This window comes from Camarhynchus parvulus, chromosome 1 (genome assembly GCF_901933205.1).
Source record: "Camarhynchus parvulus chromosome 1, STF_HiC, whole genome shotgun sequence".
Lineage (NCBI taxonomy): Eukaryota > Metazoa > Chordata > Aves > Passeriformes > Thraupidae > Camarhynchus > Camarhynchus parvulus.
The window spans coordinates 90743798-90796390 of NC_044571.1; the positions used below are offsets into that span (position 1 = coordinate 90743798).

Sequence of the window (52593 nt, forward strand, 5' to 3'; positions counted from 1 at the left end):
AGTTTTCCTTTCTTGTATCATGATTTCCAAGCTGAAATTTTTCTATGCTGAACATCTGCCTTGGGGTAATGAGGTGTGTAAACTGTACTTTGGCCAAGAAATTATTCTTTGTTGGCTCCACCCTCTGATATTTTTCCACTTTAAAGTTTTCAGAGATGACTAAATACAGGCAGCCTGGACTTCTTTTTTTCTTATGTGGAATGGATGAGATGGAAACCAAGTTGAGAAGGAACAATGGAATAACTAAATGGGTTTTTGAGAGTCCTACAACATACCAGGGCACAGCCAAACAGATAAGTACTCTCTGGAGTCATGTACAACCAAAAAGGTGCAATCCCGTTATTAACTTTTACTGCATTAAATTGGACTAAATGTGAGATGTTGCCACATTTTTCTTTGTTCACCATGAGCTGCCTGGCCCTGCTGCCTCTGATCTGTTGAGTGCTGGCACCTGAAAGACTATTTAGGGAACCAGCTCTGGAGGCTGATGTGGCTGAAAACTAACTTGTCAAAAATAAAAGATAAAAGTTTTTAGGTCACTGCATAGCTGCCTGAAGAGCAGTACTTATTCATGGGAGGTGACAGGTATATGTGGCTGAGTGATAAAGCTCAAGGTTAAAGTTCATGGAATTTGCTTTGATTAGCATGTGTGTGGGGGTAAAATATTGGCTTATATTTAACTATATTTCTAAGAAATCTCTGTGAACTACAGGTATAAACAGTGGACAGCCTTACAAGTGTTAAAATTTATGTTGATTATTATTATATTGAGTGCTCTTTGCCTGAAATCTCCATATTCTTCTGGACCTGAAGCTGTGTGAGACCTGGCCAGGGCCCTTAGCACACTGCTGTGTGTTGTGGAATGCACTGCGAGGGCTGAGCGCTGAGGTTTGATCTGAATGGATCTTGTTTATTTATTTGTTTGTTTGTTTTTAATATAAACCACTCATTTCTGAAGAAAAATATTCCAAAATACACAAGGCTCAGAGGAAATATTTGATCCCAGGCATTACATTTGGTGATCTTCTCCATGATCAGTACTTTGGAAAAGTACTCAAAGCTTATCTGGTAGCTTGATCTGTGTATGTCAGGGACATTTCCTGTTGCTCTGGTGAAAGGGAGCTGCAGTCAACTGAACTGCAAGCAATCAAAAAAGATTCCTATTTCCTAAAAAAAAAACCTTGACAGATGAGCTTTCTGCTTAGATCTGTGGGCTATAGAGTTGGGTTTTGGTTTTTGGTGTTTTTTTTGCATTAATAACTTTTCCAGAACAAGACCGTGTTGGTGAGCTGGGGTGTTGTCTATCTCGATATTTTTTTATACCCACTTGGCTGCAGGGCACACCAGGTGCTCAGATGTATGAGTAAACTGTCCACACCCTTGAGAGTTACTGCACAAAGTCTGAGTGGATTAACTTTGTGTTGCAAAATGGCAGAAAAGTGCACGAGTTTAGCTGCCTGTGACAAAGGCTGAGCCAAATTAATTTTACCTCACATTAACCTTGAGATAAGATGGTGTAATTTGCTGCAAGATTAATTACTGCTGCTCTGTTGATGGACTTGTTATGCTGTGATGACTTGCTGATGTGTTTGAACTGTAAAATCAGACAGGGGGAAGTAGAAAATTTAGCAGGGTAGGATTAGGTACTAGTTGGGAGCAGAGCAGTAGCTGAACAAAGATGGATTGGACATGAATGTGTGATTTTGGAGGAGAAACTTGGCTGGCTGAGCAAAGAAAAAATAATGGGAAAGTGGAGTGGTAGAAAACCAGTATGGCACAAGGAGGAGGGAGAGACAGGGTGAGAAACCAGTAGAGCAGAACTAAAGGGGTTTGGACAAGAAAATGGGAGACCTAGATGAGGAGCTGAAAAAGTGAGGAAGGCTGTGGAAAGGCAGGATTAGTGAGGATAAAGCAAAGAAGTTGAGCTAAACAGATGATGAGCCTCTAGTCTGTTTTCCTTCCGTCTTCCAAAGCCTGGGAGGGAACAGGGTTTCTTGAATGTGACTTTTATCCTGCAATCCATGACAATCTGTGAAATCCCTGGCAAGATGTCATCCATCTGGCTTTAAGTTTCATTCCGTAGATGGTCATCTTCTGCTCTTAAGCAGGGGTCAAATGACAGCACTGTCACGGTGTTGGATGCCTGTGATGCTTCGTGGTGACTTTTTCTAGTTATTAAAAAAAAAAAAAATTAAGCTACAGGCAACAAAGTTCTAGCCTTAAAAGCACTGTTGAGGCTTTGCTATCCGGAAGTTCCAAAAGTAATCTATTTAAAATAGGTAACCGTTTGTGTGCCATTTCCCATTTTTGCCACAGGATGTCACAATTCCTCCATGTACGGTCCTGCCCATCACAGGCTCTAACCTGGGTGCCACCAGTTCAGCTGTTGAATCCAAATGTGAATTGATGTAAAATTGATTCGGACCCATCCAAAGTAATCCCTGGGATTCCTATTTGTTCCCTGTCCGTTCCACACAATTCACTCTCTGTGTATAATAAGCATCTTTTTCAGGTGTGTTATTCAAAAGGAAAAGAGCAACACAAGGCTGCAGTCAATGTCATTGCTAAATTTTTAATCCAGAAGAAGAGAGCCTTCCTTCTAGCCAGCACAAAGGAGGAGGCAGATGTGGTCACTATTTCCATCAGAAAGCAGAGGTAAGTGCCAAAAAGATGTGAGGGGACAGATGCTGTGACATCTACTGCTTTGTGGATTGAGACCTTGTCTCTGTGTTGACCACTGTGGAATACCTCACTTGTAACTTGTGACATCTTTTGTAAAAATGGCCTTGGAGTACTGATCGTGGTAAATGGAGCTTCACTAAGGTGAAATCTGTGGTTAATTTGTGCTGTTTTTACTAAGAGCTGTGCTAAGAGAGGCATCTTCTCACACAACAGAAATGAAAAAAAAAATAGATGAAAGTGTTTATAGGAGACCTGTTCTCTCTTGCCATCTTTTTCTCAGTATGACTGTAGGCACATTTCCTGTAATAAAAGCAATACACAGATGAGAACAGCCTAAAAAGTCAAAGTTCAAAGGAAATGAAGTAGTAGTACTTTGTGATGACAGTTAAAGAATTTACTTCAAAGCCTGCTAAAAGACGTTTGTAATGATTTTGATTAGCACTTTAAAAAAATTTTAAAAAGAAGGGAGAATTAAGAACATTTTCAGCCTATGGTTCAGATTGTAACAAAATCAAAATTTTACCAATATTTCAGGCATTGTCTGGAGGACACTCATATACTTAATTTCACTTGGATTGGGTCATCTTTTTAAATGATTATTCTTAAAGAATAGAGCTGACATTTGGATGATTTGCAGGGCTGTAGTCAGGCATGTTGTCTTGCCTCAGAGGAAAAGGATCTTGGATTGAACTCCTTCGGGAACTAGAGAATTTCTAATGTTCTCACTCCTCTCATGTAATATTCAGAGGATTAAATGCCAATACCATTGTGTTAGCTTGCAGGTTCAAGTTTCAGTGTATTAAGACACTTTTCTGGGGACTGAATTTTTGTGCTTGCCTGATCCGAAGCAAGCATTAGAAACTCCTGATTTTCTGTGACTATTTTAGTCACTTCTTTTGCAGAAATTAAATATCTGGACAGAAGTGCTGCAAAGATTAATTTCAGCTTATTATAACACAGTATAACTCTTCCATGTATTACACTCTTATTTACTCTTAAACAATTAGTGCAACATAATCTTAATACAATCTATTAAAGCTTTCAGCATTTTCTTATCATCTCTCAGCTTTATTTGCAGTCCACCAGATGAAGGCCAGGTGAGGGCTAGCACACATCCAGGGGCCTGGGGGTCCAGGCCTACCAGAGAGGTGAGGAAGCAGTGACAGGACACTGGGGCCATTGACAGAAAAAAGCTAGAATTGGATGGGGTCTCAAGAGAGCCCTTTCAAGGACTGGGGAAGGATGTAGAAGTATCACTTCCCTCATGTAAGAGAACACAGCCTGCACTCTCTTCAGTCTTGAAAGTTCCCCTACCTTTCCCCTCTGTCTTTGTCTGCATGCACACAGTCCTTCCCTCATCACTTCCCAGTCTCACGTGGTGAAGACTGAACCAAACAGGATCTAGAGCACATCATAGTTGTCTTGACATACCAACTCTGAGAACATGATAAGAGCTCAGCCTCTAGCATGGTGATCTGGAAACATCCTCTCTTTGATACGAAGTCCTTGTATGCATGGACCCCTAGGAGAGAACCAGACCTTGAAGAATCCATTCTCTTTTGAAATAAGGGACTTGAGCAGTTAATGCCAGACCATACAGGAAGCATAGATTAAAATGTAGAGTTATACAGAGTAAGTACCAACCTAAGACAGCACTTGGAGAAAATACTGTGCAGCATATTGAAAGTCAGGGCAAAATAGTCAGGATGTGGGCTTGAGCTGAGTGTTTAGATGAAATTTTCTGCCATGTAGATGACACATGTTCCCATGTCACTTTAAAAAAAATAATTGTACTCCAGATAAGTAATGTAAAGGAGATGTCAGGGTAACTAGGGTCTCTTGAGAATCTCTCCACCTGCATATGGAGATGTCCTAATGCTTGTTAAAATCTGACCATTAAGCACTTCATAGTCAAATCCCATTGATTTTGGTGGAAACCAGGATTCTAAAGATCCTTGAAAAGAAGATCATCAAGAAGCAAAGCAGAAGTAAACAAGTGCAAATGAATGAGGTATTTAAAGTAGAATGACCACTGATGTGAAAGAAACAGCTTCAGAGTGACAGAACTTTCTACATTATCTAGTAACTTTGTGAAAAACAGCTGTAGGGATTCTGAATGGATTCAGAAGGTATGTGATGTTGCAGGCTCTTTAGAAGCAGCTTGCAGCACTTCATAGCAAATGTCTTGATGCAACATTTAAAAGAAGTGAGATGCTGGAATGTGAGTACATAGAAGCACACAGCCGCAGTCAGTGACATCTCAAATATGGAATGACTCGTGTATTTGTAAATACTAATGATTCCTTCCAGGCTTCCAGTTAGGTCCTGCAGTTCATTGAGAATGTTAAACCATTTTGTGTAGTGGAGCTTCACATTTCATAAAATATGATCATGAAAAACTTGAATAGATTCAAACAAGCCAGGTTTGCCACTGGCACAGGCATCAAAACGGCCTGCCATCAAGCAGAATAAAATTGGTAATAGCAGCAACACTTACAGGAAAAAAAGCACAAATGGAATGTGTGCAGTGGAAAAGAAGTGGACCTACAGTTTTGTTGCTTCTCAATTGACTGACAGCTTAACACCATTCACAAGACTTGCAGAAACACTGCCTGGTTTGCAGCAGAACTGATCAAGGTTATAAGTTTGTGTTACGGAGGATTTTATGGAACTACAGTGAAATGTTTTTTCTTTAGTACACAGGCCCCTGGACTTGGGCTCTGAATGAGATTTGCTGTGATGTACAAGAACAGACCTTAGGCAGCATTTGCTTTTTGTGGGGTGACTAATTGGAGATGCATGCACGTTATTATGTTTATATTAACAGTGGCTCGGCTGTCTGATTCTGGTCAGTTCTGACAATTCATATAGATCTTTTTGCAGAAGTTTGAAAATCCTGCTCTTTCAAGTAATGAGAACTGAGAATGGAAGAGATTTCCTCTTTGGAAAGATCTTTATAGGCCACTGTCTTGGGTAACTCTGCAATTTTGGGGGAAAAAAAATCCCCATGGGTGACTAATGTGTATCTGGTTCATGCCTAAGTACTTTTAAACCTGGGATGTTTTTTTCTGATTTTTACCTGAAAATGGAGAGCCTGACTGCAGTATAGGGACAGTCCTTTGCAGATTCATGTCTTTTGGAGGACTAGTGATGTTATTTCCCAAATGCAGACTAAAATTTTCTAAGTTACTATGTGTAGAGACTATCAGAAAACAGTTGTCTTCTGTCATGCTGTTTTGGTGTGTTGGTAACACATGCAGCCATTTGAGTGCAAACACCTGTCCTTCCCATGAGTCTGTGCAATAAGATTTATTCCAAAATGCTCAGATTTTCCTGGGTGTTCCCTCCACAAAAGGGAACAGCTGGTCAGTCACCCCAGCAAGCACTGAAATAAGCCTTACTGGCCTTTAAACGCACATTGAACATCAGCTGCTGCATATCTACATTGTGGAAAAGCTGCCACATGTCTTGTGCCTAAAGGCTCATAGTTGCTGCTTCTAACATATGTGGGGCAGGCAGGTTATTTTGTGGCACAGAACAAAACACCAGCTTCCTTCTTTTGCCTTATTACCAGGGAGACTGCACACTGAACTCGCTGATGCAGATTTTGCAGTGTTGCATGCATGGCAAATTCCTTGTCTTTACTAATATGCTTGGATATGCTTTCAATGGACAGTGACAAGAAGGGGCATAATATGAAAATGATGATAATCCTAATCCTAGCACAAATTGGTGAGAGATGTGCAGAAAACAATGTAAGGAAGGCATTAATACCTTTTAAGTTTATCCCAAAGCTTGTAGGAAGGTCACTGTCTTCTTTACTGGGGAGGGTGGGGCCAGAGTCCTGGTTCCAGAATGAGACCCCAGAATATCTGGGATGCTGTGGGTCGAGTCTTGCTGTTAGAGACAGCAGTTCTTGGTTTTAAATTGGAAAGTGACTTCATCCTTTCAAACTGCCTTCCACCTCCAGGCTGATGCTCTGAAGATTTGGCTATGTTTCTGGCAAGAGATGATCTGTTGCAGTACTGGCTTTGTAGAGCATTCCAGAGACACAAAAGCTTTTAAAGTAATCTTGGTTCTGCTCTTGTGTTTTTAAGGGCTTGCTTGCCAGTATGCAAGGAGACTTCCTCCATACTAACTTCCAAGGTGGTCTCCCAGGAAGGGGACGGTTCAGTCCTGTGGTACAGAATCCTTGTGTACAGAATTCATGCTGTAGTCCTGAAACATGAGGATTTACCTCTTCAGTCTGGGAAAGGACTGGTGCACTGCTTCTTGATGTGATATCAGTCCAGTATGTGAACCCCTTGCCTCCACCTCAAGGTGGAGTTTGAAGCTTAGAGGAGGTGTAAATAATGACCTTAGAGTCTCTTCCATGGTACTAGACTGGAACACAAGCCCTTCTATCCCAGCCTTCATTTTCTCTCTGGTCCCACTGCTGAGTGATAGCATTTGGTAGTTGCAGGTCTGCAGCTCTGATCAGAAAGAGAAACTCTGTTGTGTTCTTGGGCAGTTAATATAAGAGGCAGCAGGGTCCTGACAAGTCATCTTGCTCAGAGCTTTAAAATCCTTTATTTTTACATTATCTAAGCATTGACACAAAACACAAACAACTTCTTTGACAGTAAAACACAGCATATGGTTGACTGGGCTGCTGAAGCATTGGCTGTCTTATGTTTATACTCAGTCAAAACCAAAAATACTTCTTTAGACTATATTGAACAGGTTTCTCTTTTCAAGATGACACAGTGGTTCCCAGAATAGGCACTACATGGAAAATGTCAAAATACCTTCAGCTCAGTTTCATCACACAAAATTTCCACAGCTTAATGTACCTTCTATCATGTATATTAGAAGTGAAAAAAATCTGGAAAACCCCAGACTACCCCAGACTTACTTTCAACTGACATTGATAGGGGCTTACCCAACCTAACAGTAACAATGAATGTAAATACATTTTTGAGGTTCCTTGAAAACTCTGTCCATTGGAGACAAGTTTATATTTTCTTGAGTAACCATTCTTTTAGTGGGTGAATCTGAAGACACAGGAAGCCAATGGCAATGACTGCAGTGCTGCTGTGATGTTCACACATTTTGAGCCACTGCTGTGTGCTCTTCAATTTTGATAAAAGGCTGTACAGGAGAAATAATTTGGAAACCCATGACAGCTGGTAGTCTCTCCCTGTTTCACCCATTAGTCCTCTAAGTCAAGAGCTGTAAATGTTCAGTGTTTCCTGCAGTCCTTGTACTCTCACATGTGGCATCAGGCTGCCAAACAATATGGCAGCTTGAGGGAGGGTCTTTTCTCATTATCTCTTTCAGAGACTGAGATTTTTGCTGGATCTTTTTTCCTGGGTACTTGTCCTGACAATTGTCTCACAGTCTCATCTCAGTAGCCTGCCCTTAGGTATTCCTTCTTTACTGCTAGATAAATCTGTTCATTCTCACACATAGCTCTCTAACATAATTCTTCTGCCACTGTCAGCAGGCAGAGGAGAAATAGAAAACAAAAATCACTGAGTTAACAATCAGTTCTTATGCACAAAGCAATGTCAGAAGAGAAATGGCTGTGGTCTCACCTGTGCATTATACTCCAAATTGGTGCAATCAGTATCAAAATGTGTTAACCATGCTTTAATGGGTACTCTCTTCCTTCTCCTCCCTTCCAGCCTCCTTCCTTTCATCCCACCAAGAAATTATTCCTTCTTATGGGGCAATTCTGTTACAAACTGTTACCCTGCAGGGAGCATGGCCAAAATAGCAGTGCTCCTCCTTAATCTATTTGGAAGGCTGCTAAGAGTGGAATGCTGCTTCCAGAGATCTTTAGTCTTCAGAGGCCCATACCTTTGTGTAGACCCATCTGAAGTCATCTCTTAAGATCACTAAATTTTAACCGCCCTCTGCCCTTGGCATTCTATAACTTGGGCCAGAATATAAAATGTATTTTATATACAGATTATATGGCCAGAGTACAAAATGTGTTTTGTTCTGTGTCTTCTTGTTTCTACAGGCCAAATCAGTGTCTTTCAAACTTTCTTTTTAATATTAAAAAAGCTAAATAAAAGATACCATTCAACCGCAAACTTGAGAGATCCTCTTAGAGGTTTTATGACAGTCTTTCCCTCAGAGCTTGTGTTAGATAGAGCTACCAACAGCTCTATCTAGGCCTTTGGAAAGTGACCAGCAGATAAAGCTTTAGGAAGGAAAGACAAAGCTATTTAATTTTAAAGGAAAACGTGCTTTTATGTTTAACAAACTAGGAACAAGGCACTGCTTTGGAGAACTGATGTGTGCTTTTAATAGATGTTTCAATCTCAGCTTCTATCTTGCAGCATGTTTGTGTTAATTTGGGAAAATCATATTTTGGTCAACAAGTGCAACCTGTGTGTGTTCCAGGTCATCACACCTGGCTGCACGGCCTCACAATGCATGTGTGCTGAACCAGGAGGCTGCGTGGGTGCCAGTCACCTGAACAACCTTGCCAGAGAAATGGCATGGTGGGGACCAGGCTACTGAGCAGAGATCCATGGATAATTCAGTGGTGATTAGGTGAGTGAGTGAGTGAGTGAGTGTTACATGACACTTTCTGTTCCTCCTTCTTCTTGTCAGTGTTCCTACGATTCTGGATCCCCTTACTATAAAACAGAAACTGCCAGTTCTTTTTTGACTCTTGCAACACCCCACTAAAAGGCACAGTAGCTGCATCCCAGTGGGCATATTAATATTTTCCTTTTGCAAGGTCTCAGCAGTGTCACATCCACTGCTGTCCTGCTCTGCTCCCATTACCTGTGTGGGTCATCCCTTTGGATGTGGGCTTGTGTAAGTATCACACTGGAGTGGTCAGGACTGGTGGCAAACACAAATATAGCACTGGGAGGTGACAGACTGTGGTCTAAGAGTCAAGCTGTGGTTTCTATGTGGCAGATATCTAAAAGGCAAGAGTGGCTACTGATGCCATGGTTTGGGACAGACTACAAAGGACAAGCAGCTCTATATCTTCTCCCTTACTGCCCATGCTGTTGTCCACAAAAGTTAGATTCATTACCTGGTGTGCAACAACCCAGTAATTACACAATCAAGAGACATTGATTATTTATTTTAGAGTTGTGCAAACCTGGGTGTTCTGTGGTATTCCACAGATCAAGCACACCAACTACCAAAACGTTTTAGTATTTACACATTTTAGCAAACAAAGGAATTTGTGCTCATTGGCTAGAAGTTATATAGTTCTCTTATACATTAGTATTCTGTCTTCTGTTGGATAATGATTGTCTCACTTTTCCTGCTAAATAATCTGCATGCTCAGTCTTCTACTTGAGTCAGTGGGTTTCTGGGGTCAGTGGTACCTGAGTTGGTGGTCACTATCTCCCCCTATCAGAATTAACTTTTACCCACTTGGAGCTATTTTAACACAATTGCTGAGCTGGCTTTATTACTTTCTTCCTTATCTTGGCAGTTCTGCCAGATGTCCTTGTGGCCTGTAAATTATGCATTCTTTGTGCCCAGTATCAGTGCACATTCTTCTTTCCAAGACTTGTTGCTACCCCCCCAGGTCTGAGATCACTGAAGCATGTCAAGCATGGACAACACTTGGAGCTCAGTAGTCGCTCTCTGTTTCACAAACTAAATATCCCTTGTTGTTGTTTAGGTTTGAAAGCATAAAAGATCAAGCATCAGAGCAAATCCTTTTGCAGCAATGCCAAAGGCCGCTCTCTTGGGCCGCTGCCATCAAAGCGTGACATTAGCGATCCCAGTGATGGTGACTGTGCTGTGTCCTTGTAGCCACCCCCACAAAGAGCTGATCCTCTGTTTTCCCCACTGGCTGAGTAGGAAGAAGGAGGTTTAGGTGCTGGCCAGCATTTTCAGGGTGGAGTCCGGCGCGGGCAGAGCCGAGAGCGTCACTCGCTGCTCCTGCTGCCCGCAGCGGGAGCCGGCTGCTCTCGCCTGACGACGCCATTTTTCCTCCCCGCTGCCAGCTCCCTCCTCCCCTTGGTTGGGGCTCGTTCAGTACCGAGTGTCCCTGGAAAATGTCACCTTCGCCCGCCACAGTGTGGCAGCCCCGCTCGCCCTGGGCTGACGGCCGGGAAGAGGCGGGGCAGCCGGTGGGAGGAGGCCCCTCTATCCCTCCCAGCAGGCCGCGGGCCGGGAAGGGGCGGGCGAGGATTCCCGGAACCAGCCGCGCTCGCACCGCCGCCGCCGGCCCGTTCTCCCCGCGGCTGAGGGAGCCGGGAACTGCCCGCCATGTCCTCGATGGCCGCCGCCAGCTGCGACGGCAAGGGCGCGGGGGAGGCGCGGGAGGGGAAGAAGCCGCTGAAGGCCTGCTGCGCCTGCCCCGAGACCAAGAAGGCGAGGGACGCCTGGTAGGGACCCGGACCCGGCCCCCCGCGGCCGCCCTCTCCGCGTTCCACCCTCCTGCCCCGCCGGCATTGCCTCCCTTCCCGGGGTTTGTGCCCCCGCCTCCGTGCGCCGGGCATTTTGGGGGCGCTCCCCATCCCGGACGGAGGGTGCTGGAGCATCCGAGGGAGGAGGGAGAGTGTGGAGGAGAGGAGACTATCTTAAAAGGGTTATTTAGAAATGAAGAGTTTAAAACCTCGCAGCCCGTGTCTAAAACAGGTTTCAAAGATCAGCTTTTAATGCTGCTTGTAAATCTTCACTGTTGTTGATTGAGGCAACACGTACCAGCAGGTGATGACTTCTTTATTGTTCACCTGAGTATAATTACATTCTCTTTTAAATAAAGCAAAATACTCTGGTTTTTTTGAGTCTCAGAGGGTGATATTTCCCAGAGAAAATCAAAATTTGACAGTGACCTGTATAGCTGCATTGGTAATTATAGGCTTAGTCATGATCATAGGACCTATAAAATTGTATGAAGTGCACCCTCCAAATGGAGCTCCTTTGTCTTTGATAGTGAATCTTTAAAGTTTAAAAAACTTTAATCTGATTACCAAGGTTTTTTTTTTGTTGTTGTTGTTTGTTTGTTTTGTTTTGTTTTTTACTTTACTGGTGGTATAGATGGTAGGTGGCATAATACTGAACACTGTGTTTGCTAACTTCAGGGGAGCATGTCTAATTACATAGCAGAGTGAGGGTGACTCCAGGGCCCCCTAAGAAAAGAGAAAAGGGTGGTAGGATGGATGTTACTGGTCAGATGGAGTTGCTCTGGGCATCCAGGGAACGTGTCCATGCTCATTGTAAAAAATGTAAGAAGAAAATGAAACAGTTCTGTCATTCAGTCAAAAAGCAAGTCTGAACTGCTTTTGTGGTATACATGATATACCAACAATAAGAGGCTCTTACTTGAATAGATGAGTTACATCCAAAGTTACCATATGTGGTGAATCATTTTTTCAACGGTAGCTGGACAGGTGTTGTGTTTTGTTTTGCTTTTTGCTTCAGGGTCCTTAAATTGCAACTGAAGTTGGATTAAAATATCATTTACTGGTTAACCTGTTCTGTATTGTTCTCTTACTGGAGAAATTTTGTTGCTTCCCTACTGAATAATTTGAAACTGGCCAGCTCAGCATACTTGATGATGTGACAGCCTTGTGTTGTATAACAAATCCCCATCCGGACATGCCCAGAATAGACCTGGCCTGTTAACAGGAAGTTCTGTTCCGCCTGTTGTCAGAGTTTTAGATGCACATCTCCAGACTTGGGTAACTTTTTGGGATAGTTTTATATTGCCCAAAACAGCACTACCCTGGACAGGATAGGAAAAGAAAAATCTCTGGATCCTAATAGGGATTTTTAATTGTCCCCAGCAGTTTATCAGTTCTGTTTCTTTACTAAAACTAAGTGAACATTTTATTGCTGAACCCTGGAAATCTTTTTGTTTTGCAGCATTATTGAGAAGGGAGAAGAAAATTGTGGGCACCTAATTGAAGCTCACAAAGAGTGTATGAGAGCTCTGGGCTTCAAGATATGAGTGAGATGAGCAGGACTGAGTGAGGTGAGTACAGCCTTCAGCACCTCTGCCTGTGAAGAGCCCTGGCACCTTAGCTGGTGCCACTGGAAGGCCCAGAGTAGTGTTTGTGATGGTGTTGCCCTTATGAGAGAGAAGGCAGAGCAATCCTCATTGACACTACAGTCAACATTGCTGTCCTGTGAGGGTGGTGAAGCCCTTGGCAGCACACAGCCTCTGTGAGTCACCCTTCAGCAGTAGAGAATGGTGCTGCCTCTGTTGTCTGCTAAGAGATCCAAACCTCAGTTTAGATTTCTGGTGCTAGGACACATGGGAGTTGGTTTTTGTGGGTTTGTGCTGGGGTTTTTTTGTTCATTGTTGAACTGTTGCTCAATATCCAGTGGAAATCCATGTTTTGTGAAGCTGTGTTTCCTTCTCTTCTAGATGATGTCTTTGGTGTGACTGTGTTCTGGAAAGCTGCAAAATTAATTATTTCTGCAAGTTACTTCAAAGAACAAATATGAACAATCTATTTATGAAGAGTCTTTAATGATAGAGTATGCATCACATCTGTAGCTTTTCCACTGCTTGCTCTTGACCACTGCTATAGAAAATATATTTTTTCCTCTTAATAAAAGCCTGAAAATGACCAGTGTTCCTGACTTCTGTTTCTTTTTAAGTAAAGAAATGACAGTGCCCCCCTTACTGAAAACAGCGTGCTGCAGGAATGAGAGAATGAGAAAAGCCTGCTTAATCATTAACATAGGAACTCTTTCTTCCTACTGATTACTGTGGTGGTGTGGTTGAACAGAGAGGATTTTGGTGGGTTTTCCCACTGATGCAAATGGTGAAATCATGCTAGTAGCATTGCACTGTTGCGGCTTTCAGCAGTCATGCTGAAGTTTGCAGTGCTGTTTGTGACAGTAGCTGTAACTATGTTTGTACAAAGGCAACCACAGTCTTATGAAATGAACTTCCTTAGAGTCAAAACTGTATTTGATTTCCCCATGTTTGAACTCTGCTGATGGTTTTTGAATACCATTACCCGAGCTTCATTCTTTGTAATGAAAAATTAGGTACTTCCCATCTCAAACTCGCTTGAGCTGGTAGTTCTTCAACAGAAAAGGAGCAGAGGACTGCTCCCTGTCACTGCAAGTGACTTGTATGTACAGGTTACTTACCTGAAAGTAAAGCTTTTTCTTATGCTCAGTTTTTGTTGTGTTGGTCTTGTGCTATGCATGCGTGGGCTTATGGGCTTACATTTTCTGGCTTCTTTCACTTGTATGAGATGATAGTGTTTAATGAGATGGTAGTTGTTGCTTTTGATTCCTTCTTACAATCTAGAGAAACATCAGGTGCAATTTCTGGCTTGTTACAGGTAGGGCTTTTCTGGCTTCATAGTATGTAATTGTGCAACCCTAATGTTACTCCTCGTGTGGTGAGTTGACTTTCCTGAATATGGTATCACTAATTACTTTTTCGCCTGATGAGTTTTCTCTTCAGAAACTGAAGAGACAAAATCTGTGCTTTGTCTTGATTTTTCTCCTGGCTTTGATCTGCTGCAGGGGTGAGTCCAGTCATGATTGTTTCTCTGCCTGCTGGGCCCCATGTATCCTGAGGTAGCAGTGGTTTTTGGCTGTGAACGTTTAGTATGTAACACTTGGTGCTAACCCCTGCTGAGACTTACAAGTTGCATGAGGAGAGTTTAGACTCTTCTTCTGGGAATGTTTTCTGAAGGTCCTGTCTTGAGGCAAGAGTTGTGTCCACGCTGGCTTTCAGCCCCAGAGTAGGGATGCAGGTGTGGCTCTGGCAGAAAGCGTTCAAAGCTGCCTGTGGCACTGTAGCTTTTGAGGAGCAGGACCTGGTGCTCTTCTTGGTCCTTATTATTGTCTTGAGGTAGGAACCTGAATAAGGTCATTCCTTGTTGAACCATTGTGTGTCAGAGCATGAACTGAAGAGAATGCTAAAAGGTGGATGAGCACCAGCCTTGTGGTAGCATGGTCTGGGTAAACTGTGAAAATGGTGCCACAGAATAGAGCAGGGCAGGAAGTGGCCAAGTGAGAGTGGAGTGCTGCTTATATCAGGTCAAGAAAAGAAAAAAACATATTCCTGCACAATTTTACACAAATTCAATTCGCTTAAGAATTGGGATGTTTAGACCTCCATGAGGGTCAAAGCATGGCAAGTACTTCTGAAAGTTTTTGGAAATGAGTGGGATGCTGATGCACCTGTGTGCAACAGGTACAGAAAGGATACTGGACAACTCTACACTTAAAGCTACAACGGGAGAACCTTCTAGTCAAATCAAATTCCTTGCTGAGTGGCTTCATTTCTTACTATGGTATTCCTGTGGAGTGGATTCAGGGCTTCATTCAGGGAGTGGGAGTTCCTGTGTTAATGCATACTGACAGTGTTGGTGACAGACACTGCCCTGCACAGGGTGGTGGGTACCTTGAAGGTGTGTAGCACACACAGCAGTAGCAGGAAACTTGACTAAACTATAGACCAGCACAGCTAGATACTGTACATGCCATCTTTGAACCTTTGTAATTCACTATGGGGTTGTCTGAAGAAGGCTTGAGACCTTTTCAAGCAGTTGTAAATCAAGTGTGTATATTTTGGAGCTACAGTGTTTATTCATGTGTACGTAACAGTTCTGCAGACTAATTCCAGCAATGCATTATATAATAAATTTAAAAAGAGGTGTTTGATTATGCCCTCTCTGACTTCAAGCCACCAAGGTCTTAGTGTCCTCAACACAGGTGATTGAGCTGGTTTTCAGCTTATGGGATCAGTAGTGAACCTGCTAACTTCCTAAAGGATGGGCAAAATAACCAGTCATGCAGCTGCTGTGAGATTTGGGACTGACAATCTCTGTGTTGTGTGGCTCTCAAGGACAGAGGATTTATTTGCCAAACATAGTGCAGGCTGTACCTGTGTTGCATCATCACATGCTGCTAAATATTAAGTGCTACTGGTTGAGTCCATTTTAAGTGGGAAATGAGTGAAGTACCTGTTTCCACACTGCCTGTTTCAGTGCTGAAAAGCTTGACATGTCTGTTTTCCACAAACACATTTTGTAGTAATGCTTATGTGTGTACTTCCAGGGAAGTGTGTTAATGTTGCTCAGATGTTTTTTATGAACTTGCCATCTTCATTCCAAATTGTTTTCAACTTTGGTATTTGATTCAATCCCTTTCCTATTGAATCAGTATTGGCTTTTGAACACTTGTCTTGGATGAACCAGTGTCCCTGGATGAAGGGCATTTAATCCAGAGCAAGGCATGAAAATAAAATGTCTCTTTGGTAATAAGAGGGTTTTTACTTCTGCTGAGTAGAAACTGAAAGTGCTGTGAAGATGATCTGTATGGCCGTGGTACTGTTGAGGGAGAAAGGAAGATTTAGTCTTGGTGGTTCAATCACTTTACAAATCTTCCTTTTAGAAATTTGAGTCTGAAAACACTAAGTTAATCTCTAGTGTGTGCTCTGAGATCTACCTTTTGAAGTGCTGTATCATTCTCTCTACAATGTCACATTGAGACCCAGCAGAAAAGTTGTGTATTTTCTAATGAAGGCTTTGTGCTGCTATTGCCGTGGGTTGAAAGCTTCCTGTCTGCCTTTCACAGAGAAATCACAACTGGTCATCCTCACCCACGGTGCTGGCTTCAGCATCACTGCAACGCCACTATTTATGTTCTAGAAGATGTCAGATAAAGGCCTTTCTTGTCCTAATGAGTCATTAACAGTGTGTTCCAGTTTATTTTTTACTCAGGAATTTACCTAACAGAAGAATGAAATTACTAACTTCCTTTTTTCCCCACTTTCTTTGATGCCCTTGCAAAAGGGTTTTGGTAGTATGAAAAGGTAGGAGAAAATGCAATGGTGCTTCTCAGGATGCTTCTTCTAATGTAGGTCTACATTTCTTCTCCTAGCAGTTCAGTTTTGTCTCACAGATCTTATGTAAAGTATCTTTCTCCTAAGTGTTCACGATCTTGATATCCCAACTCCCTATTTTATCAGATGTCAGCCTATCTTGGAGAGAAGGCTCCTTACAGATTTTTTGCGGAGGCCTAAAGGTAGACAAGTTGTTGTCAGGATCATATAGTGAGTATATGGCAATGGTAGGAAAAACAGAACCTGGATCCCAAGATTTTTATTGTGGTGCTTTAGCTATAAGATCATCTGTCCTGCTTTGGAGAGAAGGTTGAGAGAAAGTTCTTCATTCCCCCATAACTCTGGCAGATGAGTGTTGTTCTGCTTCAGTAGCTAGGATTTATTTATTCAGTTAGTTAAGGGGCCTCTGAAGACCAGGTTCCCTGTTTCACTCTGTCCTTAACAGAAGGGACCTTTCTGAATGGACTGTGCTCACCCTATGCAAAGCTCAATTTGTCTTCTTTCCTCCCCACGTGTCAGCCCGCCAGGATGGCTCTTAGGAGCCATGCAGCTCTGTATTGCACATGGCCTCATCATTGCAGAAATAAGATTGTGCTGGCCAAAACCACAATGAATTCTTGAAGGTTGCCATAAAGCATTGCCGCAGCCTTGCCTGGGAGACAGTGTTATTCCAGAGCACTGTTAGGAGAGGCAATCAGTGTGTCTTTAACTGAATGGTGCCAATGGGAATGGCATGTTAGGCAGGGCAGCTGCAAGCTCGGCCTGAAACACGACCACCCTTGAAACCCTATCTCTACCCCACTGACCCGTGCAGGCTGACTTCACACTGTGATGGGAGACCACGTGGGTTGCGTCAGTGCCTGAAATGTAATTGCATCCTGGCAGTGGGGCAGATCCTGCCTGTGTGACTGATAATGTGTTACTTGCAGCAGGGGAGGAATTGCATTTATGCATGTTTTGTGTAGCTGACCATGGAGGACTGACCTCAAAGGCCTCTTGTGCATATATCCTGGGTTACCTGAGTGGGAAGTGTTGGCTGTCCTCATTGGGCTAAATGTAGGTCTGGGGCAGGTTCTAAATAGCTATTAGAAAAATGAGAATGTGAGATGATGTTTCTCAAGGGTGCTTCCCAACAGAGCCTGTAATCCCTCAACTAGGATTTCCCCACAAAATGTGCTTCCAAGTGTTACACGCTCACAAAGCTTTTGGCAGGCTGGATAGTGTCATCTTCGTGATAGATGAAACTGGGTGCCAGAGGTTTGTTTGCTCTAGTTTTATCCCTTGCATTCACAGTTCTCTGGCTGTGCAAAGCTTTTCCTTGTGCCCCTTGATCTAAAGCACCCCACGAGAGGAAGCTCCCTGGAGTAAGGGGAGGCTGTAATGGACCTGGAAAGTATTAATTGAGAGCCAGCCTCTCTTCTTTTACCAAGTCCCTGCCACAGTTACGAACCACAGTGGGAAAAGGGGGTGACCTTTTTCCTTTTTTGTGCTGGATGAAAGTCACTCTCTTGCAGGACTGCAGAGCAGTGGAGAGCCTGATGTGTGACTGGAGCTCACCACGATAAGCTGGTTGTTTTCCCTTCTCCTTTCCCCTCCTCACTCTGTGCTGGGCTTATCTGGCTGCCTGAGTTATGTTAAGTAGCGGGTGCATGCTTGCTCTCTGTTCTCCTCGCTGCTTTTGCTCCTTGGATTTCAATTCCAAACATGGTTATCCATTTGGGGTCTCTCTCCGTTCCACTGCCAAGAGATACACATTCCACACTCATCACCAGCTCCCTCTGCTGCTCTCTCACGGTCGCTATTCCATTTGCTGCAGCGCAGGCGAGACAGGCAGTGCAAGGAGATCTCTGTCCTGTCTGAGAGTTTTCCAGCTAATGGCCTCGACTCTTTTTCTGACTGAGCTCTTTTGGCCTCACATTTGCCAGCTTCTTTTCTCACTGTTGTGGCATAGAAGGGGACCAGCCAACGCTTTGTGAGCCACCAAGAGGAGAAGCGAACGCTTTTGGAATTTTTCGGGTGCAAAAACATTCGGCAGCACTTTTTTAGCATGTTACTTTGAAACACTGCTGTGGGACCAGACGGTGCACAAGAGGAAGAGGAGGAGGAACAGCTACCCAGCAGCTCTGCTTTCCAACCTCTGCAGCACCCTTTGTGTATGACAATTCATTTTGAGCGCAGGACGGCTGGGGAGGGTGGGGAGTGGGGCAGGATGAGTGCAAACAGCCCCTCCTGGGACCAGGCTGTTCTCCAGCCTCCGGTGTGTGATGCTTGGAAGGAGATTACGGAGGAAGCAGCCTACCAGCTGGCCAGCTGCATTGTCCTCCTGGGTTACATGGGGGGAAGTGGCATCTTTGGGTCCCTCTATATCTTTGGCCTCCTGGCCCCAGGCTACTTCTGCTATGCTCTGTGGGGCTGGCTGAGTGCTTGTGGGCTGGACATCTTCATCTGGAACATGCTGCTGGTCCTCGCCTGCTTGCTTCAGCTGGCTCACCTGGCATACCGGCTCCGCAGAAACACCATCCCAGAAGAGTTTGACCTCCTCTACAAGACCATGTACCTGCCCTTGCAGGTGCCCCTGGAAGTCTACAAAGAAATTGTGAAGTGCTGTGAAGGGCAGGTGCAGTCGCTAGTCAGAGACCAGAATTATGCGGTGGAGGGCAAGACACCCATTGACCGCCTCTCGCTGCTGCTGTCTGGCAGGTAAAGGCTCCCCCATTTCTGAACAAAGTCTGACAGCACCCTGCTGTGGCTTTTTGTTGTATTATCACCCTCTGTAGAAACTGGGGTGAGGATTGTTTTCTTCCTCTGAAAAGGATCTGAGATATGCATCCGTTTGTTGGGGAAGGGGGAAATTTGCTTTTTGGGGATTTAGTTTTGTTTTGTTTTTCTAACTTAAGAGTATTTCAGGGAATGGTTTACAGACTCAGGCTGTGGGCAATGAAGTGGAACTCAGCCTTACCTGTGGTACTTTTGATGAATCCTTACCCCTTTGTCTGTCATTTTGAAGTGATCTTAATTCTGATGGGAGCAGACTGGCTGTGAGAATGTGTTTCTCAAGGCAGGAGGGCAGTGTGTCTGGACCTGGGGGTACAAGGCACACCTCTGTGATGTGAAGAACTGTGTGCTGAGTGTGCCGAGGCCTCAGTTCACCTGCTCTCCCTGGCCAGCAGTGTTCAGGGAGAAGTTCCTGTTCCCAACACCCCAACCCTCAGATCTTTGACATTTTTCACTTTGAGCACCATTTCATCGAAAAAGAGAGTATTTTCCTGTGGTGGATCCTGCCTAATCAGGTGTCTTTCTTTCCCTGTGATGTCAAGCATTTGTGATATTCCTTCTTCTGGACCACCAAGGAGAACCTCAAGGACCTCTAGAGAGTCACACTGGAGATTTGATTGAATGATCAAGTACTGGCATTTGTTCACCTGAGATCCTGCTGCCTTTAGCAGCATATTCACTTAACAATTGGCAAAATCCAGATGCATACAAATAGCAATAGTGTTGGCTTCCAGTCTGCTGCCAAAAACTTGGCACTAATGTTACATAAGAATGGGAAAGGAAGCAGATCTCTAAATAGGATCAGTGCTGAGCTGCAGGAGGTGTGTCTCACAAGGATTTTCCTTTGGGAATACAAAGCATCACCTGGGGTTCCTGTTTTACTGCAGTGGCCAATCCTCTCTGCTGAGGGAGTTTGCAAAGAAGAATGGCTGACCTTCCTTTTTTTGGTGTTGGTCCCTTTTCTAAGATGTGTTAAGAGCACCCTGGGTCCACCAGGATATTGACTGGCAAAGCACTGGAGGTGAATTTGGTATGTGTGTTTCCAGTAGTGCTTCACCTTACCAAACATCTCTGGTGAGCAGCTAGCTCTCAGGATTACTGTATCAGTAAATAATATTGCCAGGGAAGAGTCTCTGCAGTCTTGACCTGCACTGGATAATGTGATGCTACTCTGTGGGCATGGCAGTGCTGCAACAGATAGTAAGATGGTGATGATGGGTAGTTGTTGGGCTCTCTTTTGCAGTGGGAAGTATGCATCTTGGCTGGTAAAGGATGCTCCATGGAGGTGGGAATGGATTTACATTTCCTAGTACCCACTCTATTGCCTTGTGAGGTCCTTGCTGACCCAGCAGAGAATTGCTGTCATGGTGCTCTTTCTTAAACTGAGCAAGTGTGATCTTGGAAATGCAGAATATGCCTGGACTGGGAAACGTGCCTTACAATCCATGACCCTTGTAGGCAGCACTGCCAGCTGATTAGAAGCCAGAGGTGAACAGAGTCTTTTAACCCCCCAAAGGCAAGAATTGCCTTTGTGCATCATATAGCAGGGGTACACGGTGACAGGAAAGCAAGAGGCCCCAAGTCTGGTGATGCAGAGCTATGAATAGAACTCCAGAGTGCCCTGGCATTGTCCTTGCTTCAGGCCCGTGCAGGTCCTTCTCTGTTCCCACAGCAGAGCTCAGTGCACGTTTGACCTTGACCCTGGCAGGCAATTGTAGCAAAAGTAGGCGAAAGGGATACTTAGAAGGCCAAGAGAAAGTGAGCGTTAATGTGCAGCAAACTATGAGCTCTCGGGGTGATCTGCAGGGAAACATGGGAAGTGGGATTTTGGGGGATCCTGAGTGTAGTGACTTCCCAGTACCAAGACTGGGAATGCCCTTATGCAATCCTGGAGGCAGGAGGAAGATACAAGTACAAAGAGCCACAGGCTGGCTTAGAAGTACCTAGAAAGCAGCAGTCCTGTGGGCTGAGAAGTCCCGGGTTAGGACCAAGCATTGCACCTAAGGCAGGGCTGTCTTTGTAGCAAGGAACAGAACACAGATGGAGTATGGGGAAGTGGCAGCAAATCCCACAGAGAAAGGAGGGATAGCCTCATCACTAAAGCACCTGCAGCTGTCCCAAGAGGGTACGAGACATCTGTGAGACAAGTACTTCTTTCCTCCCTGGTGGGACACACTGTTTGAGCTATCAGATTTGTGTGACATCTGTTTTGTGGCCTAAGCCTGTCTGCCTCACCTGTCCTCTGCAGGATCCGAGTGTGCCAGGACGGACAATTCCTTCACTACATCTTTCCATACCAGTTCCTGGACTCTCCAGAATGGGAGTCACTGCGACCTTCTGAGGAAGGAACTTTCCAGGTAACCACAGCTCAGCTTCACTCCTTGGTGCTTTGCTGCACATCTGAGAAGGAGGTAGAAAGGTCTCATTGTTCCATTCAAAGCTGACCAGGAATACTTTCCTCCCCTTCCTGGTGGTTTAGCCAGCACAGGATTGTGTGATCAGCTGTTTAACCTTTTTTCCTACCTTGTTCTGAAGACGTCAGGGCATGCTCCTACTATCTGCTGATAGCAAGGAGGGTGGAGCACGGTGCTCCTTCCTGTTTATCAGGGAATGGAGGTGTCAGATTGCCGGCTCTCTTCCCTTACAGTGTTCTCTAGTATCTGTACCGATGCATTTGCCCTGCATGCTGCTAGCAGGGTGCATTGTGCCAGCATCAGGATGGCAGCCGTGGCAATGTGCAGCAGCGATGTAAATCCATAAACATCCTGTCCCTCACAGAAATTTCTGATGGTCATGTGTTTTGGGTGGAGAAGCAGAAAGGATGATTCACACCCGAATATGGTTCTTTGTGAGCAGAAAGATCCCCTGCTGAGAGGCCAGACCAATTCTTATTTGCAGTAACTGAAAGGATTTTGGCCTTGCTGTCAACACCCCACAGTGTTTCTTTGGCTTTCCTTCTGGAAAAGATTACTTAAGCCTACATCTCTCTGTCTTTAATGCACATCTCAGGATGGCCTGATACCTGTCAGGATGTCAATCCTCATTATGTCAATTAGGGCATATGAGGAGGGATTTTGTTAATCCCTTGGGAGCATGGGAGGGTCATGAGGGAATGATGCTTTCTCATGAGGGCAGGTAGCCCCAAGCAAACTTGGTTAAACCAGGGCAGCTCCCCAAATCTGCTTTCCTAGGGTCTGAATTTGGCTCATGTGTGAAAGGTTCATGGTGAATCCTCCTGAAAACAGCGCCATCACCAGTGATTATGGTTGTAGGAGATAGCTGGCTATGTGACTGTGGCACAGGGCTACAGACAGTGAGCAGAAATAGGGATGCTGGAGCAAGATAATGAAGTAGAAAAGGCAACAACAGCATGGCTGAGCTAGGGCTGGTGGTATCTCATGTTTTGCACAGTCTTCAATCTGGCAGCAGACTGCTGCTAACTCCTGGGCTGTATTTGCCCAAAAATCCAGCAGGGAGAGTGATGGGCTATGGGCAGGGAAATGGCTGACTGCAATGGCTGACTGCAGGCATCCAAACCTGCAAAGACATCCACGGCATTTTCTGAGCTGATTTCTGTGGAACTGAATGTTCCCAGACCTCCTGAGAGTCTTCATCTGTGGTGCATGAGACAGCCTGGGAGCAGGCTGGGGCCAGGCTGCACCAGCCCTGCCAGCACCACGCTCTGGCACATTTCCGGCTCTGTGAGACAGGGCTGGTCAGAGGTAGCTGTGCCTGGCATCAGGATGGGGAGCTAGAGCCCTAGGTAGGGAAGGCCATATGCTGGAAATGCCTAAATCCCAGGTGTGCTTATGGAGGAGCATGAAGAAGTAGCAGCTGTGTGAGACCAGCAGTCATCAGGTGTCACTTGACCAGTCCATGTACCTGGAAGGACCTTACTCTTGGTGGCCATGCTAACCATGGTGATGTGCTGCTTTTGGCAGCTGTTTAACACACTAGTCCCCCTCACCCGAGTAGTTAATAAAACTCTGTAACTTATTTCAACCTTGTCTCAGCAACACAATAATTTGGTTTAAAAAGTGCATGTTGAACTCTTGGTCTTTGCTGGAGGAAGGCATGGAAGGTTTTTCTTGCCCGAAGTTTTTCTTGCCCCATTGCTCTCTGGATTGAACAAATTCAATTCTGAGCCCACTGAAAAATGGCAGAAGCATGACTTAGTCTACGAGAATAGCTGCCTTCCTTGAGCTTCTGCTTTGGCTGATTGCTTCCCACAGGACTGTTGGGTCCGAGTGCCTGAAGGAGTTTGGTTTCAGGGCTGGCACTTTCCCCCAGAAGGCTGAATTACAGGCTCTTGCTGATGCCGGAGCACTTGTGTCAGGGGGGATTCAGGAGTGAAATCTGTCTTGCTGTCCTGGTTTGGTGGCAGGTTTGCTTATTGCATCTCAGTCCCTCACAAGAAGGGATCACTTTTGATCACTGCACCAGAGGTTGGTTAGGAAAATGAGATTCTGGTCGTTTCAATTTCTGTGTGACCCTTCTTTTTGCTTGCCTGGCCTGGGAAAGTTCTCAAGTTTTATCTCCTATATTTCTTTCATCAGACAGCTGTTTGCAGGGCAATGGCATTAAATATCAAACCCAAGGACACACACATGCAGCCAAGCCATGTTCAGCTTCCCAGTGGCCCTCTGCCATGGCGGCTGACCAAGGAGACCCCTGGGCACAGAGTGAAAGGGAGCCCCCGGGATATTTTGGTTCCGGCACTTGTTCGCATGCCAGTGTCTCTATTACACTCGGATGTTCTTCTTTGGCCCAGGGCAGCTTGACCCTTCCTGCATTTCTTGTCTTTATTATTATTATTTGTTATAATACACACTTACATACTATATAATGTTTTTGACTGAAATTGTTCTTGTCCTACACTTAGGGGGGAAAAGATCTCTCTTTACACTGGCAAAACAAGAAGGAAAATGAAACGTTCTCTAAAATCAATCTGATAAGCCCTTGTGAGTTTTCTACATATACATGAACACAATAAAACCTTTCATTTCTTCTCTCACTGAGCTGTGCTGCAATGTCCTTCAAGGCCATTCAGCCCTACAGAGCCTAGCAGAACTGCTGAGACAGGATGTCCCTCAGGCACAGGATGACCAGGGAAGCCTTTCAGGTGGCCCTTACAACACTCAGGGCCTTCTTGGAGCAGGGCCTGTGGGGCTCTGCAATCCAGCAGCAGAATGGGTCAGCAGGGCTCCTTGCTAGCAACTCAGGCTGACTAGGCATGCAAAAATATCCCCTTCTGTAGCATTTCTGAGGGATAGGGATGTCTGTGCTGCCCTGTTCATTTCAGCTCCATCCCTCAGATGTCAATAGTGAGCATCATCTGAAAGTGAGAGAGTGAATTGTAGCCATCCATGTGGCTGGGTTAAATGAGGACATGCTACTAATTGCATAGGAAAATGAGGTCTTTGCCTTCTTAGAGAGAGGAAACAGCAGCAGGTAAGGATTTATCCAATCATTCAACCAGGACAATCTGGCTCTCCAGCCCCACCATCTCCAAGGGGAGTAATATTCAAAGGGGCTGAGGGCATTCCCTGGAGTGAAGTGCATGGCTCCAAGGTGGGTGACCCAGCCCAGGTGATGGGACTTACTCCACTCACTCCCTGCCCCACAGGTCACGCTGACAGCCGAGACCGACTGCAGCTACATCACCTGGCCGAGGAAGAAGCTGTATCTCCTCCTGAGGAAGGACCGCTACATCGCCCGGCTCTTCTCCTCCCATCTGGGCTATGACATCTCGGAGAAGCTCTACTCCCTCAACGAGAAGCTCTTCGCCAAGTTTGGCCTTCGCTTCGACATCCGCTTGCCCAGCCTCTACCACGTCCTTGGGCCAGCCTCCTCGGAGGGGGAGTCGGAGGACTGTGAGGAGCTGCTGCCGGGCCCTGGCCAGGCCAGCGTCTCTGAGCCGCCGCACGCCCCGCCGCCGCCGCCACCGCCGGCCCCGCGCCCCAGGGCGTCCCGGCCCGACAGTGATCTGCTGGGTGAGGACTCCACCAGTCTTGTCTTGGAAGATTTTGCTGAGTTGCCGGGGTCTTTTATGGACTATGTGAGCGAAGGGGAGTATATGAAGTGAGGGCACTCCTGGCACGGGCACACCTCACCCTGTGTGGGACCCTCGCGTAAGTACCCACTTGCAGAGCAAGTCTTTCCCGTGATGCATCTGCCTGGACAGAGCACTGGATCCCCTTTGCCGTGGGTTTGCACCTCTGCAGTGTTTTTTGGCCCGCTGCCCCAAGGAATCCCAGAAGGTGGGCTCAAGCTATGTGGTTTTGCTAAGGAAAAGCAGCAGGGCAGAGGCTTGTCTCAGGGCACCAGCTGTGCTGTGGGGTAGAAGGGCCAGTAGCCTGAACACAGAAAGCTCTTCCCTGCCCAGTTCTCTCCCCATCCCTGAAGAGAGACAGAAATATTGAAATGGTGTCCAGGCTGGCAGGTGGTACACAGGTGATCACAGAGACCATGAGGTAGAGCAATGCCAGGAGATACTCCAGTAAATATTGAAGTGAGCAAGAGCTCTGCAGGTGAGAAAGCCCACATCCCAGGAGATGCCAACTCAGGACTAGAAACAGCTCCAGGGTTTATAGCAGATTGGTAGCAAGGAATTGCTGTAAACCCTGCAAGTATTCAGTCTGGGCAAGGGGACAAAGCTCAGAGTCCTTCCTGTCCCTGCCCACCACAGCTCATCCCAGCATTTGATCTATCCTCCTTGTTTCTGCTGAGATTCTGATCTCTGCCAGATCAGTAAGATATTGAAAAGTCTGCCCTGGGTGGTGTAGGTCTTTCTTCCAGTCACCCTAGGTACACAGACAGGCTAAGCATTGTTTTAAGATGCCCCAAACGCTGCTTTGCAGTGAGCGAGAATGAGATGCTCTCTTCCAAAATGCCAGCTCCTTACTCCACAAGGGAAAAACATTCTTGTGCCTGGTGGCTGTTGGGACAGAAGAACAATGCAGGCAAACAGAAATAGATGGGAGAGGGGCTTGTGCTTGAAATTCAAATCCAAGTGGCCAAGGGAGAAATTCCACCCTGAGCTACTTTTAGCTAGCCACTGCATGCCGGCTGCTACACACCAGCTGCAGACCCCAAAATGTGCATTCCTGCTGCTGCCCACAGTAATCCACCTGCCAGGCACCAAGTTTGGGACTGGGATTTCTGTCCTAGAAGTGACCCCTGCATGTGTCTCAGTTGGGTCTGCACAGCAGGAAGGAAGTTGCAGGGCTGGGCTGCAGCTGGGGCAGCTGCCTTCCATTAGGCAGCCTTGAACAGAGCAACATTGCACCCTGCTCTTCTCTGTACCTGCTTGGGTCTACTACTACCTCTGCTGTGGACCCAGTGGCAGGGAGCATTGGCTCCTGGCATGAGCCCTGACAAGTCTGCAGTATTCTTCATGTTACCTAGGATATGAAGAAAGTGACCAGGGAAAGAACAAGGGTATTTGTTTGTGGCTGGATCAGATAAAGACTTAGCAAGAGTTTTGATTAGGGTTTTGTTGTTGGGGTTGTTTGGTTTTGTGTAGTAGGTTGTTGTTTTCTTTTTTAAGGAGGCAGAGAGAGGAAAAAAAAATCCACATTTGTTCTCGGAATGTGAAGCCCCTGGTTTTGCTGGTAGGCTGCTGGAGTTATGAATTTGCAGCTTTTTCAGCCCTTACTTGGAGAGGAACACTGAATCACTTGTGAGACATCCATTGTCCTTGCTGTCAGAGTGTCTGTGAAAACTGCAATCACAAGTGAATGCAAGTAGTGTTGTGAACACAGCAAAGTCACTTTGCCTGTGCTTTGATTCTATTTTGCCTTCTCAGAAGGATATCCATTCTCAGAACGCTGGTAGAATTCTCCTTGTTGATCAAGCCGAATAAAACCAGAATTTCAAATGCAATAAAAAAGGAAGAAGGCAAGTAACTTGTAGCTTTTTTGGAAAATTTCCACCCATTTTCGGCAGTGAGGCAATATGGTGAACATACACACAAGGGGGTGTGTGTGTGTGTGTGTGTGTGTGTGGGCAAAACTTTGCTACACAGCAAGAAGCTATTCTTCCTTTCACACAGTCCTGTTGTGAGCTGGAAGCTCTTGCCTTTCTAGGTCTTTTGACAGAGACAAGAGTGCTGCTATTGGCAGCAGAGACCTGCAATAAAAGCCAGATGTTTAGAGGCTTATATTTGAGGTGGGAGAGGAAGATGATCTTCCTTGTCTGTCAGTCTGGAGACAATAGACAGTGTGGTATTTGAATTTTAAAGGTAATTAGACAAGGAATCAAAAACTCTGTTTAGTGTGCTCATAGTGGTGGAATGAGAACTTCCCTGTTACCCTACTTGACATTTGTGTGTCCTAAGCACATCACATCCCATCACATCCCACATCACATCCCAGTGGCACAGCAGCAGTTGTCACATCTGGACGATATTCCACAGTGACTTGAGTGCCTCACCACAAAAACTAGTGATACAGGGGGCTGCAGGTTTTCACTCTGTCCAAAAACTTGTCACAGCTCAGCAAATAATCTGAGCAGGTCTGCCATGGCTCAGGTAAAGCACTTTCCGAACCTATTACTACATCTGTAATAAACAGGGAAATCCCCTGCAGTGTCATTCTTTAAAGTCCCTGAAGTCAGAGCTCCCCTGGGGCTTTCCCCTGGTCTGTGCTCTCATCTCCTTTCCCAGTAACTCCCTACATGGGTAATCACCTTGCAGCTTTCTAAATTCCCCCTGCTGAAGTGCTTCTGTGGGTGATGTTCCTTTTCCTTTTCTGTCACTACAGCAGCCACCTTGGTACACTACGGTTCAGGAGGGCAATTCTCGAATGCCCAAAGTGCTACAAAGGCCATACACAAGAAAATATTCATGGAAGATATATTGGCCTACTATTCATGTCATCTAGTTCCTTGAAAGTGTTTCTAGTCTGCTTATGAGTAAGATGGACTGTGATATCCCACTGATGAGCACGTTCATTCTCTAAGGAGGATGCTTCCTGTTTGAAGGAGGCAGGTTCAAAGGTTCTGTTCACTACTTGCTTTAACAGTATAGTGTAGCTCAGTGCTCCAGAGGAAACTGAGCTTTATTCCTTGCCAGAAAATTTAAACAATCAAGAGCCACCTGCTATTTCTCCTGTTCATATTGCATTTGTTCCAGTTTGTTGCTATCAAGTGCTTACAGGATGTGTAGCTGTTGCCACCTGTTTTTTTACAGTTACATCTTGGGCCTGCCTTTCTATTTGGTGGGTGAGATGGGTGGATGGACGCTTGATGGTGCAACTTGGTATCTAAGTTAGTAGTTAATGTTTGTACCTGCTTTGAGAGCAAAAGCAAAGGAGCTGTGGGCTTTGTTTAACTAATATCACAGAAGCTTTGTGGAAGAGTTTCTTTTTGCCATCTCAGAATGGGTGCATAACCCTATTTCCTGATTTATCAGTTGTTGAGAAATTACATAGTTTTGCATAGGAGAGGAGGGGAGAAGAACAGGTAATGGTGGGCTCCATGAGGTTTGTGTCTTGGAAAAGTTTGAAAGTATGGTAGTAATGGTGTGCTCTCTTTCTCTCTCTCCTCTCTCTCTCCCTCCCCCCTCTGTTCCCTGTTCCCCTTTTCCTCCCTCCTCCACTGCATTCCTTCTGCAGCCTCTGAAAACCATCTCCAGAGCTCTCACCCTCTCTGCAAAGGACGAGCCCCTCTGGCTCCCACTCAGACCCCCGAACTCTAGGGAACAACCGGCTGCTTTCATCCCGAAGCCCCTCCAAGGGAGCAGATGCTCACACAGGTTTTTGACCAGAGACACTCTTTAGCATGCAGAGACGTCTGCCAGCAGATATCTACACTCAGGAGCACATGAAGCACATGCTTAGGACTGCAGTGTGACACTCCAGCACCTCCCACCCCATGGCTGTTCACCAGAGCTGCCTTCCCCAGCGTGCTTCCACGGTCTGTTTTCTAGTCCTGCCTCTCTGAGGTTGTCAGCAGCTCTGTCACCAAAGTGCACCAAAATCCTGCAAGCAATACCAGCCTGCTTGCAGAATCTGTGTTCCTTTTGATTCAATGATTCCCATTAAAGTCAGAGATTAAACTACTGGTGTTTGAGGATTTGAAGAGGGAGAAAACAGCTGAAGGGAGGGAGGGAGGGAGGGAGGAAGAGGGAGATCACTTGAGGTGATCTCAAGGCACAGAGTGGATAGGGCAAGGGGAAATGGGCCTGACAGCTTTGGTAAAGAACTTGCAATGGAGAGTTTGATGATATGCGTCTTGCTGGGCATCCACTCTAGTAAGACCAGAAATTACTTTTCCAGGAGTTAGGATTTCTCATTTATGACAAGCACAACTTCTCAAAGAAGCTGGTGAAAAAAGACTTCTGGTTGGCTGTTTGCATTGATTCTTGAAATAAGAAAGAGAAGGAATTGAGATTGAGAACAGGTGTGGGAAATAACCCTTTTTTGTATGTGCTCAAGGTGGGTGTGACCTCAGGGTGCACAAACATCAAATGAAGAAAGGAATGGATACAAAACATCTGTGAAGATAGCAGCCATTGGTAGGAAGGACAATGCTTTAATGAAAATAGTGTAGAGATGGAAGGCCTCTTCCAAGCTCAGCTGCAACAGGATTTGTCTCATGAGCTTCCCCAGCCATTTCCTCAGTCAGGGAATTGGAAGTACCTGTGGAAGAATCCTCTGTCTCACAGAGCCTGCTGCAATCAAGTTGAGCAGTGGAGAGCCTCTCCAGGGCAGGTATTCAGGGAAAGAGCAAGAAGTGCTGGTCCTTCCCTCAGCACAGGGAAGGATGTCCTTCAGTGCCTCTGGGCACAGACGTGCTGGGGCACAGCCATTCTGCCTGTGGGGCTTTGTGTCAGCCCTGGGCTGGTGGAGGCAGCCCCACCTGCCCTGCCCTGCCCTGCCCTGCTCACACAGGGGCTGTGGCCCAGCCTCTGGTTTGGCCTGTCTCACAACTCTCAGCTGGGCAAAACCTGTGCCCTTGGGATCTGGCACTCTTGCCAAGGGCCTCTGGAGTGGTATGTGGGATCTGTACACAGCTCCTTGCACTGCTTGCCTTTGCTGCCACACCAGGGCGGGAGAATGGGGCTGACCCAGGCCTGGGAATCATCCTGCTCATGGTTGTTACCATGCTCTGTCAATACATTGGTGATTCAGCCTGACCCCACTGCCTTTCACAGCTCAGAAATGTCTGCAGCAGATAGACATGGGAGCTATTGGGGTCTCTTCTGCAAAGGAGCTGAAACGTGCAGTGGGACTGGGTCCATCTCTAAAGGTGCTTTGTGCACCTGCCTGAAGCAGTGGACCAGGCTGGGCTGAATTACACACTGCCCTTCACAGGTGTCTGCTGAGCTTATATTCCAGTCTTCAACAAGAAGATCCCAGGAAACTCTTCAATCATGGTGCCAACTAACCTGGAACTCTCTCAGGTTGTCAGAGTCCAGCTCTATCCCGCTCCCAAGTGTGTGTTGGAGATGGTGTTTGTTAGCTGTCCTTCCAAACAGTCATAAGGCAGGGCCCAAAATCCTGGATGTGAACTGAAAGCAGGAGCTAATCCTGCTGTGACACTGTCTAGTGGAGCAGGAGTGACAGCTCATGGCAAATGACTTGAGACAATTCTTCAATGCTTTTAGCATGTCCCTTACCCCTGGTCATGGAATTCCTAGTGCACTTTTCTATCAACTCAGTGAAGCCAGTACAGGGAACCAGAGAAAATGGTCAACAGAAGATGTGATTTGTGGGCAGAAATGATGAAAGACTTGTCACCTCTTTAATTTGTATACATATCATGGTGTGGAAAAGGTGTGGGTGTGTTGTTTCTGTGGTCATGCATCCCACTGTAATCTTTCACCAATTATTTCCAGACTTCTACTACTTTTTCAGGTCTGAACGGCTGTGCTGAGTTCCTGGGATTAATTTGTGGTAGGTGGCCGTGTGGCTACAGTGCTCCATTCTTCTACTACCTTCTATTCTGGGCAGATGGTGAAAGCAGTGCAAAATGGGATGTGAGAGCTCTGTGCTACTCCTGGTGCCTGCTTCACTTCATGTGAGCTTCAGAGAGATTTATGTGCTGTGAAATCAATAGGGTCTCCCTCTGAAAGCAGCTTGTAGATGGGACTAGTGAGTTTCTCATTGGAGCTCTGGCTAAGAATGGCTCCTTCATGTGCCAAACTTGGACCACACAGTTTCCTCTTGCTGAGGAAAAATAACAGCTCTCACCTTTAATATGAAGATTACATAACAGTTTATATATAAACCACTAATGAATTATACTAATACTCCCACTATAAAAAGAATTATATTATCCACTCATTCTTTCATACAGATTCAAGCCTCGAGATTAAATGACTTTCCTGTCTCACTTTGAGAGCTGGATACAGAACCTGTGAGACAAAAGTGTCAATCCAGTCTTTTAACTGGAAGATTTTGCTGTAACCAGTTAACCTTGTATTTGTCAATCTGCCATGCACTTGTTTTCCTTGACATCTTGTCCCTAATGCAGGGAGTAAAAAACCCATCCAGTTTTATGGTGAAAGTATCATCTGGGAGAAGAGAGCAGCAATAGGTTTAGGACATCTTTCTGGTTCTGTGTGTCCTGAAGGCAGAGCTAGGCACAAGCAGCAGGCAGGTCATAGGAGATGTCTGTTTTGCTGGGGAGGGTGAGGCTCCAGGGCAGACATGACATTGTCCTGCTGTGGGAAGAGCACAGAGAGGTCAGGCTGGGCATTGGCAGGCACAGGTTCCTATCCTAACACAGAAGCAAGCAAAGTGCTGTACTCTGAACTGCTTTGCAAAGGATAGGGAATGGGATGCTATGCTCTGGCTGGGATGAACTGGCTGGAAGGATGTGCATGGGCTTGTGTCCTTCACCTTTCCCTTGACCTGAGCAGCACCACTGCTGCTCTGAATGCTCCCAGCATAGTGACAGGAGCACAGTTGTGAGCCTGTGCAACTCTACAGATTTCTATCTGTACCAAAGCCAAGTCCAGTGCTTCCAGGGATGCAGGTTAGCACCTCTTTCAGGCAACATCCCTTGCTGTCCCATTCATAAGTGATAGAAACACATCCATCCCAACTCTGGAGTGCAAAAGATGCTTGTAAGGAATAGTCCTTATACTCAAGGGAGTACCTGGTATTTATATAGGATTGCCTTTTTTCTTCCCCTGTCTGAGACTACTGGAGATTAGATAGATAGATAGATAGATACATACATACATACATACATACTAGAACTTCAGCGTCCTTACTGTCCATCAAAACAGAATTCAAACCTGCTTTGAAGTATCCACTAGCTTGCTTCAGCCTTGAGCTAGAATTTCAGAAATAATGTGGATGGACAATTGAATGTGTCAGTATAAACCCAGCTGTTTTGTCCTGCCTGCAAGAACTTTGGATCTGCAAAACTCCTGTCAAGAATGTTTTATTATGGAGAAGACAATTATCTCTCTCAAGATGAGAAGGACTTGGCTGCTTTTACTCTGGGAAAGGTAACTATGGCTGAAGGTATATTCTCTAACATGTCTGACCTAGAAAATGCCAAAATGGTTGTCTATAGCCTTAGAGCTTTATAAACCTTTCTGTATAAGACACAGAAATATATTATTGGTCTTCTGTTGTCTCATACTGAAAAATGTTTACCTGTCATGTTTCAGATGGGAGCCCCCTAGTTTAGACAGGGGAAGATGGAGAGGGCAAACAAGGACAAAAGAATAAATTCTAGTTAGTACAAACTTTTGCCATGGTTTGTGACTTAAGTATCTTCAAGGTGATGTGAGTTGCAGCCCTATTCCTTCCATGGCGCAACAATTTTATCCTGGGGGAAGAATTTTTAAAAACTCCTGGACAACTACCTTTGTAGCTTTTCTCTTTCACAAGTACGAAATGAGTTATATGGGGATACAGAGGTGATGGAAAAGACCTCTTTAAGTGTTTCCCTAAACAGGAAGAAAAATGCAAAACAAACCACAGGCTGTGTCCACAGGCTCAGTGCATCCCTGCACAACATTCCTGAGGCTTACCTGCTATTGAGAGGCAGTGGTGCTACACAGAACTTGCCAACAATGGATGGCTCATCCTTGCTCCAAAAATGATTCCTGGGGATATACTTCAGGGTCACAGTGTTTATCTGGCAGAGGGGAACTTGGTGGGCCAGCAGCCGTTTGCCTGTCTCCTGGTCCTTGGGTCTGCAAGGCAGGATGAGAGATGTGAGGGATGTGTTCAGCCAACCTGCAGATACAGTGCATATCCATGGAAACACTGGGGAAATCTGCAGTGTTGTTGTGAAGCCCTCACATAACAAAATGGAGTGAGAAGACTCGTCTGTCAAAACAAGGCATTGCATGAGTGTTTTACAGGCTGTCTCTCCATGTTTTATCTCAGGAATATTCAGGAATATTCCTGTATAAATAGCCTTCCTTCCATCACCAACTCTTCTTACTGTTGCATATTGATTGAAACACTGCTCAGCTTGCCACAGAGAGGTAAGTAGTAGATAAGTCAACGTCTATGAAATGATGAATGGCATGGATAGGGCTCAGTGGGGATCAGTACACAAACTGGGGTCCTCAAAGAAAGCTAAGAGGCGTCAGGCTCAAAAAGAATGCCCACTGCACAGAGTACCACTCCTTTCCAGCTGTTAAAATCCTTGCTTTGGGATGTTGTGAATGCCAGGAAGTTCATATGGCTGTACAAGTCAAGGGAGGGGGACTGGACAGGTTTATGGAATACAAAAGCTAGTAGGGATAATGATCTCATCTTTGGCTCTGAAAGTCCCTGAGATGTAACTAGACACAGGGAAACTCTTTGGAGAAGTATTGCTACATACTTGCAAAGAGATATTTTTTATACTCTTCTGTAGCTACTTGCTTTTGATCATGTTGAAGGTGGGATGCTTGGATAGAGGGACCTTTGTCCATCCCTATGCTCTTACCCAGGCAATGTGAACTGAGAAGTGACAGAGGTGTGGTAATGAGCCAGTGGCCAGAGCCCAGTGAGTTGTGTGCCACAGATCTGTGCTGCCCAGGTATTCTAAGTCCCTTCTATGGAGTCCATGCAGGGAGCCTTGCAGTTGATCTGTTTGGCACCTCCTGGAGCATGGAGATCATTGATTTCCTTGTGCTCATGAAGAATGACGTGTGCAGCTGGCTTGGCACAGTCCCAGAACCACCTGGGTGACTGTCTGATCAGAAACATGATGGCAGGGAAAGGGGAGAGGTGACAAAAGGGTCAGGAAGAGCCTACAATTCTGCTAACCAAAGTAACTCTCAGGCACGGGCTGACAGCAGCATTCACACCAGCACACCCAGTCCCTCCCTTAGACTGCAACAGTAGTTGCTGGCTTTTGTGCGTCTGTGTCTGGCTTGAAGCTGCTAAAAATAAGAAGCATGGCAAAATTGTGGTTATAAAAGTAAATAATGGATAGCAAATGGAGGCCATCTCTCTATGGCACGTTGTCCATGTCGGAGGAATGCAGTACAGTTAACCATGTTGGAAGAGCCACTTCTGGGACTGACACTTGGTCCAATCCTGCACAACGTTTGGATGGATTTATGAGACTTGGCTGGCTTCAGAGGTATGTTTTCTTGGATATGGGGGATGATGTCATGTGATGTGTAAGCACACAGCAGTGCAGCTGGGAAGTGTCGTGTGTAACAAACTCCTCACTCATCAGGCCCATCCCTGTCAGCTACTGAAGCTTGGGGACATGTCTCTTGGGGCATTCTGAGTAACATGTGGGGAGAAGTAAGATTGGAATGGGTATTTGGGAGAGGAGACGAGAAGGGCAGTTTGAGGCAAGACACAACCATGTGAGTCCTTTAGCTGAACACTCCCATGTAAGCCCCTCTGCACTTCTGGGAAACTGCAGCATGATATACATGACAGATCATCTGAGATAAGTCACTGATCGATCAGTGTCTCAACTGTGATGTGAGGATCTATGTTTAGATGCCCATTTGATACTCTGAGCTTGACTGCACTGGAAGGCTGAGCTTTGCCTACAGCAGGGAAATTTGCCCTTTGCTACTAGTGGGAAATAAAAAGGTTATCTTCAAATTTATACTCCCAAATCTGTAGGTTTATAGCTGTAAGCAAATTTTTCAGTTTAGCCTTGTGCTTCTAAGAAAGGCATTTAAGAGAAACACAGCTGCTGCTCCCCCCCGCAGGGCATCTCTGGCTCGGTTACCCTGCTCCAACTCCACTGTCTCATTAAACTGGAGGGTACAGCAAAGCCTCGGGATTGCCTGCCTGGCTCACTTCCTTTCCCTCCAGCGCTCACATGCCTCCTGCTGGACTCCCACCAAACCTAGTGTCCGACAGCTGCCAGTGGGAGCGCCGCACGGGTCCTGCTCTGACCTGGGCACTACTATTTCTTCCCTCCTGCATCTGTGGAAAAAGCAGATTTGGCTTCCAAACCAGGAGGAGTTGAACAGACTGAGCTCCACCAGGCTGGAGTACAAACCCAAATTCTGGTGCCTGGCTGGAAATCTGTGACCAAGCATCTGCGTCACTCTGGAAAGTACCCTGGAGTGTGGCTTCCCCTTCCCCATTTCTCCCCCTGCCTCCTGGTGCCCATGACTGAATCAGCAACACCGTTAGCTCCAGGTCACAATATTTTGGCTTAGCAGTAAGGACTGTGTGGGAGCCAGCACTGGAACCCCTATGATCCTGGGAGAGCTGGCTGGGACTCTTTATCAGGCTGCTGTCCTGCTTCCTGCGGCAGCCAGCAGCATGTGTTAGCTGCATTATGGTTCCCAGTCCAGAGCAATGGGCAAGGAGTAGGAAGAAGTGAGGAAGACTCTGGGGAACTTGTTGTGGTGGGAAGATCCCCTGGTGGCAAGAGCTGTGGAAGCTGTGGAGTCTGATCTTTTAATTCAGACACAGTCTGGTGGAGGGTGGTGCTTTCGAGAGGCATCTTTCTGTCTACACAGTGGATCTTGGTCCCCTGCCCCTTGCTTTTGCCTGCAATGGGAGTGAGAGCATTGCTCCCTTCCTGCAGAGGCAACAAGTCCTGACACATTTCTGACTATGCTGTGCACTTGTCTCCTCTTTGCAACTGCTGCCCTCTTGGGCATCAAGAGAAATGTCTAAGCCACCAAGTCCATCCCTCTGGAGCCTCTGGTGGGTTGGGGTCCTGCTGTAAGCCCCCCCTGTCTGCCAGGCAGGGCTAATAACTACCTGACAGTGACTGCAGTTTGGAGTGGAGCCAGGTCAGGGTATGGTGTGGAAAAGGAACCAGTGTAGCCACACAAAAGGATGCAAATCTGGGGCTCCCAAGCTGTTCCTACTGCTTTGTGCACTTGGGAAAGATACAGACCCAGTCAGGGTTACTGAGTAATGGTAGCACATGCCTGATTCTTCAAGGCATTAAAGGAAAATGGGGTGGGACTCAAGAAACAAGGTTGTGGTTCATCACTTAGGGAAATACACTGTTGTTGTGCTTTTCCTGGACTAGGATAAAACATCCTTACTCATGGAGCTGGGAAAAAACAGGCCAGAAGCAAGCACTGTCACTCACATGATGATCTTTGCTGTGTCCTTGGTGCTGTTGCTGCTGAAACCAATCTCAATGATGGTGACTCTGTTTCTTTTCTTCTGCAGCTGGAACTCAACCAGGCTGTGGTGGACTGAGCAAGAAGAAAAGAGTGTGGGTGTGAGGACGTGTACTATCTGTGGGACCTGCCCACGACAGAAGAGGGGCTCTAGCACTCATTCCCTGGCCCCACCAGCAGAAAAGATTGAACAGACATAAGAAAGAATCAAGTCTCTGTGCTGTGTGAGGCACAGAGGGCATGTCTGTATAGCCCAGTGTGAACAGACAGGCATTTTCAATGCCTTGTACTCCAGCCCTGAAACACACATGGCTGTGTTAGCTCAGGCCTGTGCCCACACTAACAAATCTGTTGGAAAGGGCTTTATGGAGAAGATGTGCAGGGTTATTGCTCTTCAGTGGTGTGTCTCAGACCCCATTGCCCACAGCAGCTGACTCTGATGGGGCAGTGTGCTGTAACTACCTGGGCTCCTCAGAGGATCTGCTTCATTGGCCAAAACGCTCTGGCTCCTTTTCCTCTCATGCCACTTACCACAGAATGGGGCTGAAGGACTGGTCATTAAAAAAACTTTCACTTCCTGGGGCAGCCTGCTCATGTTGACACCTGCCTGCTCCAGCAGGCCTGCAGGGGGAAATAAAGTCCGTGCAGGGAAAGCCATGAATGACAGAACAGAAATATAAGTAAGACATATAACAGAAATATAATATATATCAGTCACCTCCTTTTCACCGTGCCTGACTCCCCTGTCTTGGAGAACAGGTCCCTTTCTTAGACCAGTACAAATCAGAACAAGTACAAGTTTGTGGTGTCTGACCGGTTAACATTCCCTCAGAAAACCTCCTCTGGCTACCCCAGGTAATCATCCCCAGAGAACCTCTTGGTGGCTTTCTTGTCATTCCTCTGCCAACAAACTGTGCTGTCAGCTGCATCTGTGCAAAATGAGCAAGACTAAGGACTACCAAGTCGGGAAACCTGGTGCAGATGTAAATGACAGTGCAAACAAAAGGGAAATGGAATTCCTTGGTCAAATGAGGAAACCACCATAACTTGTGGCTTGCGTCATTGAATCGCTGGCAAAATGGTTTGGTGAGAGAACCATTTTGCTGATCTGAGAGAACCTATACCAAAAAAGGCCTCTCTTTATGTTCCTCTGGTACCACACTGCAAATAGCAGCAGAGAACACTTTCATGCCACAGCCCAGCTTCAGAAGCCTAAAAGAGGCGCCTACTACCTTCTTCCAGTCCAAAGAGTTCATCTTTGGGGTGACCGTGGCAGAAATTTATGAAAAGGAGGTGACTCAGCAACACTGAGTGGTGTAGAAGGCTGGAACTTCAGGCTTGAACTAAAATTTCCAGCTGCCTCGCTAAACAAGACATTTTTTTGAGCTGATTGCCTACTGATCCTGGATGGCAACTCTGGAAACTCTCTTTCAACATATATCTAGGAAAAGTTTAAAGATCAGAAATGTTCAAGATTTTGCTGTTCTACCCTGGTTAATATATGAGTTTTCACATTGTATCTACAGAAGCCTGAAAACGAAACAGCTTGTCACTCTTCCCAAACAGATCCAAAGCAAATCCTGCTCAGAGAAATCTGGACTACAGCCTGTGCTCTGCACTGACACCATCAGGAATGTATTGCCATCTGCTCCAGGCAGGTCTCATGCTGGTACTGTACCTATTCTGGGGCAGGAGGACAGGAAGGGTTTTGCACAGTCCAGGCAATGACCATTTAGAAAATCTTGATGACTTTCACAGGGGAAGCCCATGATGGGACAGGAGTGGCTCAGGGCACTGATGTAGAGATGCACAGCCCTCATGTGATCGCAGATCAGGAATTTATAGCCTGCAAGGAAAACATCAACCAGAGAAAAGCAGCCATGAGTCTTCCTGTCAGCTTCAGGCTTTTTGCTCATTCCCAAGGAGCTGGGAGTGAAGGAACACTGTTACTGCAGTGATGACCTTCCCATTAATAACATTTTGCAGGGCATTTCCGTGGCTGCAAGCCCAGATCCCACTGCAAGAAAAGTTCTGCAGGAAGTTAGAAGTGTTTTTGTCTCTAAGAGTGAGTCCTTTGGAAGAGAGGGACCACAGGGCTGTCATGTTTCTGTCAGTGTCCCATCAATCAGGCCATTAATAAGCTCTCTGTAAGGGGGTGCAGGAGCTTTGACTCCCACCTGCACGGAAACCCCAGCTATGGGAAATGAGGTACCATAGGTGTCTCAGGAAAGCCGACCCTCAATGCAGCTGACTCATACAGAACATATTTGAATGTTAATGAGTTCACACTGTTTACTGTGGAAAGTCCTCTTCTCTAGAAGAAAAGGACAGTAATTGTACAAACTGTCTCTCTAAGTAGACACAACTTCCAGCATGAAAACAAAAAGCAGCTTTTGCTAGTGCTACCTAAGAGCCTTTCTAGCAAAGTGTCATTTTTACTGAAGCTAGAGTTTTGTGTCACAGAGAAGCATCACCAAAATGACATCTCTTGACAGTGGTGCTGCCAAGACACTTGATCTGTATGTGATTTTAATGTCACTTGCTTCTTGTACTGCTGAGAAGAGATGTGGGCTGTGAATATGTTTGTCTCGCTCTGCTGACTGCCCTGGCTGTAGCAAGAGCTGCTTGCCAAACAGCATTTTCAGAGTCTGCTAAATGGCCATGAAAGCTCTCTGCTTGGCCAGAGAGTGTTCTTACCTGCAGAGATGAATCGGGGGCATCCTGGCTGATCTTTGCCTCCGTTGACAAAGTAATCGATGTGGCCTACAGGAATCCGGATCCCGAAATCTGAAAGGAGGGGAAATGCCACTTCATTCTCAGTCTTGGCTCTTCTGTAGGCTTTACCCTACATGTTGGTGACAGGTCCCAATAACTGCTTGAGCATTAGTAGTATTGGAGCCAGCCCTAACACTGGAGACATCAAGGCCAGATTTCCTGCTTCTACATGTGCAGGTTTGATGCATGGAGCAGAAAATGCTCCGGCCCTGCCATCAAAATGACTGGAAACCGTGTCTTAACCACCAGCTCAGCAACTCTAGTTCTTGATTCTATGTAAAGGAGAACTAAACTGACCCCAGCCTTAATGTGGGATTGTGAAGGATAATTGAGAGTTGTGTTGGTAGAGGTTTTCGTGGTCTCCAGGCAAAAGGTGTGACTCAAAGGCACCACGTTATTCTTTAGCACACGTTCTGCCTATGCAGATCCTCAGTGCTTTAGAGAAGTTACTCTGTTGTTGCACCAGCTTTTGGTTTGACTCTGTCACTTTCCAACAGCACCCTGGGTGGCACCTTTCTTGCATCAGCCAGGAAAAAACAAAGTGAGGCTAGACCTATAAATTCCCTTCAGGCAGTAAAAGTCATGCCGAGGTGGTTCTGCATAAACTCACTCTGCTGTAGCAAACTCTGCCTGTCTGTTGTTTGAAGTGCTCTGGGGTACGAATTCATCATCAAAACCTTTCTTAACAAGACTCTTCCTCAAGACTGAACTTGAACTCATAGCAGTTTGGCAAAAAGAGGGACAATGACCTACAGACGCCTTAGCAACAATGATGTCAGGAGGGACAGAAGGGCAGGCTGAGGAGGAGGGAAGCGAGCTTACTGTCAGCATCAGTGTGAATGGCTTCCACGAAGAGGGCATCCCCAGGATCCAGGCGTTCTTCGGGGCTGGCGCTGGTGTACTTAGGGCCTGCAGGATCCAGGGCTGTAACAAAATGAAACACCTCAACAAGTACTCTTCAGCCCTTCTCTTTCTGGACCAGTTATTTTATCTAAAACTTTAAAAATAGTGCTAGGCAGATATAATAAATTATTCCCAGGTCTCAGCAATTAAGCTCCAGAATAGTTTCTGCTAGAAGCAACCTCCACTACAGCTTCCTTGCATTGTTCCCACTGTTCCACACCCTTTGGCAGTGTTTTAACTAAAGGTTTTATGCTGTAAAGCCATGACTGAGCCTTAAATAGCTCTAACAGAGTGGGTGCATAGTGCTTCTTGGAGTTTTGGTGAAAAAGAATCAAACTTTTTAATGCCTTCCCAAATTGTGCTGTCGTGCGTATTAGCACTACAGTCTGAGAAATGTCACTGCAGATCAGCAGTGAATTCAGCACCCCAGGCATTAGCCAACTCAGGAATTAGAGAAATTTCATACTACCTAACAATTTTAAACCAAAGAGGCTTCTGAGTTCTTTCCCCACAAATAAAACTGAGTCTTTAGCAATCATCTACATTTTTGCCTAAAACTTGCTCCTAGAGCAACTTCTGTGGACTCAAAGGAACACAGAAAAGTATCCTTGGCAATACCAAGAAGCAGATTTTGGGGTTTTTTCCTGAGGTTTATCCTGTTCTCATTTTATAGAAAAGTAACCTCACAAGACTTTTTTTCACTCCCCAGGCAACAGTAGTTTAGGAAGCAGGTCTGCTCCTTGTGCCATTAACCTTGGAGCTGGCTGGTTTCACAGCTGTGGACTCACTCTCATTAATTCTCCATGGAGAAGGCAGTATCAACAATATACAAATGGGCATGTCTGCATTTGTGAGGGGAAAAGAGGGAAGGAGAAAAAGAAGGAAAAAACCCTTCTTTTCTGTTCTTTCTGTAAATAAAAGCTAAAAATAAGACTTTAATGTTCTTTACCCTTGATATGCACAAAAAGCTGAGAGGTTCCCCACCCACTTCCACAGACCAAGTTGTAGTTAAAAGCTTTAAAAGATACTGAAAATTGTTATTTAGTATGGCATAAAATTCTTAGTGAGGAGACAGAAACCTAATACGAACATACACTCCAGCAAATTGTGGCTCTGGGGTCAAATTCCTGTGTGAGGAATTTGTGAGGAGGCAGGAGATGAGATCAGGCATATCTTGGGTCTAAGCCAACCTGTCTTCAGGATCCTAAATCTGAACTGGAATCTGCAATGCCCAGTGTGCCTATGAAATCACAGGATAAACAGGAATGTGGAAAAGGGATCGTATTCGAGCAGAGTTAAAAATGGAATAAATAAATCTACAAAGCTTCTATTACATGTGGACAACATATAGAGGAAGAGTGCTTGACTATGAAGTTTATTACTGTGGTTTCATGGAAATGTGTCTGCTTCTGCTCATCTGAAGACACCACTGATCATAAAATTCTAGTGCAGAACAGAGGCTGCTCTAAATTTCTCCTAATGTAAAGTTTGATCCACAGCTTTAACAAGGGCTCAACATGAAATTTACTTCCTGTTAAGAAAAGCCCATATTTCATGCAGCATGGGTAGCTGTGAAAACTGAACCAACATTTCTCTGGACTGCCCAGCCAAGAGTGGAGTGAGACCCTTCGTGAGGATACCTCTGTGAGACAGACCAGCATGGGCTGAGGCAGCAGGAATTTAGGCCACACTGCTGGAGACTTTGTCTGTTCCTTCATAGTGGCATTCCCCTCCTATCAAAATGAACCTCTGTTGGTCATTCCCAGAATTTAGTAAAACCCTTGACAGTCTGATATGACATACAATGCAACCCCACTTTGAGGAGGGGGGTGGTGGTGGTGGTGGTGTGTGGACTAGAGAGACCTTCCAAAGTTTCTTCTTACCTAAATGATTCTGTGACTTTATTCATGATTCACACCTAAAGGCTGAACAGGTCCTGAGTACACCAAAACCTCTAAGTGACAGGATCAGCCTATAACCATTTTGCTCTGCAATTCCCCCAGTGGAGTCTCTTCCTCATACCTCTGGCTGTGTTTAAGGTCAGCTCTGTTTGGTACACACTCTGTTTGGGTGGCATTAGACCAGCCTACTGTGAAAACAGCCAGCTCGTGGGGGAGAACAGCAAGGAGCCTCATCTGGGTCCTCCCAATGTTGGCTCAGGCTCTTCTTGCATTTGTTCCTTGCCTGAGCCGTGTGGTAGGGATGCCATGTCCTGGCCTTTGCCTTGTTGGTCAGCCTTGGTCCTGACTTGACTTCCCAGCTTGGTCTTGGGCTTGCCTTATCACTACAAACTAGACTGTGCATGACCCTGGTTCCTGTCACTGCACCTGCTCTGCTCTCCTGCCCAGACACAGTAGGACTCATCCATCCCTTGTCTGTGAGGCCACTGCCCACCTTACTGTCCCCTTGGCTCTCAGCTCACGTTTTCTTGCAGACCGGCTCACTCCTGCTGCTCCCCCCACAACTGCATTGTAGGCTTTAATTCTAAGAACCACATGTGCGTGCTATAATTCGGAAGCAAGGCTTCTGGGTGTTGTGGGTTTTCACTAGTAATGAGGGCTTGTACCAATGCTAAGCTGGCACCAATTTGAGGAGTGTAGCAGAGGTGGAAGCACCTTTTTGCAAATACTTGTGTTCTTTTGGCAGCATGGATGGGACTGATGTTGGAAAGGCGCTGTCAGAACCTAGGGAGAAGCCCATAAGCTTGGATCTAGTGAGCCCTTATGAAATGAAAAGACCACTCTGAATGACTCCCCTTTCTTGCTCTTGCATTCTCTCTCCTGAAGGACAGGTGAGGGCCCCAGACTCAGAGTGGGGATACCTGTTATCCGTCCCAGGCGGCCGCCGTGGAAGTGCCCCACCAGGCCCCCGACATGTGCTCCCAGGCTCACCCCAATTATGTGGATAGATGTCCCTGAGACTCCCAGGGCCTGCAGGGTGACAATAACACAAATTACTCTTTCTGTAGCAGAAAGGTGAAATACCCTGTCCCAGCCCACACAGCAGCTCTGTAACTCTCCTAATGTAGGATTGCTTTTGAGGTGTACAGTGGGAAACTAAATACTTGAGGAAATGATGGATTGCACTTCCTGTTTTTCAGGGCCTTTCTTCAGGTCCACAGATGCAAACCCAGCCCAAAACAGGTTGGTCAGCACCGCAAACATTTCATGGAGGGTTTACATGTAGCTGGTTAACACAAGGCTTCATCCCCCTGATTGCAGAAGTCTTGTTCAGCTGTGCTTGGCATGAACAGAATGGGACACATCTGGGTATTTCCACATACTGGGAAGTCTATCTGAAGCCCAGAGCAAATATAATATAGCCTCAAATCTCACTCCCTCTAGCTTCCTGGACAACATTTCTCAGCAGCAGAAGAAGACTATCCGGTGAATATGGATCTGAGAAGACACAAGGCAGACTTTAGGTTTGTTCTGAACTGAAGAGGCAGCTGACAACTGGGATTTTTTCCAGAAAATGTCAAAACTCCAAGGGAAGAAGAAAAATGGTGGCATGGTGTTCCAGATTGCAATGCAAGATGTTTTCTATTACCATCTGTATGGCAGATTATCTTTTGTCAAGTGGGCAGTTTGCCTTATCTCTCTCTTTGAGTGACCACATTCACACCTCCCTCGGGAGGGGACCTCTGCTGATAACAGACTGTTGAACATCAGTGCATGACTGATAAGAACTGTAACATCCCATTGTGAGATGCTCTGCCCAGAGGGAGGAGCCAAGCATTGCTACCCAGATATAGTTCTGAGATTCTGGAACACCAGCAGGGCTTTTCTCCATGGGATTCCCCAGAGGAAAAGCAGCTGCCTCTTCTTCCACTGGATCTTCGAAGGAAGAATACATCCTTCTCTACAGATTCCCCTTGCTCCAACAGAACCACACCTGATACTTCAGGAGGACTGCAGCCACATTTCCAATTGGACTGCCACCAACACCCTGACCAACAGGGTGTCAGGTTGGGTTCTGACTCTGTCAGTGTTGTTCCAGTGGACTGTATTGTTTATGGTTTTTTTTCTCTCCCTATTAAAGGACTGTTATTTCCTGCTCGCATATCTCTGCCTGAGAGCCCCTTAATTTAAAATTATAGCAATTCGGAGGGGTGGGGAGGGTTTACATTCTCCATTTCAGGGGAGGCTCCTGCCTTCCTTAGCAGACTCCTGTCTTTCCAAACCAAGACACATGGTCAAGCCTGGATTGAAAGAGGGAAAAAGGAAAAATCTGGAATAAAAAATCCACTTGTCCACCTCCTGGATACAGCAGGTTGGGAGCAGCTCCCTGGCCATTTTCCCTGCACTGGAAATGCACAGTGGCTTACCAGGAGCTTGCTGATGAACTGTGAGATGGCGAGGGCCAGCTGTGTGACATTCTCCACTGCAGAGGGATAGGCTCCTGTAGACCCATAAACCCAGTCCACTGCGATCACATTCACCTGGCTGGTGTGCAGTATGGCTTGGACAAGCCCTTCAATCCAGGAAGGTTTGGTACCCAAAGCCCTGAGGAGCCACCAGAGACAAGGGTGTTAGCTGTTCCCCAAAAAGGGTATGTGCCACTGTGTTGTTCTCTGGTGCTGGAGCTTCACATGTCTCAGAGGAGGCTGCCAGACAGTGGCTGGAATTTATTTTTGGTGCCAGACTCCCACATCTGGATTTTTTTTTGAGGTGTAATAATACTTTCCAGAATGCTCTGAATTGGGGGGGGGAACCAGATGTTTTAATGAATGAGATAATATTTGCAGGGCTCAGGCTGAGGTCTCACCGTCTCTGTGTTTCATTTAGCCACCAGAGAGGCCACCTGGAGTAAGTGAGGTGACTGGGAACACCTGGATCCTTCTCTGCTGCTACTGGCAGGAAGTCCTTGCCCAGATCACCTGGTTTTCATTGCTACATTTTCTCATCTCTAGACAATCAAAAATAAGAATCTATACCAAAGAATTCCAGGAAAACCAAGGAGGCTCTGTTCTGCCCAATTTCCCTAATACCATCTGGTGAAGAATGTGCTGTCTCTCTTGAAGGCAACAGCTGGTTTTCTGGGAGGACCCTGCAGCATCTGCTGTGCTTTCATCCTGGTTTTCTATGCACCTTCTATTCAGGGTTCTGCACTTCAAAACAAATAATATTATATGGTCACACCTGACTGAAAAATGGCACAGAAGCTTGCAGACTGATGGCAGTTAAAAAGGAACACCTGGCTCCAGTCCCAACACTTTCAAGAACAGAAGGATAATCTGTCTGCTTGGGGTTCTAAATGGCTCATTAATCCATGATGTGGGAAGAGAGAGAAAGGGAGAAAGGGAGAAAGAAAGAAAGGAAAGAAAGAAAGGGAGAAAGAAAGAAAGAAAGGGAAAGAAAGAAAGAAAGAAAGAAAGAAAGAAAGAAAGAAAAGAAAGAAAGAAAGAGAAAGAAAGAAAGAGAAAAGAAGAAAGAGAGAAAGAAAGAAAGAGAGAAAAAAAGAAAGAGAGAAAGAAAGAAAGAGAAAAGAAAAAAAAAAAGAAAGAAGAAAGAAAGAGAAAAGAAAGAAAGAGAGAAAGAAAAAAAGAAAGAAAGAAAAAGAAAGAGAAAGAAAGGAAAAAAAGAAAGGAGAAAAAAAAAAGAAAGAAAAAAAAGAAAGAAAGAAAAGAAAAAAAGAAAGAAAGAGAGAAAGAAAGAAGAAAGAGAGAAAGAAAGAAAAAGAAAAGAAAAAAAAAAGAAAGGAGAAAGAAAGAAAAAAAAGAAAGAAAGAAAGAAAAGAAAGAAAGGAAGAAAGAAAAGAAGAAAGAGAAAAGAAAGAAAGAGAAAAGAAGAAAGAAAGGAAGAAAGAAAGAAAGAAAGAAAGAAAGGAGAAAGAAAGAGAGAAAGAAAGAAAGAAAGAGAGAAAGAAAGAAAGAAAGAAAAGAAAGAAAGAAAGAAAGAGAAAAGAAAGAAAAAGAAAGAAAGAGAGAAAGAAAGAAAGAAAGAAAGAGAGAAAGAAAGAAAGAAAGAAAGAAAGAGAAAGAAAAGAAAGAAAGAAATTTATACTAATTTCTAAATTTTTTAGGCTTCTAAGGGTGTGAAGCATGCACAAGAAAAGGCAACTGGTCACAAACTAAAGGACTTCAAATTGTGCTGTAATGTGAGGTATCAGCAGCATTTTCCACCAACAGCCTCCTACAAAATTCCTGGGTCCAGTTTGGGGGTGAGAATCCCAGTCTCTGCTCTTAAGAGTTGTTTTTCATGCAGCCACTCTGCTGGGGAGACAAGAAGGTCACACAAGCAGGACAGTTGCATGCCAGCCCACCCAGTGCTTGGGAATGCTCGGGCAGTGTTTAATTTACCAGTGAAAATCTATTCACAGTGCTCTTCTTTCTCTCACCTGAAGCCATGGATGATGATTTTGGTGTCCAGGCTGCTGTTGAAGCTGCAGTTCTTGATGCCATCATCAGCTGAAATCAGTTCTCCACAGCTGGGGCTCGAGGAAGTGAACAGCAGAAACTGGACTTTGAGTTTGCTGCCCCGTAGGAGGTTGGCTCTCTGGAAGTCCACACATTGATGCTCTGAGAGCCTGTCTGTATTCCCTGCACAGGAGGGAGGGAGTGGCACATTTAGTCTGGGTCTGTGCAATGGGAAAAAACCACCCCTCATTCTAATTCATCAGGAAAATGAAGGTAGCAATTTCACTTCTATTGATAAAGATTAAAAGTATCTAGCAGAAATTAAAATGAGATAAATCTGGAAACTTTACCCAACTGATAAAGTTGTTTCTGTCCTTTGATGGAATTCCAGCTCTGTCTGGGAAAATAACCATGGATATCATACCAGCTTTGACTTCTGAGAGTTGTCTTACTATGAAGTGAGTGGTATTTTGCTGGGTTTTTTTTAAGAAAATTGGCCACCTACGCCAGCTACTAAGTACATTTATGAGGTGGCTGTTCGATCTTTTTAAAAAATGGTTGCTGACAGGTAGTCACCGCTGAATGGGGATATTTCTATTCAAATTCTGGTAGGCTTAGTAGAAGGTACAAGTCTAACTGACAATTGCATCAAAAATCCAGAAATAAGTATGAGAATGCTGATGATAAAACATGAGAATGCTGATGAAAAACTATGTCACTGATAATTTCACAATTGATTCATTTACTTGATGAAAATGCTTTATGAGAAGGAAAAGGTTGCTGCTGGAAGGCACTTTGACCTAGGCAGAAAAAATTAAACATCTGATCTGCAGCTATGAGCTACACCTGAGCAAATTTAGAAAGCACAAAAGTTCAGCAGTGTGTGTCACCAGCAGTGCTACTTTAAGAGCTGGTGTAGTGGCATCCTGCTGCAATGACAATATTACATGCACCTTCCCTTTCTGGACTGGAGGAGGTGAAGCAGCCTTGAATCTGACATACGATAAAATAATTATTCATTTATGTATTTTTAAATCAAACAACCAACTTTCCAATTTCCCTCAGAAGATACTTTACACCAGCTAGACAAAAAAAAAAAAAAGCCTACAGGTCAGCACAAAGGGGTGAGATTCAATACTCAGATTCCCCTAGAAGGATGTGACTGTCCCTCACTGTTTGTTTCCATCTTCCTGAGCACTGACAAGGAAGAAGGAGATATTTTTAGAGATCAGCTTGGAAAAAATGTAGGTCATGAGCCAGTCTAAGTAGCAAAAGTGGGTCCAGTGCCAGCACAGTGAGTGTCAGAAATGGCATAAGATGAAGGGGATCATCAGTAAAGGTAAGGGAGGAGGTGCACTGCAGTGAAGCTGCAGGTGATGTGGGACTGTAGATGTGACCACTAAGGCAGTCTCATTGACACCACAATTAAAGAAAGAAATGGAATTGTGGCATTTGTTTATTTTTCTCTCAGCTACTGCAGATCACGCTTGCTGACCTTTTGAAGCAATGTGGCAAAGATGCCATTGCCAGAGGCCAAGTAGTCCCTTTTCCTTACACTTCAGGGCAAATCTGGATCATTCTTGTAAATCAGGTTAATGGAATTAAATCACTGAGAGTGATTGAATCAAAGCATAAGAGAAGAAAGGACCATTCTTGCACTACTTTTTCTCCCCAGAACCTAACAAGGTAATTGCCAGGACCTCTTGACATACAGCTTGTTTAGGGAGAATTGAATTCAGATCCTTCTCTGTAAAACCTTCAATCCCTTGCCAGGCACTCATGTTTTTCTTACCTGTTTGTGCTGAGCTGGGCAGCAAGAGGAGAGCAAGAACCATGAGCAGCTTTCTCTTCAGATCTTCAACCATCTTCCTGTTCATCCAATACAAGTATAAGGATTGTACAGGGGAAAACCAGCTGTGGTTAATGATCAGCTTGACTCTGTAATGATCAATCAGCCTGTGCACTTTTGGGAAAATGACCTAATTTGGATTTTGAGAAATTACCTCTGCTCTTATTTAACCATTAGTCAAAATTTGAAGCAGAGGCTTCACTGATTTTTGGTTAAAGGAGATGTTGACCTTCCTTTCCTCCCTACCTCCCTTTCCTCAAGGGAAACTTCTCACTTCAGAAATCAGCCAGTGAAACCAGTCCCAGCAAGCGATAGAGTTACAGTGCTTTATCCTTGCTACTTAGACCTTTCTGCCAAATTCTGACTAGGGATGCTGGTTTATCACAAGGCTTCACAGTGAGTCCATGCCAGGACTTCATATCAGCCTTGCATTGTATTTTCCTACTGCACTGCTGTCTTTCCTGTATTTCTGCTTTTGGTCAGATACCTGTAACAGTCTAAATAAGGCAAAACAGTGGATTACACCTGAAAAGTGAGGGAAAGGCAGGCTAAAATGTAACTGCTGGTCGTATCACCATAACAAGCCCAGACTACATTTTTTAGGGTGGGGGCACCCTTCAGTAATGCACCGGCATCATAAGCATGCAAATACTTCAAAAAGACCTTTGAATAAAAAACTTTTCCACTTTGATGTATACAGATGGAGAAGCATAAGTGCACACCCAGATGTGTAACATGGCATTGATGATGTGGAGGTACCATATCCCTGGCTGAGATGGACTTTCAGGTAAGGACACACGTGTATCCTCTGTGTTGGTCTGTCATGCTGCACAAGGCAGCTTTGCCCCTGGCTGTGCTAAATGGCAGGAAGGGGAATGAGCAAAGTAAAGTTCCCTGACCAGGTACTAATCTACAGTGGCTTAGTTGAACAACCTAATTAAGAAATTTCTTCAGTCTGATCAGGAAGATGACCAAAAACATTTCAAAAAGCATCAGACACTACTTTTCTTTAGAGCTACTGGTGATAGCAATGATTTCCTTACCCCAGTTTGTTCCAGCTGAAGGCTTTGGGGCTCTTTTAGGCAGAAGTTCATTTTATTTTCAAATCTTCTGAGACAAATTTCTCCAGTTTTCACTGAAAGTTAGGCAGCCTCAGCTGCCTGGCCTGGAGGACTATTGAATCCCACCCCAACTGCATCCTCCCAGAGATACATACAGAGATACCTTCTGACCCTGAAGTACTTGCCTCCAGGATCAAGCTGGCTTATTATTGTCAGAGAAGCAGGTCCTCAGTGCCTCACAAATATGTGCCTGAGTTTGTGAACCCAATCAATTTTCCAACATTGAAAACTGCAATGCCAATAGCCATCTCCTGGCTTCCAGCCCATACTTCACCTTTCCATCCCCAGCATCGGATTAATCTTATTTTATCTTACAATTCTCAGATTGTAAGATAAAGCCTGTGCATTCCAATGGGCCCATTCCTTCTTTGTCAAGTCCTATGGAAATTTTGAAATTCCATGTAATATAAAGCAGGCACCAGTATTACAGCCTTAGAGTTAAACATAACTTTGGCCAAGATTTGCAGATCTGGTTTTATTTTGTGTATTTGCAAAGCTGTTAAACAACATCCTGGTGCTTAACAATTCTGCAAATGCACAAAACTGGTATTTTTTAAAAAAGAAATATCTTAATGAAATAAAAAATTCTGTTTCCTGAGCAGTATTTTTTTCTGAATTCTCAGATTTAGTAATTCCTGGATTTTTTTTTTATTATAGCAGCACACCGTGGCAATTTCATACGTAAACAGCAAAAGCCACTCAAATTACTCTGTGCTTAAAATGCTCTTACTAGTAAAGCTATTTTAGTATAAATGGCTTTCTGTTTATTGCTTGTGAACTTAATTACAGAGTAATTGCAGTTATATTAATTCAGAAACTTAATGCCACTTATTTTGCTTCCCAATGGGAGTGATTAGAATGGCAATGGGAGCACTATTGCAAAGATTTTCAAACCATTTTATATTTCTTTTAACAGTCCCTTACAGCACACAGTCATGAAGCACAGTGTGATTTGCTTGAGAATGTCAGGGATAGTGAAAGCAAACAAACTTGATTTTATGCACAAATTCTTTTCATTAAAAAGAAAATTTTAAAAATGTGCTGTCTGCATATTCAAAATGCTGAAAGTGCCCAACTCAGCTGAAAGTTTGAATCCCCACCCACAAAGCAACAGCTGGCAGAGGCATATAAGCATTGCCAATACCCAATGGTCAAATGGAAATCTGATCACAGGAAAATTCACTCAGCCTGGAAAACTAATTTTTGATACTGAAACAATGCAGTTGGGGAGCAGCACCAGACCTTGGGGGAAGCCAAATGTGAGCTGAGCAAATGATGACTATTTAAAGCCTCTCCCTGTGGCCTTTGCATTCAAAGAAGGGCATGAAATACATCCAGAGCTTAGGTCAGTGCTCAGTAAGTTCTGGATCCCCCCTACTGCTGGAATACTTGGTCTCAGAGCTCCTGTATTTTCCGTCATTTGTCTGTGAAGTGGAAACCATGGCTCTGTGTTAAGCAGGCAGACTCCTGTGTATTGTCCCCAGGACTGACAGAGGAACCAGGATTAGTTCTCATCTCAAAGCAAGTTGAGCTCCCTGCTTTCAGAAGTGTGTCCCAGCAATGACAGAGCAGGAAGTAAATATCAAAGATGTTTTGGCAACTGAGGAAGGGAAAACATGGGCAAGTCTGCTTGGGTACTCTGTCAGGAAAGGAGGAAAAACAGCCATCTGAGCCTTTTTTGAGTACTTTATGGATCTTCCACCTGGTATGCCTGTATAAGCATGTATAAGGGAGAATGCATTCTTACCATGTATCACCAAGTAGAAGAGCCTAGGTGGAGGCACCAGCCTCCAGATTCAAGTTTTTCTCTCAGTTTCTCTGCCCTGTGAAGCCCTAATCATCCTCTATAATGTGGAGCAGGCCTGCCTTAAGTGCATGTGCATGACCTCCTGTGGTTCCTTCCACCCTGAAATAACCTGTTTCAAAGTGAAAGCTGTGTGCTTCACATTTCTCTCTCCTAACCTTAGAGATTTCATGACCTACAGGAAAGCTGTATTGTGCAAGCATTCTCCCAGCAACAAGGTTCAATCCAAAGCCTCTGACATCTTGGGAGGACATTTTACCTGACAAGAGGACGAGTCAGCAGCAGAGAACATGTGCCCCTGCCATGAGAGTGCTGCAGGAAGATGGCCATGTTACATTTCTGCATAAACACTGTGACTTGGAGCCTTTACAGGGTAGGGGACTCCCTTTGACACTTGTCAGAGATTAAGGACAGAAGGGAAAAGGTAACCATGGGACAGGTGTGTACATGTCACTGAGCAGAAGGAATTTATGGGATGGGCCTGTCTCCATTTGTAAGTAAGCTACACATCATGGCATTCCCATGCAGCTATGGAGAAAGGATCAGTATTATTCTGTTTTTGTAAGAACTGAATGAGACAGCATTGCTCAGCTCAAGATGCAGTGTCATTCCAGTTCATGCTGCAGCCTTCAGTGATGAGTCAAAGCAGCTTACAGTAACTCCTAGATGGAGGGGGAAAAATCCCTCAGAGGTGGGATATCTTCAGTGTTTACTCTGGTAGGACCTCTGCTTAGAGATACCCATGGCTGCCAATTTCTTTTTCTGATTGTGATGAGTGAAGTGCAAAGCTGAGGTCTCTCAAAGGGGTGGTGAACAGTCCGACACAGCTGCTCGTCAGTGAGTGTGGGGGCCAAGTGTGCTGAGAGAAATGTGAGAGATAAATCTGTGGTGAGAGCCTCCCTCCCAGCACTGTGCTGTGCTGGTGTTCCCCAGGACACACAGACAAGCTGCTGGGAGCTGAGCATGCTTTGGGGCTGTAAGGCCTGGATTCTTCTCAGCCAGGGTAA

General features: G+C 45.2%; 3 protein-coding genes across 4 annotated transcripts; 2 read left to right on the forward strand and 1 right to left on the reverse strand.

The window, feature by feature from the left end:
• Positions 1–10813: 10813 nt before the first annotated feature.
• LOC115904928 (cytochrome c oxidase copper chaperone) lies at positions 10814–13235 on the forward strand. The gene is made up of 3 exons (XM_030950854.1): positions 10814–11039; positions 12523–12631; positions 13028–13235. Exons 1-2 carry the CDS (start codon positions 10921–10923, stop codon positions 12605–12607), a joined length of 204 nt encoding a protein of 67 aa, XP_030806714.1. The 5' UTR covers positions 10814–10920; the 3' UTR covers positions 12608–12631; positions 13028–13235.
• Positions 13236–18299: 5064 nt separating this feature from the next.
• On the forward strand, positions 18300–29287 carry POPDC2 (popeye domain containing 2). 2 transcript variants are annotated; one of them, XM_030952215.1, is made up of 4 exons: positions 18300–19177; positions 21501–21609; positions 24879–25245; positions 28867–29287. In XM_030952215.1, the coding sequence occupies exons 1-4, from the start codon at positions 18633–18635 to the stop codon at positions 28947–28949; spliced, it is 1104 nt and encodes a 367-aa protein (XP_030808075.1). In that variant the 5' UTR covers positions 18300–18632; the 3' UTR covers positions 28950–29287. The 2 variants fall into 2 exon arrangements, with proteins under 2 accessions (XP_030808075.1, XP_030808064.1); XM_030952204.1 differs by having other exon boundaries at positions 24879–25383; positions 28867–28974.
• A 2547-nt stretch (positions 29288–31834) lies between these two features.
• On the reverse strand, positions 31835–48689 carry PLA1A (phospholipase A1 member A). The gene is made up of 11 exons (XM_030954233.1): positions 48605–48689; positions 46794–46995; positions 44782–44959; positions 43276–43384; positions 40374–40475; positions 39474–39563; positions 38455–38622; positions 37308–37397; positions 36743–36851; positions 33246–33410; positions 31835–31919 (listed from the first exon to the last, which is right to left on the reverse strand). The coding sequence occupies exons 1-11, from the start codon at positions 48687–48689 to the stop codon at positions 31835–31837; spliced, it is 1383 nt and encodes a 460-aa protein (XP_030810093.1).
• Positions 48690–52593: the final 3904 nt, after the last annotated feature.

Excerpts from the sequence above, each read along its gene's own strand:
- LOC115904928 (XM_030950854.1), top strand. The coding sequence starts at position 10,921 with ATGTCCTCGATGGCCGCCGCCAGCTGCGACGGCAAGGGCGCGGGGGAG. Across the intron at positions 11,040-12,522 it reads AAGAAGGCGAGGGACGCCTG|CATTATTGAGAAGGGAGAAG; the intron begins GTAGGGACCCGG and ends TTTGTTTTGCAG.
- POPDC2 (XM_030952204.1), top strand. The coding sequence starts at position 18,633 with ATGACAATTCATTTTGAGCGCAGGACGGCTGGGGAGGGTGGGGAGTGG. Across the intron at positions 19,178-21,500 it reads TCGCTGCTGCTGTCTGGCAG|GATCCGAGTGTGCCAGGACG; the intron begins GTAAAGGCTCCC and ends TGTCCTCTGCAG. Across the intron at positions 21,610-24,878 it reads CTGAGGAAGGAACTTTCCAG|GTCACGCTGACAGCCGAGAC; the intron begins GTAACCACAGCT and ends CCTGCCCCACAG.
- PLA1A (XM_030954233.1), bottom strand. The coding sequence starts at position 48,689 with ATGAACAGGAAGATGGTTGAAGATCTGAAGAGAAAGCTGCTCATGGTT. Across the intron at positions 39,564-40,373 it reads CATTCACACTGATGCTGACA|ATTTCGGGATCCGGATTCCT; the intron begins GTAAGCTCGCTT and ends CCCTCCTTTCAG. Across the intron at positions 37,398-38,454 it reads GTCCTCCTGCCCCAGAATAG|GCCTGCTGGAGCAGGCAGGT; the intron begins GTACAGTACCAG and ends TTCCCCCTGCAG.